Consider the following 72,089-nt stretch of genomic DNA (forward strand, 5'->3'; position numbering starts at 1 on the left):
TATCAGTATACTTGGAAACTGAGTAAGTCCTGAATACCACTACATCACTATTATGTCCATTAATGTGTGGAAAGCACCATTTTAAGTGTTTCAGCCACTTAATTAGAATGATAACTTTTTGATTCCTTTGAAATAAGGAGAATGAGACACAAATAGCAAGGTTAAGATCCATGTTACAGTCTTCAAGTAAGTTTAAAAGACAAAATGAACTGTATTACTGTATCGCTGCCATCCCATTATTCATTGAATTACTTGAGTGGACACCAGTAATGTCTCCATTCATCCCAGCCCTGAGATTTTAGTAGCCTCTCGTTACTTGTCTTTCCCAACGCTGCCTTATTGGAGGAGCTTTCAGTGTCAGGGAATATATATATATATACATATATATATATATATATATATGATTTGTTGCCTACTATCTGAACCCCATCAATTAATTACGTAAAATGGGTAGGAGTGTCTTATGATTTGTATCTCAGTCTAGTAATCACTTATAATCACTTAACGTCCCATTAGTCATCGATTTGCTCGAGCGGGTGCCAGTAACGTCTCCATTTGTCCCTGTCACTAGTGTAGCCCAATGGCATCTGTTCGCTCTGGGAACATGAAGAGCCTCAAACCGATCGTTCATGATCTTGACGAAGAAGTCTGACCATCTGGTAGGTGGACGGCCACGCGGTCTTTTGGCATCCCGTGGAATCCAGTCAGTAACAGCTCTAGTCCAACGGTCGTCTTTAAATCTCATTACGTGACCAGCCCATCTGATTTTTGACACCTTGGCAAATGAGACAGCGTTCCTGATTCTTGATCGTCCACAGATGTCGGTACTCTGGATTTTTTCTCTCATTTTAGTGAAACGTAATATTCCAAGCATAGCTCTTTCTATTCTTCTTTGGGAGACCTGAATAGTGTTCTCATCCTGTTTGCGTAGGGCCCAGGTCTCTGAGGCATATATTAATGCAGGAAGAACAGTGGAATCAAAGAGATGTGCCCAGAGCCAGAGGTTCTTCATCCTCTTAGCTATTTCTTCGACATTCTTGAAGGCGTTCCAAGCCTCTCTCTTCCTCCTGTGCAGCTCGGGTGCCAGGTCATTTGTCATGTTGACTTCTCGACCTAGGTATACATAGATGTTGCATTCGGAGATGGTCGTTCCATTGAGAGCAAATGGGGCATGAGGAACGAGGCTGTTTCTCATAAACATTGTCTTCATAAGATTCAGCTGTAGTCCTACCTTTCCACACTCACGGTCAAAGTCGGCCAGCATTTGTGCTGCTTGGCTGATGTTTGGTGTTATTAAAACAATGTCATCAGCAAAGCGGAGGTGGTGTAGTTGCCGACCATCTATCTTCACTCCCATTCCTTCCCATTCCAGTCGTCGCATGATGTTCTCGAGGGTGGCACTGAAGAGTTTCGGTGAAATGGTATCACCCTGCCGCACCCCTCTCTTGACATCAACGATCACTTCTTTGTAGAATGGTGAGATCCTGGTAGTGAATCTGCAATACAGCTCACGGAGGATCCTGATGTATTGGGCTTGAATGCCCTGATTGGCTAGGGCTTCAATGACTGCTTCCGTCTCAACAGAATCAAAGGCCTTCTTTAAATCAATGAACGTTAAACAGAGCGGCATCTTGGACTCCTGAGAAACCTCAATGAGCTTGGTTATTGTGTGGATATGGTCGATGGTGCTGAATCCTTTGCAGAACCCGGCTTGCTCGCATGGTTGTCCTTCATCTAGTGTTCTGCCAATCCTATTTAGGATGACTCGAGTGAACAGTTTGTAGATGACAGACAATAGGCAGATCAGGCGACAATTGCCAATGTCATGGATGTCTCCCTTCTTGAACAGTAGTACGGTCCTGTTGGTTTTCCATTGGGACGGAACCTTGCATTTAGATAGGTAGCGAGTGAAGAGCCGAGCCAGTGTATTGATGAGTACTGACGGCAGGTTCTTCAGGTGTTCAGGTCTGACCTTGTCTGGGCCGGGTGCTGTTTGTTTCTTTACCGACGAAATGGCGTGTCGGATTTCGGAAGTCTAATAATATGTTCACTCATATGTGAGGCTCGGCAAGAGCATGTGGGGAGTGGCTTGGAGCTTGGTGGTAGTTGGGTAGTGGAGGTTGGCTGCCGGGGCTGGGTCCCTTGGGGCAGGGAGAGCTCTCACCCTCCCCCCCCCCCCCCCCCCGCAGGGCACCTTGAGTGAAAACAGCCTAGCGCAGAGTCTGGTGGCATGGTTATTGGGGCTTCATTTTATGCTCCTTTCTGAGAGAAGCAGCTGTGAGTTCTAGAGGGTGGCCGATGAGGAGCTTATCTGGCGCTGGCAGGAGGTAGCTTATGGATGTGACTCCTGGGTCGCTGGAGACTGGGAGAAGCAGAGGAGCTCTGCTCCTGGGTACTGTTGAGCCCAGAGTTCAAGGTCACAAAGTTTCACATTATTTGGGTTCTGTGGGACTTCACTCATGTGTGAGGTTTGCCCCGAGTGTGTGGAAAGCAGCCTGGAGCATGGTGGCGATTGGGTAGTGGAGGTTGGCTGCTGAGGCTGGATCCCTTGGGGCAGGGAGGTCTCTCCCACCCACTTCTGGTTCACCCAGTGAAAACAGCCTGCTCTGGTGTCTGGACAAAATGAACAAAGTAAAAAATAAGTTGTACCACAAAGAAACTATCCTGATGTTATACACTTCCTTTACCGTGAATATCAATAGCTAGCTATACTCAATTTGTCATAGGCTGTTGCAAAGTAATTTAAAGATAGTATGCTATAAATGACCTGTGATTTTGTTCTAAATCAAGGGGGATAAAATGATTAGCCTCCGACACCTTATCATACATAATTCAAGAGAAAAACAAGTATTAGTCTCTGAAACCCACAAGAAGATATGTATATATTGTAGCACTGTCCTCCCATTGTTCACCAATTTTGCTTGAGCCGGCACATGTAAAGTCTTCATTGTGAGAATTGTTACTATTTTTGGCATATCAGAAATGCCAAGGTAGCTTTCTAGGCTCTGCTGTGCAGGAGAATACTCTTGATGGCTTGCCGGGCTCTCTGAGAGGGGCGGAGGAATCAAACATGGGTTGACTGCATGCAAGGCAAACACCCTACCCGCTGTGCTGGAGTGATGTATATATTAGCGAAAATAATACCCCCAAAATTTACAGTTTAAAATAGTATTTAAGAGCCAGAATTTGAGTACAATGTCCTAAGAATGTTGAAACAGAATTAAAAAAGATATTGCTGGGGAAGGTGTTAATTGAAATTTACTAGAATGTATTCAAGTTGAGAATATCTCTAAACTATTCATCTAAAATGCTGACAAAAATATAGGAAAGTAATAGGAAAAAAGTAATAGGTAAAAAAACATATTTTAGCTTTAGTTAATATATTCCTTAAGATGAAGATATCAACATTAGTATACAGTAAATTATACGTATCCAACCAAGAGTAAAATTTGTTGAGAGTTCATTAAATTATATGACTTTAATAATGTGAGGAAGTTCCACTGATAAATAGAAACAATCCAAGGTATAAATAAATTATGCTTCAATCCAGGTTTCAAAATGATTGGAAATAAAATATTTAGTAATGAAGCTGTCTTTATGAAATTTTTCAGTTTAAACATATATGAGATTAGTACTCTTCCTTTTGGGGTATGCCACAAAACTTCATAAAGTAATTCAAAAATTAATTATCTGAGAAAACTGATTTTTAAACTTAACAAAAGAAAGGAAATCGTGGCCAAAAGGATAGTGCAGGGGGTACTGCACTTGCCTTGCAAGTAGCTGACCTGGGTTTGATTCCTAGCACAATATAAGGTTCCTGAGCCCCTCCAGGAGTGACCCATAGCACAGAGCCAAGAGAAAGCCCTGAGCACAGTTGAATATTGACAAAAAAGTCTAAAGAACTAAATTATAAGCCATTTAATATTTCAATCACTTTTTAATGTGTTTATAATAATTTTTAATACAAATATCTTAGAAACAAAATAGACAAAAGGCACTTGATATTGTATCATAGTAAAGTTCTATACCCAATTAGTCTGCTTATGCTTGTTAATATAAAAGGAAAACTAGAGTAAAGAAAGTAGAATAATTAACATGTCATAATCTCTAAAGGAACTATTTACCTTTTTCCAAAACTGTATTCACCTGAAAAATCAAATAGATAATGAAAAATGAACCTAGAATACTCAGTTTAAATTTGTCTTTGAAATTCTGGTACTTTGTTACACCATTAATTAAAAATAACATTTTATGAAATAAAAGAAAAACAATAATAAATACTCTTCAAATTCTTTAGAGCATGGAAGTTAAAATATCTCTGATATTTCAAAGAGCTATTCATACTATACATATGCTGAGGAGTGCCCATGAAGTACATGAATCAGATCCTCTTGTTTGTTGGTTGGTTTGTTTTGGAACCACCCAGCAGTAATTAGAGATTATCCCTGGCTTATTCTCAAAAATAACTTCTAGCATTGTTCAGGGGACAAGCTGGGTGCCAAGAATTGAACCTTTGTTATCGTAATGCATGTAAGGAACTTCTACTCTACTACCTCTTTAGCCCTGGATCATTCTTATGGTTATTAAAACCTATTTCACTGGAAACTTTTACTCAAAACTATATCCCTGACCTACATTTCCTTAGGGCTAGAGCGATAGCCCAGAAGGTAGGGCGTTTGCCTTGCACACGGTGGACTGGGTTGACCTGGGCTCTATTCCTCCACCCCTCTTGGAGAGCCTGGCAAGCTACCGAGAGTATTTTGCCCTCATGGCAAAGCCTGACAAGTTGCCCGTGATGTATTTGATATGCCTAACACAGTAATAAGTCTCACAATGGAGACATTACTGGACCCTCTCTAGCAAATAGATGAACAACCGGAGGACAGTGCTACAATGCTATACTACATTTTCTTAGAAATGCAGTGTCGTATATAAGACTTTTACTACTCTATCCTTCTCATCCTCTTTCACATGCAGATCTGCTGTTGTTCCTCTTCTTTATCCTTCATAGTCATTTTTCCCAATAAGTCATACACATATCTGATCCCCTTCTGGGATATACTTCTTGAAGAAGTGCATCTAAATGCTTTTGGGTACATACTACATAAAGGAGTGATTACTGACCAATTAAAGTAGGAGTTTGGTTTAATAGATACAGAGTTACTTATATGGTAACTTATGTCTTAGGAGACATAAAGTTTAAAGGATAGTTTTTATTAATTTAAAATATCTCTAAACACTGGAAATATAACCTATTAAATTAAATTAATAATAGTATAATAAACCAAGTCATTAAATTTGCAAGTAGGTATTTATGGACTATATATATATATATATATATATACATATATATATATACATATATATACACACAAGGAACACCTATGCTCCATAAGTAGATTCTGTGTTTCTTTGAATAACATAATTCAATAAGTTAAGTCAACCTCAATGGAAAACTTGGCTCATTTTATTTATTATTACATCTTTATTATTTTGCAATTAAGTTGGTAGTTTTATTACTCTAACACGCAAACATGCATTTATAAGTCCCTAGGCATAAACCAGAATAAAAGCTAAGTTGTACTAAAAATACCCACATTAGCTGATCAGAGACCAATTATTTTAAGAAATTCAAATTAATTATTAGAAAAACAAACCTTGTAGGCTAAAATAGTTGTGTATATGCTGCATAATTTTCAGAGCCCAGTTATGAAATGCTTTATCACTGATAAATAGAAGTAAATTTCTGTGTTAGGAAAAAGAAACATTAAGAGTCATTTAAAAGCTATATTTTTATGACTGCAAAAATTATAGACTATCCTGTACTTTCTTAAATTTAAACAAATTTAAAACAGGCATTAGAAAAGATCATGTCTGAAAGATGTATCATCTCCTAGTGAGAAGATAGCGTGAATAAGTAGGCTTCACAATAAGAGAGGCAGCTTTCCCAAATGTGTAATTTCTATATGAAATATTAATATATGAACTTTTTGAAAGTACAGCCTTTGCACATGTACAAAAATTGTGAGAGTGTAAGGATTTCGAGTGGTGAGTGATTTTTTTTTGTTTGTTTCATTTGTTTTGGTGGGTCATATATGGTAATAATCAAGGGCTATTCTGAGCTCTGGTGCTTGCTCTTGGAGGGTGCTTACAGAGGACCCTTATGGAACCATGAGGGGGATCAAACTCTGCCTACTGTGTGCAATGTACATGTTCAGGTTTTTGAGCTATTTCTCCAGCTCCTAGAGTGAGCCTAAGTCTAAAGTCTGTTGTGTTTTGTTTGGTTTTTGATTCTGGGGTTGGAGAGATAGCACAGCAGTAAGGCGTCTGCCGACATGGCCAGCCCGAGTTTGATTCCTCCGGCTCCTCTCGGAGAGCCTGGCAAGCTCCCGAGAGTATCTCGTCCACAAGGCAAAGCCTGGCAAGTTCCCCATAATGTATTCAATATGCCAAACGCAGTAAAAAGAAGTCTCACAATGGAGATGTTACTGGGCCCGCTCGAGCAAATCGATGAACAATGGGAGGACAGTGCTACAGTGCAGTGGCTTTAGAAGATATACTGAGGTGCTCAGGGCTTACTCCTGACTCTGCCTTCAGGGTTCACTTCTGGAGTACTCAGGGAAACATAGGCTGTGCCAGGGATTGAACCTGCGTTGGTTGCTTGTGGTGCAAATAAAAAGTACTGTTTTATGGCTCTGCTGGCCACATAAAGTCTGTTTTTGTAAGAACAGAAAGAGTAATGTTGAGGTACACATAGGAACACATTTGCCAAGAGAGACAGCCATTGAAATGACCAAACAATAAACCAAGAGTTATGGATCACAAGAAATTATGAAAAGAAAACCAATGATTTTTCCCTAGAATGAAGTAGAAGAGGGTGTGACCATATCGATAAGTACTCAGGGTTTATTTTACTTTGAACTCAGGAATCACTTCTGGCAGTACTGGCAGGGGAATGAAAGGCAACTGCCCAACCCGTGTACTATCTCTCAGCTCCTATAAATATCTTTTTAAATATAATGTTGATAGAAAGTATTTAGAAAGATTTGTCTTACAGAAAAATGAAACAAGAGTTCTCGTAAAAAAATACTCTGTTTTTTTTCCCACACATCAATTCCATCCACTATTATTAGTATATTCATTAGTGGAGTATCTGTCATAATTCATGAACTATACTCATACGTTGTTAATAACTAAACAACAAAGTATAAATAGAACTCTTTCTGTTGTTCAGTTCCATGGAATCTGGAAATGCCTGTCATATATTCACTACGGTAATATAATGTAGTATGATTTCAATGTTCTTGAACCTCTATCATTATTCCCAAATACTTGGTCTCCACTGATATTATTAAAATATGGAATTTTGACTTTTTAAAATAGATGTCATGTAGTTAAAAATCATATCATCCCGGGTTTGATATCAAGGATACACAAAGTACTGGTTGAACTCCACAAAAAGAAAACATCCAACCCCATCAAAAAAATGGGGCAACAAAATGAACAGAAACTTTCTCAAAGAAGAAATCCGAATGGCAAGAAGGCACATGAGAAAATGCTCTACATTATTAATCATCAAGGAGAGGCAGATCAAAACAACGAGATATCGTTTCACACCACAGAGACTGGCTCACATTCAAAAGAACAAAAGCAACCAGTGTTGGCGCAGATGTGGCGAGAAAGGAACCCTCCTTCATTGCTTGTGGGAATGCCGACTGGTTCAGCCCGTTTGGAAAACAGTATGGACGATTCTCAAAAAATTAGACATTGAGCTCCCAGTTGACCCAGCAATACCACTCCTGGGAATATATCCCAGAGAGGCAAAAAATATATAGTCAAAGTGACATCTGCACTTGTTTGTTCATTGCAGCACTGTTTTCAATACCTAGAATCTGGGAAAAACCTGAATGCCCAAGAACAGATGACTGGTTAAAGAAACTTTGGTACATCTACACAATGGAGTACTATGTAGCTGTTAGAAAAGATGAAGTCATGAAATTTACATACAAGTGGTACTACATGGAAGGTATCATGCTAAGCGAAATGAGTCAGAAAGAGAGGACAGAGAAATATTGCATTCATCTGAACATAAAGTAACAGAATAGGAGACTAACACCCAAGAATAGCATAGTACCAGGTTTTAAGTACCAGGAGATTTATTCCATGGCTTTGAGGCCAGCCACACATGCTGGGGCAAAAGGCAGCTCAGATAGAGAAGGGTGGACCGAATAAAGGGTGTTGGGAGATCCTCCCAGGATGGGAGATGCATGATGAGAGTAGACTATACACCGAACATGATTGCCACTCTATATCTCTTTGCAAACCACAGCACCCAAAAGGAGAGAGAGAATAAGGGGCGATGCCCCTGCACAGAGGCAAGGTGGGATGGGCGGGACGGGGGGGTGGAAGGGATACTGGAATTAGTGGTGGGGGGAATGGGCACTGGTGGAGGGATGGGTATTGTATAACTAAAACCCAAGCACAAAAATTTGTAAATCTACAACTGTACCTCATGGTGTTTCATTAATAAATATCTAAATAAAAAATTAAGAATTTAAGAATAAATAAAATAAAATAATCTTTAAAAAAACAAATCCTATCTTTTCAAAGTGGCATGTCTATTATCTAATATTTATTTAAGATTTAATGTCATTTTTGTGCCCTGATGGTATATTTCTTATCATTAAGGATATACAGATATTTTTATACTAACTATTGAATAATATACTATTTATTTACAATTTGAGGAAGATTTAGAAAAAGCTGCAAAAAATTTATGTAAAAGATTTTGTGTATGTACGTGTGTTTGTACTTAGTTTTGCAATAAGCTTGTGTAAGTAAATGAACATTTGCTGGGTTGTATGAAAAGACTGTTTAATTTTGTAAAATATTTTATGAAATGGCAATACCAGTTTTGCATTCATAATAGCAATGAAAATTTCTGTTTTTCTATGTCCTGGGAAGCATTTGGCATTATCAATAAACTCCCATCTATCCCACTCAATGTGCAGTAATATCTTTTTTCATTTTAATTAGCATTTCCCTAGTGATACTCAAGTTTGAGCATCTTTTCATATACTTTCTTAAAATTTTTATATTTTCTTATGTGAGGTTAATAATTTGTGTCCATATTTTAGTTAGCTTTTTTCTTAGTGAATGCACCCCATATCAGTTATTTTTTTTGTTGTTATCTATGACAATGAAGGTTATTCACTGAAGACATCCCTGAGCTCAATATCTTAGTTTGGTAGTTGATGTTTTGTTTCTTTATTAATTTTTAAATTTCTTAATCTTTGACAAGTATTGGTACCTCTACTTGTAAAATTTGTAATTTATTCATTTGTTTGCATCTTTTTTGCCTTGACATTTTCCGCCCCATTTCATTCATTTCATTTCATCATCCTGTTATTCGTCGATTGCCTCAAGCAGGCCCCAGTAACGTCTCTTTCATCCTAACCCTGAGATTATATTCAAGGCTCTTTAGGAGAATGAGACCCATCATTGTTACTGGTATTTGGCATACTTGGTACACCACGGGGAGTTTGCCAGACTCTGCCCTGTGGGCAGGCTACATTCGATAGCCTGCAAGTTTGTCCAAAGTAGGAATGAGATGATAATATGTCATAAAAGATGTCCTGATAAGATGTCACGCGGCCGTGAATGCCCTGGTCGGGGCGGGGAGGAAAGCTCAACCCGCTCCCCTCCAAGGGACCCCGGCGAGGAACAGCCAGGCGCAGGGGCAGGAGACTGCACTGGTCTCCTCCGCCCCATCCCTATATTATTTCTGATCCAATGTTTTTATCCCTAGGTATTATTTGTTTATTGATAGTTATGACTTGAGTAATTACTGTTACATTCCTTAGCAGCAGCATTCTTGTGCAAAAGACCATCCACTTAGACTCTCTGGATACTTTCGAGAATTCTGTTCGTTTTCCTACTGAGTCTGAAGGAAGAACAGGATGGGTTTCCTATATATATAGGAACTGGAAAACCAAACAAATGTTGAAAACAGGAAGCAACTGCTATTGTCACCTGAGGAGATATTGTTATGTTTCATATGCAGGATAAAACCATTGGAAACAAGAAATTTTTTATTCCCCACTTTTAATTGCCCTCTAGAGTTTTCTACTAGCAGAGTCTGACATGGAGATTTTTTTTAAACAGAGATTGTATCTCTTCTCTTCTGCGCAGAAAAGCTATTGATGACTTAATAAACTTTTAAAATAAATAAAAGTCCATAAACTTTTATCATATAATGTATGTACCTAAAGTATATAACAACTAAATTTTAGTATTAAAAAGAGAATAATGAAATTAGACATAATAAAAAGTAATTTTCCCCAAAAATATTTTAACCTGAAAAGAAAATTTCTAATTATCAAGGGCCTATGTAAAAATAATTCATCTGTTACTCTGCTAGTGTTAAAAACAGATTTCTTATAAAAACTAATTTTACATAAGATATAATATTATATGCAATTGCATAAATTTTAATTTGGCTGCACTACACATAAATAACAATTATTATAAAAAGCGTCTGTGTTTTGAAGGTTTATTTTCATTCAATGTTTATGAAAGACAAATTCTTCAATTTGGATACACCAATAATATATAGATATTTACAAGCGTTTTTGTTGCACAGCATTCAAAACCCATTTGTTTTAAAGCATAACTGTTAAAAATGTGTGTCTGGCATTTATATTCCCATAGGATCCATGAAATTATTATGAGTTTCAATTAGATTTTTGTCATATTAACACACAAAGAAACTATACGAAAATAAGACACAGCATTTGTAAATATCATGCAAACATTTCATAGTTCCCTGAATATACAAATAGAGAGTGATTTAAAATTAGTAAGGATTGTTTTATTTTATGACTAAACAGCTTAGTAGTATTTTTTAGAGTTGGAAACTCAACATACTACATAGATTAATGATTGTTTTAAAATATATATTGTTTGGTACTGAGATATTTCTTAATGCTTTCATAAATCAGGAAAATGTTTTAAAATTATTTAATTTTTTTTCTATTTACGGAATGAATGATGCATCATTAATCAGCATATAACATATGTCTTCTTTTATTCCTAGTCACTAAATGTGTCATTTAGGGATGATATTATATTTTACAAAATAATTTAAAAGAGATCTTTAATTTGTTATTACAGTAGATTCTAGTTAATTTCAAAAATGTCACAGGAAAAATTTAATATTAGAAAATATGTCAAAGAAACTTGTAGTGAGAAAAAGGCCAAAGCTTGATATTGTTGATTATTGTTGATATATATGAAGTACTAAAATATTTAATAATTTAGAAAATGATTTGACAGACATCAAGTAGAATTTAGAAAAATTGCAGGAAACTTAGTACTGAATAAAAAAAATAAGACTACATCTTCTTTTCTGTCAGTCTTGTCAGTACAAATTTTCAAATGAAAAAATAGCCTTATTACTCATACAAAATCAAGTGTAGTGGAATTAGCTTAATAAAGAATAAAAGTAATTAGAAATTTCCTTCACTTTATGCTTTTGTTTGGGTGAAATGATTTATAGGTGGACTATACAAAGACAGTATGCCAAAATTAAAAGTGCACCCAAGTTATTTATAACTAACTATAGAGGAAAATAAATGCTCTCTAAAAGAATTATGAGTATAGCTTGTGACTGATTGCTTACAGGAATTATGTACAATAGATAATCCATAAAATGTTTAGGAAAAATACATTTTCTTTTAAATTTTATCATGCTTTGACAAGATGATTAAAACAAGAAAAATCATCTTTATCCTCAATTTACTGTAGAAATACAGAAGGGAAGAAATTGCTCGATGCACCAAAGTATGTTTTGCGATTTTTCACAAGAAACAGTCAATAAAAGTCCATGAAAATGAGAATGATATACTTTGGGTAGATTAAAGAACTTTGGAGAATATAAAAATAGCAAAGCAATGCTACAGAACACAGATCGAATAAGATGTGCTTTCTACCCTAGACATAAGGAGAGCACTTATCTTTTATCTGGTATGATTTCGAGATTGCTAAGAACAGATGAACAATTTGTATCTGTCACCATTATCTAAATGCAAGTTTATTGAAGATATACTTTCCCTGTGATTTGGGAGGAATTTCCTCTTTTGGTACATGTTTTTGACTTATAGAAATAATCCGAAGTTAATATAGACCTAGGAAACAAGATTTTTGGCTTCTTCTCTGGTTCTGTAATTAGATTATAGGATTTGGGTTAATAATGGACATGTTTTATATGTGTATAGCTATGATAAAGCATACTTCATGTATTATTAGATTATATTTTATTAAATGCTTCATTTTATTGGTATTTAAGCAATGTGGTTACAGCAATATAAATATTAATGGGTTTGATGCACAAGGTTACGGCATCTTTACAACCAACATGTCCAAGATCATCCACCACTATTCTTATGTCACTTTTAGTTCATCTCTTCCTTCCTTATTTATAGTCACAGGTGAAATATTTGTCACTCTTTAATGCTATTCATTCCCTTTCTTGCTTCTCTTTATACGAAAGATGAGTGAGATCATCCAATATTTGCTCATCTCCCTTTAATATATCTTTTATAATGTGATGTCCTCTAGTCCCATGTAAATTGTAGCAAATTGAAAGATTCATCTGTAAGTGCATAACGACAAGAGTTGAGTATATTGTGTGGTTGGATATTGGGTTATTCTCATATTCTGATTATAGTGCTTTGTGCTGAAATGGGGCTGGAGTGATAGCACAGCAGGTAGGGCGTTTGCCTTGCACGCAGCTGACCCGGGTTTGATTTCTCCATCCCTCTCAGAGAACCCAGCAAGCTACTGAGAGTATCTTGCCTGCATGGCAGAGCATAGCAAGCTCCCCGTGGTGTATTCGATATGCCAAAAACAGTAACAATAACTCTCACAATGGAGACATTACTGGTGTCCATTTGAGCAAATCTATGAGCAGCCGGAGGACAATGCTACAGTGCTGAAATGAACATTGGTGTGTGTTGGCCCAGGAGGAGCCAAGGCCCAAGAAGCCCCCACAGCTTGCGGTAATAGATGCCCACACCCACCCTTCTGGACCAACTGGGCAGGAAGGAGAAGCTAACGCAAACTTGCAAACCTGTTCTTTCTTTTACAATCGCTATCTTTCGAGGATATCTAGGCTTGAGAAGAAGGGTGAGAAACCACTAGAACATCCTGGGATAAGTGAGATGGCACCTCTGGGCAACCTAGGTACAGAACCCACCAACAATCTTTTTCTCTGAAGTGTGTAACCCACAAAAGTGCAAATAGTGAAGCAAACATCAACTATAGGATTTGAAGTTTTCTTTGATACAGGTTCTTGCCATGGCCTGCATGCCTGATGGCTTGACCCCAGCTAGCTGTCTTGAACAAACTCCGTGTGTGGCTTGCATTACTGACTGGACACTTTGTGCAACATGCGGGATGGGGGGGTGGTGGTGTTGGTCGTATCCCATTCTTGGATGCTAACAATGTGCATACATCTTTTTCCGTTATTGCCTCTGTGTTCTTGGGGGAAATATTAAAAACTAAAAATGCTGAATCATATAGAAGCTCTTTTCCAACTCTTTTGGGAAAACTCACCACTTTCCCTAGTGGTTGAACAAGATGACATACTCACTAACTTGTGAATGGAAGGTTCCTTTTTCACCATATCCCTGCCAATACTGCTTGCTTACAGTCTTTTTGATATCTTTATTTCCCACTGGTATTAGATAAAATTCCATATATACATTTATTTGCATTTATCTGATAATTATTGAAATTGAACTGCATTTTTGAGGCAAGGAAAATATCTTTGTCCTAGATTGTTCATATAAATAAAGGTTAATCTCTGGACTCTAGTTATATTCTATGTCATCACCTGAGATACATATCTATTTTTATTATTGCTATTATCATGATGGTGATATGCAGCTTTCCAGTTTTTCCAACTGCATATGTTGATGCTTCCTTTGCTCCACTTAAAGAAAATATCTTTGTCATAGATTGTTCATATAAATAAAGGTTAATCTCTGGACTCTAGTTATATTCTATTGACATGAGAATTCATCTTTATTCTAGAATCACACAGCTTTACTTATACTTTATAGTATACCTTATAGTATATTATATTTTTATAGTATAGTATTCTATACTTTAAGCAAGGGAATTTGATATATACCCATCTTCTTTTTTCTCACAATTGCTTTGGCTATTCATGGAGCAGATAAGCATTCATTTTTTAAAAATTTTTATTAGTGAGACAACATGAGGTACAGTTGTAGACTTAAGTCCTTGAAGAACTATTAGAATTTTGATAGGTATTTCATTAGTTCTAGATAGTGCTTTGTGTAGAATGCTAATCATGTCAATGGTAATTCTGGCAATCCATAAATACAAAACAATTTTCTAGCTCCTGTTGTCCTGTTTTATTTCTTTCTATAGTGACTGTGCCTCTCTCATATCTTTTGTTAAATGGATTCCAAAAATGTAGTTAACATTCTTTATTTCTTTGATTTTTTTTGTGTGAGTTGATACATGTTTCAGTTTCTTTGGAAAGCCTAGGTACTACTTCTTTTTACTTTGGGCAATAGAAATGTGAGTACAAGTGTTGCAGTCCTGAGAGTAAGTCTTAAATATCTAAATTGTTAGTACTTATTCATTTGAATTCTACTTATACTTAAAAAATGCAAATCTCAGAAAACTCTCAGATTAATAGCAATCAACATTTTTTCTTTGTTCACTGTGTTCTTGAGTATTTATTATGCAGAATCACAATAGCAATATCTAATGCTAAGACATAAAATCAATGTGAATCAAATTTTAAAGTAGTTCTTGAAGTTTTTCTTTTAATCCTTTTGTTTTTCTTTTTTTCTTTCTTTTTTTTTGGCTTTCGAAGCAGTTGTCAGGGGTTCTGGGAGATGAATCTTTACAGAATGTTTTCTACATAATACACTAATTTTTTTTCAAAGTGACTTTAAGAATCCTTAATATTTCTGGGCTGGAGCAATAGCACAGCGGGTAGGGCAATTGCCTTGCACGTGGCAGACCCAGGTCTGATACCCAGCATCCATTTAGTCCCCTGAGTATCACCAGGGGTAATTCCTGAGTGTAGAGACAGGAGTAACTCCTGTGCATTGCCGGGTATGACTCAAAGAGAAAAAAAAGAAAAGACTCCTTAATATTTATTATTGTTAATATTATGCAGTGTTGTTTCATTATTTCCACTACTATTGATCAATTTATGGAATAATTCACTTAATCACTTAACTTCCCATTAGTCGTCGATTTGCTCGAGCGGGCGCCAGTAACGTCTCCATTTGTCCCTGTCGCGTGCTAGTGTAGCCCAATGGCATCTGTTCGCTCCGGGAATATGAAGGGCCTCAAACCGATCGTTCATGATCTTGACGAAGAAGTCTGACCATCTGGTAGGTGGGCGGCCAGGCGGTCTCTTGACATCCCATGGAATCCAATCAGTAACAGCTCTAGTCCAACGGTCGTCTTTAAATCTCATTACGTGACCAACCCATCTGATTTTCGACACCTTGGCAAATGAGACAGCGTCCCTGATCCTTGATCGTCGACGGATGTCAGAACTCCGGATTCTTTCTCTCATTTGAGTGAAAAGTGATGTTCCAAGCATAGCTCTTTCTATTCTTCTTTGGGAGACCTGAATAGCGTTCTCCTCTTGTTTGCGTAGGGCCCAGGTCTCTGAGGCATATGTTAATGCAGGAAGAACAGTGGAATCAAAGAGATGTGCCCGGAGCCAGAGGTTCTTCGTCATCTTAGCTATTTCTTCGACGTTCTTGAAGGCGTTCCAAGCTGCTCTCTTCCTCCTGCGCAGCTCGGGTGCCAGGACATTGTCATGTTGACCTCTCGACCTAGGTACACATAGCTGTTGCATTCGGAGATGGTCATTCCATTGAGAGCGAATGGGGCGTCAGGAACAAGGCTGTTTCTCATAAACATTGTCTTCATAAGATTCAGCTGTAGTCCTACCTTTCCACACTCACGGTCAAAGTCGGCCAGCTTTTGTGCCACTTGGCTGATGTTTGGTGTTATTAAAACAATGTCATCAGCAAAGCGGAGGTGGTGTAGTTGCTGACCATCTATCTTCACTCCCATTCCTTCCCATTCCAGTCGTTGCATGATGTTCTCGAGGGTGGCACTGAAGAGTTTATGTGAAATGGTATCACCCTGCCGCACCCCTCTCTTGACATCAATGATCACTTCCTTGTAGAATGGTGAGATCCTGGTAGTGAATCCGCAATACAGCTCATGGAGGATTTTGATGTATTGGGCTTGAATGCCCTGATTGGTTAGGGCTTCAATGACCGCTTCCGTCTCAACAGAATCAAAGGCCTTCTTTAAATCAATGAACGTTAAGCAGAGCGGCATCTTGAACTCCCAAGAAATCTCAATGAGTTTGGTTATCATGTGGATATGGTCGATGGTGCTGAATCCTTTGCGGAACCCTGCTTGCTCGCATGGCTGTCCTTCATCTAGTGTTCTGCCAATCCTATTCAGGATGACTCGAGTGAACAACTTGTAGATGACAGACAATAGGCAGATCGGGCGATAGTTGCCAATGTCATGGATGTCTCCCTTCTTGAACAGTAGTACGGTCCTGCTGGTTTTCCATTGAGATGGAACCTTGCATTCAGACAGGTAGCAAGTGAAGAGCCGAGCCAGTGTATTGATGAGTACTGACGGCAAGTTCTTCAGGTGTTCAGGTCTGACCTTGTCTGGGCTGGGTGCTGTTTGTTTCTTTACCGACGAAATGGCATGTCGGATTTCGGAAGGGAGAACGTTGGGAACGACATACCCATCCTGTGGAATTTGGTATGTCGGCAAGTGGACATGGCTATCGAATAGATTTGAGTAGAAGTCATGGATAATCTTCTCCATTGCCATTCTGGAGTATGTACGACATCAATGGTCTGACCGAGACAAGAAGGTACGAATCTCACCATGCCGTTTTCGACACTGGAGAAGAATTATTCCTCGGAACATGCGATAAAAGAGGTGTTGGAGGCATCGGTGTCCTTGTCAACACAAACTTGGCCAAGAGCATTGATTCATTCGAATGCCTAACAACCCAAATCGGACGTTTACATTTGAATAGATGTGGCTCACTGCCTGCAGTTTCTATCTTCGTTGTCTATGCACCAACATCTCATTATGATGAAAGAGAAATCGAGAAGTTCTACATGGAGCTAGAGAATTTCTATAAAGAAGACTACACGGCAGACCTTGGACTCCAGGCTCGGCGGACCCAGGGACAGAGCTTCTCTGCTTGCTCCCACCACCACAGCCATCGCCACACTCCAGGACGCTTTCCGGACCCTTGCGGCAGCTCCGGCCGAGACCCACGCACGACTGAAGACCCACAGAACAAGTAAAGCGGAACTCTCTGAGACCCTGGACTCCAGGCTCGGCGGACCCAGGGACAGAGCTTCTCTGCTTGCTCCCACCACCACAGGTGACAAAGGGATTCTAATCAGGAGCCCCACCCTACCCTGCCCTGTCTGCTTCCATCAACCACCCAGGGATTGAATTGTGCACAGGAGATCCACCCTACCCAGATAAATACCCCACTGGTAGACTTCCACTCTCGACACTACTTCCACTACCCAGCTGTCGCCACACTCCAGAATGCTTTCCGGACCCGCGCGGCAGCTCAGGGCGAGACCCACACACGACTGAAGACCCACAGAACAAGATGGAATAATTAGTTTCAATTAAAATATTTTCCATAAAACTAGTGATACTTAGAATCTGATATGAATTCCCTCTTGAAATTTCTATATTTTGTTTTTCTTTTATTTTTTCTATATAGAAGGAAATTAATGAAATTTCTATATAGAAGGAAATTAATGAAATTTCTGTTCATATTTTACTGTTAAAGGTTTGATTTTTATTTTTATTTTTTTTAACTTTTTTTCCCTTTATTTTATTTTATTTTTTTTTACAGTTGTAAATTTACAATTTTTTGTGCTTTGGTTTCAATTATACAATGATCAGATACCCATCCCTCCACCAGTGCCCATTTTCCACCACCATGGATAATATCCCTCCCACCCCCATCCCCCCTTCCCGCCTGTCTCTGTGGCAGGGCAATCACCTGTGTTCTCTCTCTCCTTTTGGGTGTTGTGGTCTGCAAAAGAGGCATTGAGTGGCAAACATGTTCAGTCCATAGTCAACTTTCTACATGCATCTCCCCTCCTGGGAGGATCCTCCAAACATCCTTTATTTGGTGTTCCCTTCTCTATCTGAACTGCCCTTTCCTCTAGGATATCCGGCTGGCCTCTAAGTTATGGAGTAATCCTCCTGGTGCTGATCTCAGTTATTCTTGGGTATTAATCTCATACTTTGTTACTTTATATCCCCCAGATGAACGCAATCTTTCTATGTCTATCCCTCTCTTTCTGACTCATTTCGCTTAGCATGATACTTTCCATATTGTACCACTTGTATGTAAATTTCATGACTTCATCTTTTCTAACAGCTACATAGTACTCCATTGTGTAGATGTACCAAAGTTTCTTTAACCAGTCATCTGTTCTTGGGCATTCAGGTTTCTTCCATTTTCTGGCTATTGTAAAGAGTGCTGCAATGAACAAACAAGTGCAGATGTCACTTGGACTATATATTTTTGCCTCTCTGGTATATATTCCCAGGAGTGGTATTGCTGGGTCAAATGGGAGCTCAATTTCTAATTTTTTGAGAATCGTCCATACTGTTTTCCAGAAGGGCTGAACCAGTGGACATTCCCACCAACAGTGAAGGAGTGTCCCTTTCTCGCCACATCCACGCCAGCATCGGTTGTTTTTGTTCTTTTGAATGTGGGCCAGTCTCTGAGGTGTGAGATGGTATCTCATTTTGGTTTTGATCTGCATCTCCCTGATGATTAATGATGTAGAGCATTTTCTCATGTGATGTTTTACCATTCGTATTTCTTCTTTGAGAAAGTTTCTGTTCATTTCATTGCCCCATTTTTGGATGGGGTTGCATGTTTTCTTCTTGTGGAGTTTAACCAGTATTTTGTATATCCTGGATATCAACCCCTTGTCAGATGTGTATTCGGCGAATATCCTTTCCCATTCTGTAGACTGTCTTTGTATTTTGGTCACTGTTTCTTTGGAGGTGCAGAAGCTTCTTAGTTTAAGATAGTCCCATTTATCTATCTCTGTTTTCACTTGCTCGGCCAGTGATGTGGCATCTTTGAAGATACCATTAGCTTCAATGTCATGGAGGGTTTTGCCAACTTTATCTTCAATGTACCTTATGGTTTCTGGTCTGCTGTTGAGGTCTTTAATCCATTTTGATCTTACTTTTGTACATGGTGTTAGGCAGAGTTCTGAGCCTATTTTTTTGCATGTAGCCGTCCAGTGATGCCAACACAATTTATTAAAGAGGCTTTCCTTACTCCACTTCACATTACTTGCACCTTTATCAAAGATTAGATGAGCATATGATTGAGGGGAGATGTCAGTGTATTCAACGCTGTTCCATTGGTCTGCAGTTCTGCCTTTGTTCCAGTACCATGCTGTTTTAATTATTACTGCTTTGTAGTACAGTTTGAAGTTCGGGAGGTTGATTCCTCCCATTTTCTTTTTCACAAGAATTGCTTTAGCTATTCGTGGGGGCTTATTGTTCCATATAACTTTCAGGAGTGTTTGCTCCATTTCTTTGAAGAATGTCATGGGTATCCTTATAGGGATTGCATTGAATTTATACAATGCTTTCGGTAGTATTGCCATTTTGACAATGTTAAGTCTCCCGACCCATGAGCAGGGGATATCTTTCCATTTCCTCATGTCCTCTTTTATTTCCTGAAGTAGTGTTTTGTAGTTTTCTTTGTACAGGTCCTTTACTTCCTTAGTTAAGCTGATTCCTAGGTACTTGATTTTTTGGGGCACAATTGTGAACGGGATTTTTTTTTTCATGTTGCTTTCTTCTCTCTCACTGTTTCCGTATAGGAAAGCCATGGACTTTTGGGTATTGATTTTATAACCTGCAACTTTACTATACGAGTCTATTGTTTCTAGGAGTTTTTTGGTGGAAGTTATTGGGTTCTCTAAGTAGAGTATCATATCATCTGCGAATAGTGAGAGCTTGATTTCTTCCTTTCCTACCTGAATGCCCTTAATATCTTTTTCCTGCCTAATCGCTATTGCAAGTACTTCCAGTACTATATTGAACAGCAGTGGAGAGAGTGGGCATCCCTGTCTCGTCCCTGATCTTAGAGGGAAGGCTCTCAGTTTTTCCCCATTGAGGATGATGCTTGCTGTAGGCTTGTGGTAGATGGCTTTAATTATGTTGAGGAAGATCCCCTCTATACCCATTTTGGCTAGGGTTTTCATCATAAAGGGGTGCTGGATCTTATCAAATGCTTTCTCTGCATCTATTGATATGATCATATGCTTTTTATCTTTTCTTTTGTTGATATGGTGGATTATGTTGATTGATTTCCGAATGTTAAACCATCCTTGCATCCCTGGGATGAATCCTACTTGGTCATGGTGTATGATCTTTTTGATGAGTAGTTGGATTCTATTTGCTAGTAGTTTGTTGAGGATCTTTGCATCTGTGTTCATCAGGGATATCGGCCTGTAATTCTCTTTCTTTGTGGTATCTCTGTCTGCTTTTGGTATCAGTGTGATATTTGCTTCGTAGAAACTGTTCGGAAGTGTTTTTGATATTTCAATTTCGTGGAAAAGCTTAAAGAGCATTGGGAGTAAGTCCTCTTTAAAGATTTGGAAGAATTCACTAGTGAATCCATCCGGGCCAGAACTTTTGTGCTTGGGGAGACTTTTTATTACCATTTCAATTTCCTTGATGGTGATAGGTCTGTTCAGGTATTCCAGGTCTTCTTGGTTCAGCCTTGGGAGTCTGTAGGAGTCTAGGAATTTATCCATTTCCTCGAGGTTTTGATGTTCCGTGGCATAAAGCTTCTCAAAGTACTCCCTGAGGATCCTCTGAATTTCTGTGGTTTCTGTTGTAATGACCCCCTTTTCATTTCTGATTCGGTTTATTAGGGTTTTCTCTCTCCCTTTCTTTGTGAGTTTTGCTAGAGGCTTATCGATCTTGTTAATTTTCTCAAAGAACCAGCTTTTGGTTTCATTGATCTTTCGGATTGTTTTTTGGGTTTCCATCTCGTTAATCTCTGCTCTGAGTTTTATTATTTCCTTTCTCCTGTTCGGGTTGTGCTCAAGGTTTGATTTTTATTATATTGATCATTGCATTATATAAGAGTATATAATTGTAAGGCAATACAGTATTTTTACTTATTTTGGGGGTTGAGAAAATTCATAATTTAATACTATGCCCAAAAATATTTTGATAATTTATTCCAAATATTTTTGTAACTATCTTTACAAACATACATATATTGAAGTCATAACTGCTATGTGATCTAATTTGGATATTATGTTACTTCAGATGGAAGTAGGTAAATCAGAATGAAGTAGGACTGGAATTGAGTAAACCCTTAATTTAATAGGACTGATATCATTATAAGAATGAAATTTGGTTACAAAAGATGAGGTAGATGAAGGTATGCCTTGTGGTCACAGTTGTGGTAATTTGTTACAGAAGCCCTAGGAAACAAAAACATATTTTAGTACTAGGAATTGTGGTGCTACTGTCATTAATACCTAAAATTATGGACATGACTTTGGAACTGGACAATGAGTAGAATATGGAAGAATTTGGGTGTATGAGATAGATTTAAAAACAACAGCCACATTTTATAAAGTCATTGTTATGAAAATAGTATAATTTTATAAGAGTTCATAGAAAGTGAGAAAAGCAGTAGAAAAATATTTTTATAAAATAAATATGTGTGCAATTACGTACAGAATCATGTCTAGAAATGTAGATTTTACAGGTGCTCTTTATAAGGCATCAGATGGGAATACAGGCCACATATTGAAAAATGTACAAGACAATCTTTATCAAAGAGTTAAAGAACCTGACTGTGTAATTAACTGTTTGTGAAAAGTATAATTTGAAAGCAAGAAATTTTAATACTTAACTAAGGACATTTCCAAATAAAGTATCCAATTCAAGTTTTATTTGCTCTTTATGCTAAATTAAAAGGTAGTTATAAATTTGTTAAAAATATTAATCATGAACTCAGTAATTATTTGCTAGAGATATTAAGTTTGCAATTTACACGTTAAATTCATTGTTTCAGCATTAACCAGGAAAACAGATAAGATTACTCAGGAATATCTAAGAATTTTATAAATATCAGAGATTCTTTTCAGCATTTATACCAGCAGAAACAATGTAATTGCTGACTCAAAGGGAGAGAGATGGAAGGAAATAAAGGCATGATTCTGAGTGCAGAGCCAAAAATTCAGAAGTTGGTAGGGTTACTGGGATTATGATGGTTCAGAAGTGCATAAGCCACTCAGAGAGAATCTAGAGCCTCAGTTTTCAGGCCCAAGATCATGGTCCTGGTCATGGAGAAATTGGGGTGAAATTGCTCCATAGGAACAGAGAACAGAGTATGGAGATTTGAAAGATCACTCATTCTCTTCAAACCTAATAAATTTTGTTTTGCTGAATCTAAATCCTCATCCAACAGAATCTGCAGTTTTCTTTTTTGTTTTACCTATGGAATATTGGAAGTCAACAGCTTGAACAATATCAGAGATTCACACATGGAATAGAATTTTGTCGCTGAAAAAAATCATATCCTAACTCTCACCAATAACCAATTTAGATATGTGACTTAAGGATTTAAACTGATACCCATTCAACAAGTTTTAAGTATAGATGGAGTTGATGCAGTAATACTTTTTACTTTAGAAGTTGGAAAGTTGGACTGAATCAATGCTAATGCATGAAAGTACATGAATTTTTGAGGGTCAATTGTAAATATTAAATACTACAAATTTAATTCACCTTGAAAATTTTGCTTTAATCTCAATCCTCACTATCTCAGACTATGAAATTTATTTTTTAATAGCTCCACTATGATCAGAATTACTTAACTTAAAATAAGATCAAAGAGCAGAGCTGACTTTTAATCTAATACCACTATGTGATGAAGGGACAGATGAAGGGATAGATGAAGGGACAGATGAACAATGCCTTGTGATATTGCTGGACAAGAAGCATTCCACTTAGTTTCAGAGAAAGCATGGCACTGCTGATATCTTGATTTCAGATTGATAGCTTAAAAAGCTGTGAGAAAAAAATACATTTCATGTTTACCCAGTTTGTGATTTTTAAAAAAAAATCCATAGGAAAGTAATATATTTATTTGTACAGATACATTTTAGGTTATGTCATAGGTTACTAATAGAAATTCATCTCCCTACTAGTGACTTTTTTCTAGCAGTTAGTTTTTAATTTATATATTAATCATGAAAAGTTTTCACACTTTATAGAAAATCTTTAAAAGCATTTTATTTAGAGATGGTAAAGAGTTTGTTCTCTTACACTGTGTAATGTTTAAATTTGAAATTTCATCTCATTTATAGACTATATAGGGATAGTGAACATATTTCCAACATTTAGACTTTATATCTAAAGCCAGGATCATTAATTCATGTATGAATGGGAAAGTTATTTTTCATATATCTTTCTTCTATTTTGTCTGTTAACTAATAAAGTTTAATGATTATTTACATTGAATCTTTTGATTCCTTTTAAGACTTACTCTTCAGATATTTGATAGTGCTACATTTTACTATCATTTGCTACATGGATTTAAAATTTTATCTAAGTAAAGAAGAGTGATTTAAATGTTATTGTACTTGAGTTTTGACACATAGCATTCTAGCACAATCCTGCCAAGAACGTCAACTTCCCTCCAACAGTGTTCCCAAATGTCCTTTTCCTCTTCCCTCGCACCAAATCCCCCATCCTGTCAGCTGTCACCTTGATAGGAACATGTTAAATTTTGGTTGTTGTACTTCGCCTTTCCTTTGTTCAGTGTTGTTGACTCACTGGTTTGGATATAAAGCTATACCATCTCTCCCAGGTCCTTGAGCTCTGGTCCCCTCTTACTTCCCTTCATCATCTACTTACTCTCACCTCCCCTTTGCCCTTTAATTTGTCTTCGTCTCTGTCCATCTCAAGAGTGGTCTAGGCATTGCCACTTTCGTAACTTATCTTCGTCTCTGTCCATCTCAAGAGTGGTCTAGGCATTGCCCCTTTCGTAATTTCCATAATTTCCTCTGAGTCTGGTTATATTCTTGCTAGGTGCAAGCATTCTAGTCTATAGGAAGAGTTGCCTTCTGACTGCATCCTCACATAGCAAAATGTGGACTAGCTAGTTGTTAACATCTTAGAACTCCATTCTTTTCTTGGTGGTAGAGCATACCTGGCAGTGCTCAGGACTTACTCCTGGATCCGTGAACAGAAATTATACCATGTGCACTTGGGGACACTATAGAGGATGACAGGAATCTAACCTATATCACCAACTGCAAGGCAAGCACTCCATTATATTCTTGAGAGCTCCACTCTTCTGAATTATTTGATTCCCAAAGATCCACCTCCAAATACCATTATATTAGAATAGGTTTTTCCAAATATAGAAAAAAAAATAATACTTTAGTTCAGAATAGTTCCTTTATTCTTTTTATAGGGATCAATATTAGCCTTATAATTCCCCATTTACTTAAAGAATATGACATTAATTCACATAACAAGCTTTCCATTTGTTACTAAGTACCTGGTAAATTTTTTTCTGTGATTTTTGTTAATCTATTGATGTGACTATGATTTATTTTTATATTTTATACTAAAATGTAAAATGCCACGGTGTCATAACCCCAAATGACACTATGTCTCATAATGCATAATAAATAGATTTAGTTGAATTTCCTTTTCTCAGGATTTACTTCTTAAATCTAGAATCCATGTGTTTCAAAATGCCAATAAATCTTTTTTGTTTTGTTTTGTTTATTTTGGAGTCACACTCAGCTATGATCATTCCTGATAGGGCTTATGAACCATGTGTGGGTACAAGTTATCAAAAAAGGCCAATTGTGTGCAAGGAAAGCACAACTCACTTTACCGTCTCAGTAATCATTATAACAAGTCTTGTTGCACAAAATACTCTTTATAGTTTGACATTTAGATATTTTATTATTATCATCTTAAAATGCGGCATTCTATTCTACATTTACTGCATAAAATATCTTCAGTTTTTTACTCAAAGTTTCTTCAGCTTTGTTCCTTATTTGCATATCTTATGTATATATAATATTCATGTTTGTATAAATGTGTATGACTTAAATATGTATGATTAATATATGTAGGGAAGCCAAAATAAAAATTTCTTTGCTGACTGTTCTTAAAATTTTTGATTTAAAGTTCAGCAAGGAATATTTGTAATGTTTATGTCCTATTTGAGAAAATGATTTGTATGCTAAAAATATACAAATGAAATATGTAGACTAGTCAATAAAAAATTTTCTTGTTTTCTCACTTTTTTAATGTATCTCCAACTCTGATAGCCTTGTGAATTTTCAAATAGTGATTGTCCACAAACAAGTCTTACTCCTACTATTCCGAGTACAAGATGACGTGTGTTTAAGATTGAAGAAACTAAGTTCAAATTTGTATTTTTCCCTTGGACTGAAATTCCGACATTGAATTCTCAATTTGAATTGGGGCAAGCTTATGATTTAAAATACTGATTATATTCACGATAACGACCACCCTGTTGTTTGTCGATTGCCTCGAGCAGGTGCCAGTAACGTCTTCTTCGTCCTAGCCCTGAGATTTTATTTTTAAAGTGCCATATTCAAGGCTTTTTCAGGGTTAGGAGAATGAGACCCATCATTGTTACTGGTATTTGGCATATTGGGTATACCACGGGGAGTTTGCCAGACTCTGCCGTGTGGGAAAGTGTGATAATCTCTGGATCCTGGCCGTTGTTGGAGTTACACGGCAGTTGGTGGGTGTAACTGTCTAGTTACTGGCAGGTCCAGTCCCAAACCATGCAGGCTTGGAGATCTCAGCCCCGGGTCCCACACACCTGGGTTCCTCTGCCAGTTCTTTTATGCATGAGGCTCATCCAAGTGTGTGGAGAGTGGTCCCAGCATGGCCTTGGCTGGGCCCCGGTGGTCTTCAGCTGTTGGGCCCTGGTGGAGACAGTCAGGCGTAGGGTAGGAGACTCTGCCTTATTCTCTCCCAGGAGCTGAGTGTGATAATCTCTGGATCCTGGCCATTGTTGGAGTTACATGGCAGTTGGTGGGTGTAACTGTCTAGTTACTGGCAGGTCCAGTCCCAAACCGTGCAGGCTTGGAGATCTCAGCCCCGGGTCCCACATACCTGGGTTCCTCTGCCAGTTCTTTTATGCGTGATTATATTATTACACTTAATTATTTTATTACTTATAATTAAGTAATAATTTATTACTTATTAATTATATTATTTTATTAATTGAAATTTAACCAAGTGTAAGCCAGAAGTGGTTGCTAGACCTACATGTGGATTATAAAAAAGAAAAATTAAGATCAATTCAGCATGTGTTAGATATTGATTACTCACATAGGAATATTGCTATAAATAAAGGTCTTTAAGTTGTTTTTTTTGTAAAATCTATAATCTGTTTTGAAGAATCCTGGTTTTCAAATCTATTTGCATTATACATTGTTATGGTCACCATTTAAGATTATTTAATATAATATATATGATTAACTTACATGAAATTTTACAGTTATCATTACATACTTTGTCTCTCTAGACACGGAAAGTAGGAGGGAATGAACTTATAGACATGAGAAATAGGTATCTTTGTGTTTTATCTCTCGTATGTTAGAGATAAATTATGTGGCTGTAAAAAATATCTGATTATGTAACTGGAGGGATTGTACAGTGGGTAAGGCACTAGCCAACTAGGAGTGATCACTGAGTTCACACTCAGGTGTAAATCCTGCACACTGCTGGATGTGGAACCAAAAAACTGTTTGTGATAAGAAGAGCTGTGCTAAATAGTTTTACTTTTGAGAGATTTTGTAAGTATAAATATCGATTAGTCTGATTTATACCAGTATTTTAAATAGCAGTATTCTATTTTGTAATAGATACTGTATTTACTTTCTAATTATTTTTCAAATAGCTAGAAAAGTTGGAAAACAAATTAAAGTTTAATCCTAGCCATTATCATAACATTGAGAATTTTATGAAATATAAATAAACTGCATGCTTGATTTACTTGAAGTAGTTTCAGTGTTGGATATGTTATATTCTGGTTTTTGGTGAGAGGAGAGAAAAGGATCTCCCCATATTTGAGGGTGTCAGAATGATTTATTCAAATGCACCGAATAATCTTACTGCAAATCTTTCTATGAATAAAATCATTCTTTGGGTAGTAGATAGGATTCTATAAGGTAGACCTCATTTTAGGTTGGAAAAATTATCATCCTCTTGCTGAGTAAACATGCACTTGGGAGCATTGATATTTCTGATTTTCCTAATGGCATAAATTTTGAAAATTATTTTCACTTTAATTTGCAAAGTATTGGACTAAAAAAATGATACCATGAAATAGCAAATGTATGTTAAAGGAGAAGTCATGAAAGGTCTAAGATTCTAACCAAGACCAGCAGGCTGAAACTCATGTTGATTTATAACCAAAGAAACACAATCCTGATTCACATTCAAAGAATGAAAACATCTTTGATCTTTCAGGTAGGCAAAATAAAAACATATACATATATACATACACCACAACATTAATACATAATTATACATTTAGAAACTGATATATATAACTTATAAAATAAATTAATATAATTTATAATCTGATATTTTAATTATGACATATCAGAGAATGTCCTCTGATACTACCGAATATTTTAAAATCTCATTTTTTCAGGGCTGGAGCAATAGCACAACGAGTAGGGCATTTGCCTTGCTTGTGGCTGACCGGGGTTTGATTCCTCCACTCCTCTCCTAGAGCCTGGCAAGCTACGAGATTAGCTCGACCGTACAGTAAAGCCTGGCAAGCTGCCTGTGACGTATTCAATGTGCCAAACACAGTAACAACAAGTCTCACAATGGATAGGTTACTGGGCCCACTCTAGCAAATCGATGAACAAAAGGAGGACAGTGCGACGGCGCAATATTTTAATTATGGTTTATCAGAGAATGTCCTCTGATACTACCAAATACTTTAGAATCTCACTTTTTCAGGGCTGGAGCAATAGCACAGCGAGTAGGGCTTTTGCCTTGCATGCAGCAACTCGGGTTAGATTCCCAGCATTCCATGTGGTCCCCTGAGCACCGCCAAGGGTAATTCCTGAGTTTAAAGCTAGGAGAAACCCCTGTGCATCACCGGGTATGACCTAAAAAGCAAAAAAAAAAAAAAAATAATAAAAATCTCACTTTTTCATAAACAGCATCAAATGATATAATGTTGAGAAATAAGTTAGGTTACACATTGTCAACTTATCTTCAAATTAAAAATCGGTGATGCTTCAAACTTGATATTGAACATGAGTAGCACTGTAGTACTGTCCTCCCATTGTTCATCGATTTGCTCGAGCAGGCCCAGTAATGTCTCCATTGTGAGACTTGTTACTGTGTTTGGCATATCGAATACGTCATGGGTATCTTGCCAGGCTTTGCTGGCGGCAAAGATACTCTTGGTAGCTTTCCAGGTTCTCCGAAAGGGGCAGAGGAATCGAAACCAGGTCGGCTGTGTGCAAGGCAAACGCCTTACCTCTGTGCTATTGCTCTAGCCCCATTTATTTATTTCCGACAGTACCCAGTCTTAATAGTAACACTGTGTACTATAGAGGCCATATGGGGGCCTTTCAGATAGCTCAACCACAGGCATGTCTCAAGTTAAAATTTTTCAATAAGAAATGATTCATTTGAGGAGCCTGCCGGAGGGGGAGAGGAGGAAATAAGCCACTTAGCCCAGTCTCAGCCAGCCCGTCATCACAGCTACACAATATAATAATTTGAAGTTTAATCTGTCTCTAAATTTGATGTTTTTTATGCAACAGCAGCAGGTATCTGAAGATGTAGTTAAAGCCTTAGAGTCTCTAAAATGTCTGATTTTAGGTTTAATAAAAATATGATTCTATGCCTAATACTCAGCTAAATTTGAAATTGGAAAAATATAAATAGATGATTAATTTTCTACTTTTAATATTTCACAGGTCTAACATCACAGCTTGTTCCAGAAAGAAATCAGCTTCTTAATATGACTCATGCTTAATAAAATTAACAGTGTTCCCTCCTTGCAAATATCTAGCATTTAGGTAGACTAAGTGCATAGAGGCACAAACTCAGACTCACTATCAAATATAACAAATTTTTGTAAAATACTGAGATGTTTCAATACTAATTATCTCCTCTAATTGGCATCCTCGTGCTAGATTCTTAAGAGACATTTGCTTATAAAAACCAATTTAGGAAAACATCCTAACATTAGAGGTTTCTGATTTTAACGCTATGTACAATTAAACATAAATTCTATTAGTGAAAACAAAATTGGTTCCAATTTAGATCACTAGATGCAGTAGGTAATATATGCCAACATGGTTATTGTATGAATATTAATCAGGATCTATGGCAATAAGAGATTTCACAGCTAGTTCTGAGTTTAAAGACTAGGCCAAGGGGCTGGAGCAATAGCACAGCGGATAGGGCATTTGCCTTGCACGCAGCCGACCGGGGTTCAATTCCCAGCATCCTATATGGTCCCCTGAGCACCGCCAGGAGTAATTCCTGAGTTCAGAGTCAGGAGTAACCCCTATGCATCGCCAGGTGTGACTCAAAAAAAAAAAAAGTCAAAATAAATAAATAAATAAAATAAAGACTAAAGACTAGGCCAAACACAGAGCTTTTTGATCTTTGAGTAAAATCGTTTACGCAAATACTTGTGATTTTAAGTAGATAAAAACTTGATTTTATTACTTCTTGAAATTCAATGGTAAATTTCCGGGAACTATCAGTGCTTAAACAATATTAAGGACCCAGCAAAGTGAAAATCTTTTAATATTTTTAAGACACCTTATAAAATTGAGGAAATGTTTTTTCTTTTTCTCAAGACACTCTCATGTACTTAGCCATACCAATATAAGAAGGAACTATATTTGGTATAATGGATTTCACAATAAAATCTGCATCCATGCATATTTTTACTATTTTATTTTCTAGTCAATTTGAATGAGAATGTTATTCACCTCCAACCTACTTTTGTAAACATTTCCTGATCTAATAATATAAGAAAGTATGTTCTTTTTCCTTCATTAAAAAAAGTTGAAACAAAAAAAGTAATAAATTGTTTCATAAATTATTTCAATTATTTACTGTGTCTTCATAAAAACTGTCTGTAGACCACATGAACTCAATTCATAGTCTCTGAAATTGTGAATTATGGTTCTATTTTCCGTCACTTCGTGAAATGTTATGCTTCAACTTCTGTTTGTAATTAGTTGATTTGGAAAGAACTAAGCAGATGTGTTACAGTTTTTTTGAATTATCAGCATGTATTTAAGACAAACTGCATCTTCTAAGGAAATTGTGTTCCCAGGGGCATTATATGTCTTTTGGTAACAGACTTTTATTTGAGAAGTGAAGTTAGTTTTGGGTTTCAGGTGTACTTGCCTGAAATTTATATAGCTAAGAGTAATAACATAAATTTCTTAATGTACAAGATCATAACACTTAGCCTGATTCTTTCATTTTTAAGAAAGAATTATTTACAGGCATTAATATCTGAAAATTACATATATTTTTCCATGCACATATACATATATAGATATGAGTATTGGTGTAAAAAAATAGAAGAATTACATAGAAAAGTTTTAATATAATTCTAAAATCTCATGCATTGTGAATTATAGTTAACTCTATTAGAGATGCTTTATAATTTGAGGAGGGGTGATGTTAGTTTGATTTTTTTGTACAAACAAAAGAATTTAGAACAGACATAAGTTGTTATTATATTTTTTGTTTTGGGAGCCACACCTGGAGGTACTCAGGGATTACTCCTGAGTCTGTGCTCAGGATTAATATTTGTGGTCTCAGGGAACAATGTGGGAGGCTGAGGATCAAAATCCAGTTGGACTAATGTAGTCACATTTGCTTCTACTTGCCTGGTCAGTGAAGTTAAATCTCTGAAGATGCCTTGAGCTTCAGTGTCATGGAAGGCTCTGTTCACATTTTCCTCCATGTATTTTATGGATTCAGGTCTGATAGCAAGATCTTTAATCCATTCTGCTCTGATTTTTTTTTTTGGCATGGCACTAGAAAGAGGTCTGAGTTCATTTCTTTTTGCATGTTGTTGCCCAGTTTTCTTTACCTCCAAACAAATAGTGACCAACCAAGATATAAAGACAGTCAACCAATTGGGAATAAATATTTATCCAATACCCATTTGATAAAGGGTTAGTATCCAAGATATATGGTTGAACTTTATAAGCAAAAACATCCAACACCCATCAAAAAATGAGTTGAAGAAATGAACAGAAACTTTTTCAAAGAAGAAATACAAATGGCCAAAAGACACATGATAAAAATGTTCCACTAATCATCAGGAAGATGCAAATCAAAACAACAATGAGATATCATCATATACCATAGAGACTGGCACACATCCAAAAGAACAAGAGCAACCAATGCTGGCATGGATATAAGGAGAAACACTTCTTCACTGTTCCTGGGAATGTTAATTGGTTCAGCCTTTTTGGTAAACAAGATTGGGAATTCCTTAACAAAAAGCTAAAAAATTGAGATTCATATGACCCAGCAATACAACTTCTGGGAATATACACCAGTGACCCAATAAAACATAGCAGAAATGTTATCTGCACTTCTCCGTTCGGCACTATTCACAATTGCCCAAATCTGAAACAATTCGAGTGTGAGAGAACAGATGACTGGTTAAAGAAACTGTGCTACATCTGTACCATCGAATGCTATGCAACTGTTAAGAAAAATGAGGTAATGAAATTTGCCTATAAATGGATGGACTTGGAGAGTATAATGCCGAGTGAAATGAGTCGGAAGGAGAGAGACAGATAGAGAATGACTGCATTCATTTTTAGGATATAAGCAAACTAGCATGAAAAATATCCAAGGCCAGGGGAAAATAGGCCAGGAGGACTGGGCAATGGTTGAAAAATTACCACAAGGGTGTGGGGGATGGAGGGTAATTAAGATGGGGGGTCTCATTATGACAATATTAGTTAGAAATAATCACTCTGGACGAGGACTGAGTGTTGAAAATAGTTAAGGGAATAATCTTTCCTGATAATCTTTCAGCATCTGTACTCAAACCATAATGCCTAAAATGAGAGAGACCAAGAGAGGGAGACAGAGAGAGAGACAGAGAGAGATAGAGAGAAAGAAAGAGAGAGACAGAAAGAAGCTAAGTCACTGCCATAGAGACAATCTGGGATAAGGGTGGCAGAAGAGAAACTGGGACATTGATGTGGGAAATGTACATTGGTAGATGGATGGATGTTGAAACACTGCAGGCTGTACTATTTAGAATAGAGAGATGTCTATTTACAATAGAGATATGTCTATTTACAATAGAGACATAAGACAAAAGAGAAAATAATTCTTGATCCATAGCTTATGAGAAATAGTGTTTCTAATTTTATTAAACAAAAATATAATATTAGATAAAATAAGTTATTTGTTAAATTAATTTATACTTAAGAATTTTGAGTATTTGTTTTTGAGAGTGGAAATGCATATTGGCTGGTCAACTTTTATATATTCTTGTCAAATATTTAATTCATGCTGAGATATATTAAATTATTATCCATGATGCATATTAGGAACAAAGAAAATATGTTTATTATATTTCAATAAGAAGTACATTTTTAGCATTTGTTATTACAGGAAACATCGTTTACAGTAGTACTAATTATATTTTAGGCATACCATACATACCATATTCACATCAAAGTTCCAATACTTCTTTACATTGTCCATAGTCCTCTTTTCCCATCACTCACATGGTAAACTTTGCTCTATTTGCAGCCCAGGTTTTTATTTCTATTTCTATGCTCACTTTCTGTTTCCTTGATTTGTGATTTTTGTATTCCACATCAGAGTGAGATTATGGTTTTGGGCAATATGTGTTTTGGATATTATCCTTTTACCAGATGTATGAAATACAGATATTTTCTGCCAGAGAGTAGTGTCTTTATTTTATTCATAGTTTCTTTAATAGTACATAACATTTCTATTAGATGTAGTACTATTTTTTATTTTCTTTTTATTTTCTTGGAAATTGATATGGAATTATTGAAAACACTTTGAAGATAATCTCATGGAGAACATTGACTTTTTTTCCCTTTGATTTTGTGGATTCATTTCTAAAACAAATGTTTTAATTCACTTTGTTTAAATTTTGTATATGGTATAAACTAGCAGTAACATTTCAATATTTTGTGTAGTGTAAACAGTTTTCTCAACATGATTAAAGATGAATATTTTTAATATTTATTAATGCATAGCCTTGGATCTAGAATTTTTTATCCCCAATATTGATTGGTTTAGTCCATTTCAGGCCCTAAATCAATCACTTTCTGTCTCTAACTTTTCCTTTTATAGATTAACATTTGACTGCAAATTAATCTTTAAGTCTGTAATACAATTCCACAGGATCTATTAGTTGCAATTATATGTATTTTGTGATTATTATGAAAATTTAATTTTAAATTTGATGTGTTTAAATTTCAGTAGATAGTAAAGAATCAATAGAAACAAAATTTTAAAAGTGACATAATACCCCTGGAATGGACTCATTATAGAGTTTAAGACAGAGCAACAGTGGTATAACCCACAAGTACAGACTAGGGAATGGTTCAACTCTTGAAAAATATCCATAATGTTCATGCTATTTTCAAATTGAGTCTCTCTGGTTCCAAGTTTTAAAATTCTCCCAAAGCATTTTTCAATTAGTTTTTATATTATAAAAGCATGGACAGTCATTTTAAACTATTCATTAAGAGTTAATCATGGGGAGAAAACTGATGTCAAATTTATGTTAATTACCTTTTGTTTAAAAACAAAAGTGTTTCCTAATAAACATTAATTGTTGTGAAAAACAAAAGACATCAGTGGTGTATTTTGGTGTCATGTTTTAACAAATTTATCAGATATATCATAGTCATTAAAGTTTCAAACTGAAACTATAAAAGTAATGCCTTAATAAATATTGGAATAAAACACTAGCTCAAAATTCAGCCTACCAATTTAATTTATATCATTACTTTATCTCTTAAATACCCAGTAACTTACTATGAAAAATTAGAGGAAAGCAATACTAATTGTTATTTCTTTAAATATATACAATTTTCATTTATCAAAAAATTATATTCTTTCTCTTATACCAAATTTTAATTTTTCTATGTCATTGTATTTAAACTGCTTAAAGTGAAAAAATCTTACAATTTTAATTCATCAGTAAATTGTTTTCTAATACTTAAGTGATAAAACATCTCTTGTTTTATGAATGTTAATATACTTGTGTACTGAAGAGAATATATGATATTCTGCCCCAATAAGTCTATTAGCTTCCCTAACAGTATTTGCAGAAATATTAAAGTAAGATTGTCTTCTACCAAACATACACACACACACACACACACACACACACACACACATACACACACACTTACTCAGGCATTCACTTAAAACATTTAAGATCAGTCTTTGTATGTTGTAACTATTTCTATGCCTATGTCATATTGTCAAACAAATATAGATATTACAAGGAAACAAATTAAGTCCCTCAATTTACACCTAACCTGTTTGCAGTAGATGTCGATATATTAGTTTCCTTATTTTGTTTTAAGATAAGACTTTTATTCTAACTTAAGAGACGATCAGAACTGTGAAAATGAATAATGACTCTAATTTGGTTCTAGCCTACAATCTATACATTCAACTAACTCCCACTGAAACTAATTATTTGGTAGGAGTAGAGCAAGTGACAAGGTTTCAATTAAATTCTCCCTCTTGAGTTAATGGGAGTTCACTCTAGTTAATGCCATGTTAACATTCATGGAAAGAGTATAAGAGAGAAAATTAAAATTTGTTTATCTTGGATCCATCGACCAAAAAATTACTTTCCCTTAGTAAAAGCTGTACTTATATCCTCAGTCACGGTTTGAATTTCATGTATGTTAAATTTTAAGCATATAAAAATGATTAAGGAGAAAAACACAAATATAAATCCTTATATTTATCATACAAAATATTTTCCCTGATAATAAAAGCTCCCCAGTTGCCAGGGTAGCTCACAGCTTGCCCTGGGTCCATTCAGTCCATCGTTGGGACCCTGTTTTTGGAGTGCTAGGAACTAAGGGCAACTGAGTCAAGAAAGCAGATGCCCAGGAGTAAATATTATTCGGAGTCAATCAACTCCCAAATTACAAAGCACAATATTAACTGTCTTCCTGTGTCCACACAGAAAGGACATTGCTTACAATACAAGTTCATTGTCCTTAGATGGGTATGACCTGATAAACCTAAGCTGCCTGAGTTAGGACAAAAGAGTGTTATCCTACACCCAGTGATATTCTATCAATGTGGTAATATACCATTATTGACAGAAGTTTAACTTAAAATATTTGGAATGTCAATGTGCATTATCTATTGATCCCTATCTGCTATTGTTCCATATAACAATGAGTTAGTCTGGGACACTTCCTTATCAAGGGGTAAATAGTTAATAGGCATTATATAAATATAAATTTAAACTTTGTGTGGAAATATCTTACCCTGCTTCATTGTCAATGAATGCTAAGAGATTTTGCTTAAGCATGAATATAAATGGAATCTTAGGCCGACTCCCAACTTTAATCTATGAGAAATCTCAGAATAATCACCAGGATCCTTCTTCTAGGGAAAAGGAAATCACATAGGGCAATTACCTTACTTAGACTAGCAGGAGCAACCACTGTCTTTGGGGACCTATGTAGACTAATGGAATTGATCTAATAAAATTGATTTTGCTCAGTATATTCTCTATGTAAATAAAAGCACTGTTTTGTCCAGTACTTAATTGTGTTGTATCTTCCTTGATGACCCCTAAATTAAGAAGCAAGTAGAAAGAGTGTTTCATTTCATTCCCTTGGCTAACACTATGATAAAGTTCATTCTTTCGTATTCACCTGGAGTCTGGATTTGTAACTGGATCCTATTTATATCAAAAATATACAGCAATGATAGATGATAGATAATGCAAAGAAATATATTGAAAGAGCTGGTTTTTATAGTCTCTGAGTCTTGGCCGTTGATAGGATTACACAGTGCCAGGGGGCCAGTTGTTGGGTATGACCACCACCTACTGGAATTCGGAGGATCTGGGTGGAGGATGCTCAGCTCCAGGAAGAGAACAGTGCAGTCTCCTGCCCCTGCACCTGGCTGTCCTCGCCAGGGCCCCTTGGAGGGGAACAGGTTGAGCTTTACTCCCCTCCCCGACCAGGGCTCCGGCAGCCGAAGACCTCCAGGACCAACCACCACCATGCTGAGACCACTCTCCGCACACCTGAAGGTACCGGCAGAGGAACAAAGGCAAGCGGGTCCCAGGGCTAAGATCTCCAAGCCTACTCGGATCGGGGCTGAGCATCCTCCACCCAGATCCTCCGAATTCCAGTAGGCAGGGGGTCACACCCAACAACTGGCCCCCTGGTGCCGTGTAATCCCATCAACAGCCAAGACTCAGAGACTATAAAACCCAGCTCCCGGAAGAGATATCTTATTATGACATCTTATTATCTCATTCCTACTTTGGACAAACTGTCAGGCTACCGAATGTAACCTGCCCACATGGCAGAGTCTGGCAAACTCCCCGTGGCATACCCAATATGCCAAATACCAGTAACAATGATGGGTCTCATTCTCCTAAAGAGCCTTGAATATAACACTTTCTTAAAAATCTCAGGGCTAGGATGAAGGAGACTTTACTGGGGCCTGCTCGAGGCAATCGACGAATATTGAAAGAAATTTTAGTGTGCAATATGAAGCTTCAACTCATAAATTTTCTATTATATGTAATCTTATATTAAATTTATATGTGTTTTTCTGGAATCCATATCATATATATATTCCAATAGCACTTGCAAATTTATTGTTTAAAGCAATTGTGTGGAGTACAAATAGATATCTTTATTACACTGATGAGAACATTAAATTTAGAGAGTAGTACATTGGGGTGGCCTTCTATGCCAGAACAGAAATTGGCCCTGAACATAACCTTCCCACCAAAAAAGTAAATGAAAACCACAAAATTTAAATTTCAACTCAAATTACTTTACATCTCCAATAGCAGTTTGAGATATTGTAAAAAACTGATACATACATAAATGCATTGATAAGTTATTTAATGAGCATGTCATTCCTTATATTATTGGGCCCAAATAGGTTCTAATAGTTTAAATACTCTCATTACTTAAATCCCAATTCCCAGTTAAAATGTTGTAAAAGTTTAGTAAAGGGAAATAACCCATTAATTTACACAAAATTCATCAACTCTTTTATATCAATGTTTTGCTAAGAAGTATGTGACTAATTATGACCATATGTTTTAAATTTTATTTAACAAGTTGAAACAATAAGAAATGGTGCTTGACAGTAAATTTCTCCTAAATCTAAACACTCAAAATAATTAGATGCTTTAAAAAATTCAAATTCCCAAATATCTTTTTTTACAGTGTTTTAATGTTTTATTATTTTTATCTACAAAAGGAATATGAATACAAGACATGACTATATCTGACATGCAACACCAATGCTCATCTCATCATTTATTAGAAGTCTCAGAATAGTGATATTTATGGAAAGAAATATTGTTGCTTTTAGAATCATTGTCTAGCATATTGAGTAAGTCATATTACTATTTTATGTAGACATCATCATAATGATTATACTTGAATAAATGTGGCTCACTACCGGCAGTTTCTATCTTTGTTGTCTATGCACCAACATCCAGTTATGGTGAAAAAGAAACTGAGAAATTCTACATGGAGCTGGAGAAATTCTATAAAGAAGATCACACCTTCTACAAGATCATTGTCGGTGATTTTAATGCCAAGATAGGACCAAGAAGATCAGTCGATGAACTCCACATCGGAACCCATGGCCTGGAATGGAACGAACAGGGTGACAGACTGTCTGAGTTCATCATGTCAACCAAAACCTTCCATGGTAACTCACAATTCCAAAAGGCTGAATCTAAACGTTGGACATGGGAGTCTCCCCATGGACGGTTCCACAATGAAATAGACCACATCATATTCAATCGGCGGTTTTGCCTAACCGATGTTGCTGTTGTCCCAAAATTCCAAACGGGATCAGACCACCGTCTGCTTCGTGCAAAATTCTACCTCACAGAACGAGGAGAAAAGAATGCAAGGTTTAAGAAGAAGACTCCCAGAACAACCACCAACTGGGAACTCTTTGGCTCTGTTACAGCAACATGGGAAGATGCCGTCATTGACAACATTGATGAGGAATACGATCGAATGATTCAGCACCTCCATGATTGTGCAAGGAATGCCAAGAGAGAGATAACCACAAAAAACCGTCTTTCTTCGAACACTCTTGAACTTATTCGCCAACGTGGTGTGGCACGTGCCTCAGGCAACCACAAGCAAACGTCCGAACTGGCAAAACAGTGCAGAAAAGCCATCAAGGATGACCTCAAAAACAGGAGAGCAGCAGTACTGGTAGATGCAGCAGAAGCTGGGAAAAACATTCGTAATGCCCGCCTGTCCTTCACCAACTACAAAACCAAGATGACTGCCCTCCGACATCATGATGGATCTATCACATTTTCCAGAAGGGCAATGGAGAAGATTATTCATGACTTCTACTCAGATCTCTTTAATAGCCACATCCACTTGCCCACATACCACATACCACATGATGGATATGTCGTTCCCAATGTTCTCCCTTCCGAAATCCAACATGCCATCTCGTCGGTCACTTATCACTTAATCACTTAACTTCCCGTTAGTCGTCGATTTGCTCGAGCGGGCGCCAGTAACGTCTCCATTTGTCCCTGTCGCGTGCTAGTGTAGCCCAATGGCATCTCTTCGCTCCGGGAACATGGAGGGCCTCAAACCGATCGTTCATGACCTTGACAAAGAAGTCTGACCATCTGGTAGGTGGGCGGCCACGCGGTCTCTTGACATCCCGTGGAATCCAATCAGTAACAGCTCTAGTCCAACGGTCGTCTTTAAATCTCATTACGTGACCAGCCCATCTGATTTTCGACACCTTGGCAAATGAGACAGCGTCCCTGATCCTTGATCGTCGACGGATGTCAGAACTCCGGATTCGTTCTCTCATTTGAGTGAAACGTGATATTCCAAGCATAGCTCTTTCTATTCTTCTTTGGGAGACCTGAATGGCGTTCTCATCTTGTTTGCGTAGGGCCCAGGTCTCTGAGGCATATGTTAATGCAGGAAGAACAGTGGAATCAAAGAGATGTGCCCGGAGCCGGAGGTTCTTTGTCCTCTTAGCTATTTCTTCGACGTTCTTGAAGGCGTTCCAAGCCGCTCTCTTCCTCCTGCGCAGCTCGGGTGCCAGGTCATTTGTCATGTTGACCTCTCGACCTAGGTACACATAGCTGTTGCATTCGGAGATGGTCGTTCCATTGAGAGCGAATGGGGCGTCAGGAACAAGGCTGTTTCTCATAAACATTGTCTTCGTAAGATTCAGCTGTAGTCCTACCTTTCCACACTCACGGTCAAAGTCGGCCAGCATTTGTGCCGCTTGGCTGATGTTTGGTGTTATTAAAACAATGTCATCAGCAAAGCGGAGGTGGTGTAGTTGCCGACCATCTATCTTCACTCCCATTCCTTCCCATTCCAGTCGTCGCATGATGTTCTCGAGGGTGGCACTGAAGAGTTTTGGTGAAATGGTATCACCCTGCCGCACCCCTCTCTTGACATCAACGATCACTTCTTTGTAGAATGGTGAGATCCTGGTAGTGAATCCGCAATACAGCTCACGGAGGATCCTGATGTATTGGGCAACACAAACTTGGCCAAGAGCATTGATTCATTCGAATGCCTAACAACCCGAATCGGACGTTTACATTTGAATAGATGTGGCTCACTGCCTGCAGTTTCTATCTTCGTTGTCTACGCACCAACATCTCATTATGATGAAAGAGAAATCGAGAAGTTCTACATGGAGCTAGAGAAGTTCTATAAAGAAGACCACACCTTCTACAAGATCATTGTGGGTGATTTTAATGCCAAGATAGGACCGAGAAGATCAGCTGAAGAACTTCACATCGGAACCCATGGCCTAGAATGGAACGAACAGGGTGAGAGACTGTCTGAGTTCATCATGTCGACCAAGACCATTCATGGTAACTCACAGTTCCAGAAGGCAGAATCTAAACGATGGACATGGGAGTCTCCCGGTGGACGATTCCACAACGAAATAGACCACATCATATTCAATCGACGGTTTTGCCTGACTGATGTCGCTGTTGTCCCAAAATTTCGAACGGGATCGGACCACCGTCTCCTTCGTGCAAAATTCTACTTCACAGAGCGGGGAGAAAGGGCTGCAAAGTTCAAAAAGAGAACTCCCAGAACGACCACCAACTGGGAACTCTTTGGTACTATTGCGGCAACATGGGAAGATGCCATTGTTGACAACATTGACGAGGAATACGATCGACTGGTTCAGCACCTCCATGAATGTGCGAGGAATGCCAAGAGAGAGGTAGCCACAAAAAGTCGCCTATCTTCGAAAACTCTTGAGCTAATTCGCCAGCGTGGTTTGGCGCATGCCTCAGGCAACCGCAAGCTAACGTCCGAGCTTGCAAAGCAGTGCAGAGATGCGATCAAGGAAGACCTCAAAGAGAGAAGAGCAGAAGTACTGGTAGATGCGGCAGAAGCCGGGAAAAGTATTCGTAACGCCCGCCTGTCCTTCGCCAACTATAAGACCAAGATGACTGCCCTCCGACGTCCTGATGGATCCATCACATCCTCCAGAACGGCAATGGAGAAGATTATCCATGACTTCTACTCAAATCTCTTCGATAGCCATGTCCACTTGCCGACATACCAAATTCCACAGGATGGGTATGTCGTTCCCAACGTTCTCCCTTCCGAAATCCGACACGCCATTTCGTCAGTAAAGAAGCAAACAGCACCCGGCCCAGACAAGGTCAGACCTGAACACCTGAAGAACCTGCCGTCAGTACTCATCAATACACTGGCTCGGCTCTTCACTCGCTACCTGTCTGAATGCAAGGTTCCATCTCAATGGAAAACCAGCAGGACCGTACTACTGTTCAAGAAGGGAGACATCCATGACATTGGCAACTATCGCCCGATCTGCCTATTGTCTGTCATCTACAAGTTGTTCACTCGAGTCATCCTGAATAGGATTGGCAGAACACTAGATGAAGGACAACCATGTGAGCAAGCAGGGTTCCGCAAAGGATTCAGCACCATCGACCATATCCACACGATAACCAAGCTCATTGAGGTTTCTCGGGAGTTCAAGATGCCGCTCTGCTTAACGTTCATTGATTTAAAGAAGGCCTTTGATTCTGTTGAGACGGAAGCGGTCATTGAAGCCCTAGCCAATCAGGGCATTCAAGCCCAATACATCAGGATCCTCCGTGAGCTGTATTCATCTCGTCGGTAAAGAAACAAAAAGCACCTGGCCCAGACAACATCAGACCTGAACACCTGAAGAACTTACCATCAGTACTCATCAATACATTAGCTCAACTCTTCACACGCTACCTGTCTGAATGCAAGGTTCCATCCCAATGGAAAACCAGCAAGACTGTACTACTATACAAGAAAGGAGACATCCACGACATTGGCAACTATTGCCCAATCTGCCTATTGTCTGTCATCTACAAACTATTCACTCGAGTCATCCTGAATAGGATTAGCAGAACACTAGATGAAGGACAACCATGTGAACAAGCTGGATTCCGAAAAGGATTCAGTACCATTGACCATATCCACACAATAACCAAGCTCATTGAGGTATCTCGGGAGTTCAAGATGCCGCTCTGTCTAACGTTCATTGATTTAAAGAAGGCCTTTGATTCTGTTGAGACGGAAGCGGTCATGGAAGCCCTAGCCAATCAGGGCGTACAAACTCAATACATCAGGATCCTTCGTGAGCTCTATTGCGGATTCACTACCAAGATCTCACCATTCTACAAAGAAGTAATCATCCATATCAAGAGAGGGGTTCGGCAGGGTGATACCATTTCACCAAAACTCTTCAGTGCCACCCTCGAGAACATCATGCGATGACTAGAATGGGAAAACATGGGAGTGAAGATAGATGGTCGGCAACTACACCACCTCCGCTTTGCTGATGACATCGTTCTAATAACACCAAACATCAGCCAAGCGGCACAAATGCTTGCGGACTTTGACCGTGAGTGTGGAAAGGTCGGACTACAGCTGAATCTTACGAAGACAATGTTTATGAGAAACAGCCTTGTTCCTGACGCTCCATTCGCTCTCAACGGAACCACCATCTCCGAATGCAACAGTTATATATACTTAGGTCGAGAAATCAACATGATGAATGACCTGGCACCTGAGTTACGCAGGAGGAAGAGAGCGGCTTGGAATGCCTTCAAGAGCATTGAAGAAATAACTAAAAGGACAAAGAAACTCCAGCTACGAGCACATCTCTTTGATTCCACTATTCTTCCTGCATTAACATATGCCTCAGAGACCTGGACCCTACGAAAACAGGATGAGAACACTATTCGGGTCTCTCAAAGAGGAATCGAAAGAACTATGCTTGGAATATCACGATTCACTCAAATGAGAGATAGAATCCGGAGTTCTGATCTTCGTCAACGCTCAAGAATCAGGGACGCTGTCTCATTTGCCAAGACATCAAAAATCAGATGGGCTGGACATGTAATGAGGTTTACAGACAACCGCTGGACTAGAGCCATTACTGATTGGATTCCACGAGACATCAAAAGATCACGTGGACGCCCACCTATAAGATGGTCAGACTTCTTCGTCAAGACCCTAAATGATCGGTTTGAGGCTCTACATGTTCCTAAAACGAACAGATACCATTGGGCTACGCTAGCACGCAACCGGGATGAATGGAGACGTTACTGGCACCCGCTCGAATAAATCGATGAATAACGGGGATTAAGTGATTAAGTGATTAAGTGATCATCATAAAATTAAGCATAAGTAGTATCATTTTAATAATGATACAATAATTAAATCAGTATAAATAAAAGTAGAACACTATCATTTCAACTCAAATGACTATGAAATCAGGAAAGGCCATTTTTATCATCTTGCTTTACTGGTCTCCTTTTTTGTAAAATGTCAAATATCTTCTGCTTACTGTTTGTAAACAGTTTACTGTTTACTGCTTGAAAACACTATTTGGAAACAGGTGATATGAATATAAGACTATAAAATTATGACTGCATAATATCCTGATTAAATTTTGTTCAGGTAATTTTTCCCTGGGGCTGGAGCTATAGCACAGCAGTAGGGCATTTGCCTTACAAGCGGTCAACATGGCCAACGCGAGTTCTGTTCCTACGCCCCTCTTGGAGAGCCCGTCAAGCTACCGAGAGTATCTCGCCCACACAGCAGAGCCTGGCAAGCTACCCGTGATGTATTCGATATGCCAAACACAGTAACAACAAGTCTCATGATGGAGATGTTACTGGGCCTGCTCGAGTAAATCGATGAACAACGGGAGGACCGTGACCGTGAATTTTTCCCTAGCTACTATATTTTACCAAATGTCTAAGTGGCTCACTTTCATTTCTTTTTTTTTCAGATTTTATATAATACTTTTTAGTCTAGCAGATAGATATGTTGCCTCAAATATTTATTTGAAATTATGAATAAAAACAAAATTGCAAATCTAATATTCTCTCAGAGAATGAATTTTTCTTTATAACATTTAAAAATATTGCTTGAATTAAACTGCCTAATTTATTAAATTGCAGCACTAAGAAACTCAACTTTTAAGTACTAATTTTACTATATATTTGGCTGTAAAATTTTAATGAAACATCAGATTAATGAAAATTTCAAACTAGTAATGGTAATTTTACAACTTTTAATTTGTCAACACATAAACTACCCTGTGTATTTTATTTGTACATGCCATTATATTTAATTTTTATAATTTTTATAAGACAGTAAAGCATTAACATATGCTTGGGAAAATAAAATAGAATTAAAAGGTTAAATAAAGTTTTAGACATATGCAGAAAAGTCATAAATATTTAAATTTATACTTTCAGATCTTAATATCAGTATTTTGAAGTATTCTGAAAAGCATTATTTTAGACACTATGATGACTCTTAATTCTTAGACTTTTAAAAAAAATTATTTTTAACAACAGGAGTTAATAGTAGAGCTGTTACTTTTCTCTATGAATATAAAGTTCAGTGTGAAAAAAGGAGTTTGGCAAAAGAATGCTAACAGGACAAATATGACATGTGTGCATGAGTATTCACCTGACATTGCATTTTATATCAGACCAGAGTCCTGATTCCTGAGGAGGTAAGGCAGAACAAAGTTCCACAGCCAATAAGAGAAGATTACATTTTTTTAAATTTTATTGATTCACTGTGAGATATAGTTACAAGCTTTCATGTTTGAGTTACAATCACACAATGATCAAATACCCATTCCTCCACAAGTAGACATTCCCCACCACCAATATCCCCAGTATACCCCCACTTTTCCGACCCTCCCACTGCCTCCATGACAAACAATATTCCCCATACTATTTCTATATTTTTGGGCATTATGGTTTGCAATGCAGATACATCATATTTGGTCCTTTATCTACTTTTGGCATATGTCTCCCATTCCGACCGATTCCTCCAACCGTCATTTTCTTAGTGATCCCTTCTCTAGTCCAGTTGTCCTCTCCCTGCCCACTCATGCAGCAGACTTCCAACTATGGAGCAATCTTTCTGACCTTTATATCTACTGTCCTTGGGTGTCAGTCTCATGTTATGTTATTTAATATTCCACAAATGATTGCAGTCGAGTAGGTTACATTTTTAAGCCATTAAGATTAGAGGATGTTTCAGAGCTATTGGACAATTTATTAGCAATTTCAAGCCGTTAATATAGTACAAAGTATGTTTGGACTTTTGCTGATTAAGATTTCAGTGAAATATTCAGACATAAATCAAGGATATTTCAGTGATAATATTTTTCATTAGCTTTATTGAGATAAAATTGATATGCTGAGATCAATACATATTAAATATTTATAATTTAATGTGTTTTGAAGAATGCTTCAAATATCTTTAAAGTAATTACCATAAACAAGTATTGAACACACCCAACACCTCCCAAAGTTTGCTTTGTGTGTGTGTGACACAACACAACATGAGATCTACACAGTTCACAAATCTTGAAATGCATGATAGTATAATGTTGACTATTTGTACAATAAATATCTAGAATCCATTAATCTAGCATACTTGAAACTTTATTTTATGGCAGAGTAGATGAGTGAATGCATCATTAGTTCTAGTATGTAACAATTTTCATAGCCTATCACTGACATAAAAACAAATTAATTGAGAGATGCTTCTGGACCCTGTGCAAGGCTGAATCTCATTCATGGCACCACGGAATGTGAGCCCACAACTCACCCAAATAGAGCCCTGAGAGCTGGAAAACTCCACACTCTGAACATCGCCATACTCACATCCTGACTCCACAAGGTCAGGATAAGTCTTATCCAGAAATGAAAAGTTCAGGTATGCTGGTTTTGTGATGGATATCAGGATCTCATGGAGTTGGGGATGGGCTACCTTCTCCCCTTCTCCCTGTTCTCCTGGGAGCCTGGAAGTCATACCCATGAATTGCCTCTGGCATCATAGAAGCTCATTAACCTGCCACAATCCAGAGACTCATAAATCTTGAATGAGATCAACAAACTGCAGAGATGCTTTCGGACCACAAAGTCACAATCCTGTTAAAAATTTAACTCCAGCTGTATAAACCCATTCAAAATTTTGGAATTTCTGGAACACATTGTCACAAATGCAGCCAAGCAACATACCAGACTCTACATCACTGATATACTGAGTAGCACACTACATTGGGTGGGATGTGAAATAGGAGGTAGCCAATCTCGAGAAGGAAATATTAACACACAAGGCTTACCCTCTAATAACTTGTTAGTAATATCTTATACAAGGGCTTAATGGATCCAAGGTGAGATACAACAATCTTCATACACTTTCTTCAAAGAAAAGCATTTTCAATTATTTTTACTGAATTATTCACAACAAGTAATATAAAATAAATTATTTAGTGTCTGTTATTGGTGAAGATTGGGTGGTGGCTAGAAAAATTAGAAATAATAGGAATGGGAAGGTGTAATGGTGGTGAGATTAGTGCTGGAATATTGAAAGTAATAAATGACCATGAACAACATTATAAAATAAAATTGAACTGAAAAAATTAAAGACTTAAGAAGAAAGTAAAATACAAAAACTTGAAATATGTTGGGTAAAGCACTAGTACAAAAATCACTAGTACTACCAATTATTTTTAGCTACAATGTTTAATAAAAACCAATTTAAAGCAAGTAGATTTACAGTGTATAATCGAAATTTGCTAAAAGTTAGAATTTAAATATTCTCAACAAGAATATATGGGAAAAATGAATATATGAGATAAAGGATGTGGCAGTTTAACAATGATGCAATTCTTTCAAGCCAAAAATACTTTTAATGGCATTTCTAAAAACACATGATAGGGAAAGTCTTGCATTATTCTACTAAAAAATTGTTGGTTTCTACATCTAATTATTGTGTATAATGTATATATGTATAATATACATATATAAGAATGGGTATAATTTATATCATCAGTTTGGGATCTTTTCATAAGTGCTTATTGATATTGTAACACTATATAATAAATAGATGTAGCACAGAAGAAAATTTCATTTGTTGATGAACACTTTGAGATCCCATTTATTATTGTTTCATATTTTATATGACAATTCATTTCTTTAACATTATTGTTCATTGATCACTTAGTTATTGATTCAAAATAGATTTAGAAGTTGCAGAAAAAAATTATACAAAGGAATTTGTTTTATGCATTAACAAATTAAATATGCAATGATCAAATTCACAAAAAATAAAATTTAAATTAGTATGAAATAATTTTAAACACATTTGTAGGTATTCATATGAATAAAATTATTGATTATTTAAAGTTCCCATGAACTAAACTTATCTAACTTAATGCATAATTTTGGTCCTTTATCTACATATGTTAAAATAATGGAAATCTTTATGTTCTATTGTAACTATAACAAAATATTTCTCCACCCAGATCCACCATCTTCCAGTATGAAGGTGTTACACCTACCAACTGCCCCAGTGCCGTGTAATCCCATCAACGGCCAAGACCCAGAGACTATAAAAACCCTACTCCCGGAAGAGAACAGCACAGAGTCTCCTGCCTCCATACCTGGCTATCCTCACAGGGGCCCCTTGGAGGAGGGTGGGTTGAGTTTCCTCCCCACCCTGATCAGAGCCCCGGTAGCTGAAGACTTCTGGTTCCAGCCACAGCCATGCTTAAGAACACTCCACACATTTGGATGAGCCTCATGCATGAAGGAACTGGGAGAGGAACCCAGGTGTGCGGGACCCGGGGTGTAGATCTTGAAGCCTGCTCTGATTGGAAATGGACCTCCTCCACCCAGATCCCCCATCTTCCAGTATGTAGGCATTACACCCACCAACTACCCCCAGGGCTGTGTAATCCCATCAAAGGCCAAGACCCAGAGACTATAAAACCCAGCTCCCACGAATGTGGCCATGCAGCATCGTATTATCTAGTACTTACTCTGGCGAACCTGGCAGGCTACCAAAAGTATCCTGCTCACATGGCAGAGTCTGGCAAACTCCCTGTGGCATATTCAATATGTAACAATTATGGGTTTCATTCTCCTGACTCTGAAAGAACTTTGAATGTGGCACTTTTTAAAATCTCAGGGCTAGGATGAAGGAGACGTTATTGGGGCCTGCTTGAGGCGATAGATGAATAACAGGAAGACAGTGATACAGTGATACATTGAACAAAATATTTGACTGACAATAGTTATTTGACAAAATTAATATCTAAGTTTTAAAATTAGTTTTCTTATTTTAGATTAAAATATATTTATAGTGATGTGTATATGATATCTTCAAGTTCTTAATATGTCATATGATAGATATATATGATATGTGTATACATATATATGGATGTGTGTGTAAACTTCTTTAACCACTATTCTACAGCAAACATTTGGGTTATTTACTTATCCTGCCTACTATATACTAAGCTCTACTATCTTTTAGGAAAATGAATGAGACAAATAATTCATAAATTTATAATCGTTTAGCCATTGAACACTTATTCTTTCTCCTAATATTCCACTGGAAATTAATGGGGATTTTTAGGATATGAATATTTCACAAGGAAAAGAATTGAAAATTAATCTAAATCAATTGTGATTTTTTTCCCCTTTCTTTATATCTCCCACTGTTAAGTAATCTCACGAGATTCCATTTAGGCCAATGAATCACCAAACTATTGCTAGTACTCTTTTGAAAAGATTGTTTCCTCTACAGCCAGGGAAAAGACATATTAAGAAAAAAAAAGGTACCTTAGATGTGAGGCTCATCTGTTTTCTTCACTTTTATTTCCCACATCTTAGTATCATTCATTGCTAAAATGGGAATATAACTTCTGAAGGATTTTAATCATCGTCTGGACATAAACCATAAGTGCACTTGATATTTGAAAATGAACCAACTCAGAATGTGAGATACTCTTGGGGAGTATTACTTGTTCCGTGTAGTACGAGATGACATCATGTTAGGGATGTTGCCAGAAGATATTTGAAGTGTCAAACGCTAAAACATTTTAGTGTCTGCTGACAGATTTCGATTCCTTGTACATGGGTAAGTGTATGAAAAAAATATATAAAACAGAAATATATTTTAGAACTTCAAAAATGATTTTTCAGTACAGTTAGGAAACAGAATGCCTGATACTTTTAATCACTAGAGTTTTCTTTAAAGTTTGTAATTCAATAGTGTTTGTACCAAAATATGTATAAAATTAGCTTGTTATTTGTAAACAGTTATTAAAAAATTTTAATTCAAATAATAGTTGGCATTTATATAACACAAATCTAAGTTTACAAATATGGTGAAGCTAATATTTTTAATGATTTATCTGGGTTCAAATCTTATATAAAGTTTTATTATAGTTTGTTTAATGAGTTTTGCAATATAGAACTATAAAATTTGCTGTATTTCAATGTTTATTACAGAAACATTTTTCTTACTTCACTAGAAGCCAATAGACATATGAAAAAACATTGGTATAAGTCCTAATGATATCCACTGTGTAGTTGTCTTATAATTCTAAGTGTTAATATATACCTGTTCTAGTGAAAAGATTAAATCTATTATTTATTTATTTTGTTTGGGGGACACCAGCTAGTGGTGTTCAGGGCTTACTCCTCACTCTGTACTAAGGGATCACACTGATCATCTTAGGGGACCATATAGGATGCCTGGGATAAGCCCAGCTTGGCCATGTGCAAGGCAAATACCATAGTGACTATACTATTACTCTTGCTCTTTAAAAAACTAAATTTAAACACAACCTTATTTGTGTGAGTATACATTTCTACTCTTGTTGCTTGATAAAATAGATATATATTTTCCATTCATCAAAAATTTAACTGTAAGAAAAGCTTTTTCACGTATTTTTTAAATTTAAATTTATTTTTATAAAGTGTTTCACAGTGGTTATTACAGATAATATTCAAATACCAATCCCACCACCATGTAACTTCACACTACCATAAGAGGAAAGGGTGTGAAGATTGTTGTGTTTCATCCTGGAACCATTTAAGCCCTTGTACAAGAGATTACAAACATTATGTTAAAGCCAAATAAATGTATGCTACTTTTGGTACATCAGTGGGCTCACTCTTTTCCAGGAGTAATCCACTTTCTGCATCTTGGCCGTTGGTGAGATTGTATGGCATCACAGCAGTTTGTGGATGTGACTGGCAAATTACTGGGAAACTGGAAAGCTGGGAGAAAGAGGTCCAGTCCAGTTCCAAGTGAACTTGGCAATCTCTATCACCAGTCCTGTATACCTGAGTTTTTCTGCAGATTTTCCTGTAGGTGAGGCTTGTCCAAGCTTGAGCATGGCTGCGGTTGAGTTCTGGAGGTTTACGGCTGCTGGGGTTCTTCTGGGGTGGGGTTTTTCACTTTTCAAATAATATCATATATTCTTTCATGTAACTTTGTAAAACTGTACAAGATACTATAATAAAATAATTTGAAATAAAATCAAGTAAAAGCAAATATTTGCTGAAAAATATAATCAATAATGTACATGTGAAAAAATGTGATATGATATAGTAAAAGTATATTTTCACATACACATCACTATTGGCAAATTCTTTAGGTAATAAAAACACAAATAAAAAAATTAACGCATTTGCTTGTCATTTTTAATAACTATGAGGCCCCATCAATAAATTTAGCACAAGCACTTAAAATAATTTCTCCTTAATATTATATTTTCTCCTAAGATTTCAACTATATAGAAATAGTTCTTCCTACTAGAAATGAAAAAAATTAAATGTAGCATGCGGTACTAAATAGTAGCTTGATTTGAAAATCAAATTACTTAGTTCTCTAATTACGGTGTAAAACAGAAGTGTGAGCTCCATAATATATATGTATATATTATTTATTTATTATATTCTCTGAAATAAAAATTAATATTCTACCTTAATTATTCATAACAATATATAAATATTCATTACTTAAAATAATAAATCTTGGACAGATCTGTCTTTTAAAGTTTCCCAGTTCGAAACCCAAGCACAAAATTTGAAAGTCTATAACTGTACCTCATGGTGTTTCACTAATAAAAAAGTAAAAATAAATAAATAAATAAATAAATAACAAAAACAAAAATACAAAAAAAAATAAATAAAGTTTCCCAGTTCTCACTAAACTAATTTTGTTTGCTGACAAAATTGATATATATTCAATAGGTGATTAAGTTTTTTCAAAATGAAGACAAATGAAATTTTATAATAAATTAAGCTACTCAATCTACCAATATAATGGGCTGGAGTGATAGCACAATGAATAGGGCATTTGCCTTGCACACTGACGACTCGGCTGACCCGAGTTTGATTCCTTAGCCCCTCTAGGAGAGCCCAGCAAGCAACTGAGAGTATCTTGTCTGCAGGCAAAGCCTGGCAAGCTACCCGTGCCATTTTTGATATGCCAAACACAGTAACAAGTCTCACAATGGAGACACTACTGGGCCCGCTCGAGCAAATCGATGAACAACAGGAGGACAGTGTTATAGTGCAGTGTTACCAATCACTGTAATCACGGTAATCACGATCCTCCCATTGTTCATCGATTTGCTCGAGCGGGCCCAGTAACATCTCCATTGGAGACTTTGTTGTTACTGTGTTTGGCATTTCGAATACATCACGGGTGGCTTGCCAGGCTCTGCTGTGCGGGCGAGATACTCTCGGTAGCTTGCTGGGCTCTCCGAGAGGAGCAGAGGAATCAAACTCCGGTCGGCCATATTGTCTGCATGCAAGGCAAACGCCCTACCGCTGTGCTATCGCTCCAGCCCTGGGCTACCAATATAATACAGAAATATGTACTTCGCAGTGGTCACTTTAGATAACTCGTTAAAAAGTTCCAGGAAATACAATTTTGTATTTAAAGTATTTAAAATACAATTAAAGCCTTAATTTCAGTTCTTTTATTTTAATCCATGTACTCAATTTCTGAAAAACACTTAATTATCTTCCCATAAGTACCTTATTTATTCTTTTTTCAACTGATGCCTGCACTTGGCTGTCAATTTTCTTTGCTAGATTTCCTTTAAACCTTTAAATTGGAAAAATCTATTTTTTGATTGGTATTCACAAGAACACCCTCAATCTAATATTTTTCACTTTACTGAAGAACCAGACATGTGGAGGGAGTCACTTTACAGTCAATGGTACTTAACACTCTCAAGTTCTCTCTCTCTCTCTCTCTCTCTCTCTCTCTCTCTCCTTGTACGTATATACAGCAGGTTTGTCCCTTTCCCCAGAAAGATATATTCTACTGAGAATTTCACAAAGACATGCTGATATATGCATATTATTAAACACCAATTTATATATAGAGAGTTGTTCATTGTATTATTAAAATACCATATAGTACTTCTCTGTACATGATTTTTATGTCACCTATGTAGAGAATCATCAACATATAAGATGCCACTAGTGCTTTAAGGTTGGAGAGTGCCTCTGCTGGTTCTTGTGTTCATTTTTACCTTGATGCTTGTATAAAGAAATAGAAGCTGTCAGTCATTAAAATGGAAGGCATTCAGCTTTGAGCTTGTCTAGGATAAAATTGGATTTCTCTGTCTGGGTTCTGCTGATTCCTTTTTATTCCACAAAGCAAATTGCTTTTCCAAGGAGTCAGTATTAACAGAAAAAGGCTCTGCTAGGACAGGTAGTACTAAAAGCTTATTAGGAACAATATTTTGTATTCTCTGCTGAATATCATACCATTGGAGAATAGATTTACGAAATACAAAACTCATTTTCAGAGTTTCATGCAATTTCATATGCTTTACTATTTTTTCTCTTTCATTTCCATTCCCTTCTCGTCTTGTTTGTGTCTAACACATCACATTTTTCACATTTATTGACAGTGCAATATTTCATTTTGGAAGCAATAGATGGCTTTAGCAAATGGCTACATTTGGATGAGAAAACAAGATAAAATTTTTAGCATCAAAAATAAGACAAAAATAAAAACATAATTGTACAGCTTTCTTGAGGATTCTGAAACACTATTTCAAGCACATTGTTTTCTATGTTGCTTTTTGTGTGTATAATTGTTCGCATTAAATACAAAAACAGTCCTTTCTAATGGAACAATGATTTAATAATGATTTCTGAAACAACACATATTCAAAATGTATATCTGTAGCATTATGCTTTAAAGACATATGATCAAAATAAAATTTAATAAAGAAGAAAATTCTAGTATGTATTATGTAATTTAGTATTTTTCATTATTCATGTTTAATACCAATATATTAATTGTAAAGTTTTAATGTAAATGTAGCAATCAAGTTGAAAGTGAGATAGTTGTATTTTTTCAAGCATTTTAATTCATTTTTAATACCACCATTGAGAAACAAACAGCAATTTATCAGTAAGATGAAAAGTAATTCAAGTCTTCTATGGTGTTAATGAATATAGCACCAAAAGTACTTCATATTTCATCTCTTTCTGCTTCTTTGATTCATAATAGTTATGATATTTTTTCAATGCTTTATGTATTCGATGCTAAAATCTCATTATGGCTGAGTAAAATTCTAGTATTATCATTAATCTGTTCACAAGTAGATGGACATCTTATTTACAGTGTAGAGATATTGCAAAGAAATTAATTCTAAATAATCATATTCAAATATATACATGAATTATATATACTTCATGTTTTCTTTAAAGAAACATCTAAGATTGAAATAGCCAATATACTTGATACATTTTGCATAAAAATAAATAAAATTATTTCATGATTTCATTTTATTTTCAAAATAAAAAAATTTTTATGTTTATAAAAATTAAACATAAGTCACAATAATTTTACTTATTTTTAAATTAAGAAGATGATAAATTAAAACCAAATCATTGAATCATATATGTTTACCTAAATAAAATAGGTTAACATAAGCTAATCATTATTCAACAGAGATATGAATTACAATAATGCTTAAAATTATAGATATAAACACAAAACACCAGGATTTTATTTTATTAGCATAGTTTCAGTATGATTCATAACGATGGTTAATAAATTATGTCAGGGTCATGTAATTAAGACATAGTAAAATCTTGCCAGGACTTTAATGGGTATGATTATAAAAAAGAACTCTCTAGTGAAATCCAACCACACAAGGCTTTAAGATACTGTAAAGAGAAGCCAGTAAAAAAGAGAAAATTGAAAATTGGCCTAGGAAAATGGCAATCACTATATATGGCATAAATATTATTTCCTAGAACTAGTGAAGTCATAAAATTATAACAGCAATCAGACGAGAAGGAAAGCATCTTCCTTTTTGTCATTCCTAAATGTAGTGATTAAATTTTAATTTTAAGAAAATATTTTAAAAGAATCAAAACAGAATTTTTATTGTAAATTTTTAATTTCTCCAAGTCACTGCATAATTTCAGTTCACTATATTCTTACATGTACATATGGTTAGTCTTAAAAATTTTGCCTAACATATTCAACAATATCTCACCATAGTCTTAATTTGCTCTCCCTAAAGTCTATTGATATCAATACTGACATCAACAAAGATCTTCCTATGTTTATCTATAATCCATATATATATATATATATATAAGTAACTTACTCTAATCTTTAGACATTTATTTTATTTTGTTTTGCTTGTTTGGATCACACCCACCATTGCACAGGGGTTACTCCTGTCTTTGAACTCAGGAATTACTCCTGCAGATGTTCAGTGAACCATATGGGATGCTGGGAATCAAACACAGATCAGTTGCATGCAAGGCAAACACTCTACCTACTGTACTATTCCTCCAGTCCCTCATTTAGACATTAAAAAGGTTTCTTTTGTTACAGAATTTTGGCAATCATTTATATGTTGTGCCTCAGATTTAAAACAGTGCAATGTTTTGATTTCTTTTCTGTTTTCTTCTGAATAAACTATTTAGCACCTCTTTAACAATGTTGAGTGGAAGTGGTAAAATCAGCAGATATTTTTGCATATTATATTATGTTGAGGGTAGAGTGTTCCATATTTTAGTATTATATTAGCCATTGTTTTCAAAAGAAAAATATTAATCACTTAATCACTTAACTTCCCGTTAGTCGTCGATTTGCTCGAGCGGGCGCCAGTAACGTCTCCATTTGTCCCTGTCGCGTGCTAGTGTAGCCCAATGGCATCTGTTCGCTCCGGGAACATGAAGGGCCTCAAACCGATCGTTCATGATCTTGACGAAGAAGTCTGACCATCTGGTAGGTGGGCGGCCACGCGCTCTTTTGACATCCCGTAGAATCCAATCAGTAACAGCTCTAGTCCAACGGTCGTCTTTAAATCTCATTACGTGACCAGCCCATCTGATTTTCGAAACCTTGGCAAATGAGATAGCATCCCTGGTCCTTGATCGTCGACAGATGTCAGAACTCCGGATTCTTTCTCTCATTTGAGTGAAACATGATATTCCAAGCATAGCTCTTTCTATTCTTCTTTGGGAGACCTGAATAGCGTTCTCATCTTGTTTGCATAGGGCCCAGGTCTCTGAGGCATATGTTAATGCAGGAAGAACAGTGGAATCAAAGAGATGTGCCCGGAGCCGGAGGTTCTTCGTCCTCTTAGCTATTTCTTCGACGTTCTTGAAGGCGTTCCAAGCCGCTCTCTTCCTCCTGCGCAGCTCGGGTGCCAGGTCATTTGTCATGTTGACCTCTCGACCTAGGTACACATAGCTGTTGCATTCGGAGATGTTCGTACCATTGAGAGCGAATGGGGCGTCAGGAACAAGGCTGTTTCTCATAAACATTGTCTTCGTAAGATTCAGCTGTAGTCCTACCTTTCCACACTCACGGTCAAAGTCGGCCAGCATTTGTGCTGCTTGGCTGATGTTTGGTGTTATTAAAACAATGTCATCAGCAAAGCGGAGGTGGTGTAGTTGCCGACCATCTATCTTCACTCCCATTCCTTCCCATTCCAGTCGTCACATGATGTTCTCGTGGGTGGCACTGAAGAATTTCGGTGAAATGGTATCACCCTGCCGCACCCCTCTCTTGACATCAACGATCACTTCTTTGTAGAATGGTGAGATCCTGGTAGTGAATCCACAATACAGCTCACGGAGGATCCTGATGTATTGGGCTTGAATGCCCTGATTGGCTAGGGCTTCAATGACCGCTTCCGTCTCAACAGAATCAAAGGCCTTCTTTAAATCAATGAACGTTAAACAGAGCGGCATCTTGAACTCCCGAGAAACCTCAATGAGCTTGGTTATTGTGTGGATATGGTCGATGGTGCTGAATCCTTTGCAGAACCCGGCTTGATCGCATGGTTGTCCTTCATCTAGTGTTCTGCCAATCCTATTTAGGACGACTCAAGTGAACAACTTGTAGATGACAGACAATAGGCAGATCGGGCGATAGTTGCCAATGTCATGGATGTCTCCCTTCTTGAACAGTAGTACGGTCCTGCTGGTTTTCCATTGGGACGGAACCTTGCATTCAGACAGGTAGCGAGTGAAGAGCCGAGCCAGTGTATTGATGAGTACTGACGGCAGGTTCTTCAGGTGTTCAGGTCTGACCTTGTTTGGGCCAGGTGCTGTTTGTTTCTTTACCGACGAAATGGCGTGTCGGATTTCGGAAGGGTGAACGTTGGGCACGACATATCCATCCTGTGGAATTTGGTATATCGGCAAGTGGACATGGCTATCGAAGAGATTTGAGTAGAAGTCATGGATAATCTTCTCCATTGTCGTTCTGGAGGATGTAGGACATCAATGGTCTGACCGAGACAAGAAGGCACGAATCTCACCATGCTGTTTTCTACACTGGAGAAGAATTGTTCCTCCGATCATGCAATAAAAGAGGTGTTGGAGGCGTCGGTGTCCTTGTCAACACAAACTTGGCCAAGAGCATTGATTCATTTGAATGCCTAACAACCCAAATCGGACTTTACATTTGAATAGATGTGGCTCACTGCCTGCAGTTTCTATCTTCATTGTCTACGCACCAACATCTCATTATGATGAAAGAGAAATTGAGAAGTTCTACATGGAGCTAGAGAAGTTCTATAAAGAAGACCACACCTTTTACAAGATCATTGTGGGTGATTTTAACACCAAGATAGGACCGAGAAGATCAGCTGAAGAACTTCACATCGGAACCCATGGCCTAGAATGGAACGAACAGGGTGAGAGACTGTCTGAGTTCATCATGTCGACCAAGACCATTCATGGTAACTCACAGTTCCAGAAGGCAGAATCTAAACGATGGACATGGGAGTCTCCCGGTGGACGATTCCACAACGAAATAGACCACATCATATTCAATCGTTGGTTTTGCCTGACTGATGTCGCTGTTGTACCAAAATTTCAAACGGGATCGGACCACCGTCTCCTTCGTGCAAAATTCTACTTCACAGAGCGGGGAGAAAGGGCTGCAAAGTTCAAAAAGAGAACTCCCAGAATGACCACCAACTGGGAACTCTTTGGTACTATTGCGGCAACATGGGAAGATGCCATTGTTGACAACATTGATGAGGAATACGATCAACTGGTTCAGCACCTCCATGAATGTGCGAGGAACGCCAAGAGAGAGATAGCCACAAAAAATCACCTATCTTCGAAAACTCTTGAGCTAATTCGCCAGCGTGGTTTGGCGCATGCCTCAGGCAACCGCAAGCTAACGTCCGAGCTCGCAAAGCAGTGCAGAGATGTGATCAAGGAAGACCTCAAAGAGAGAAGAGCAGAAGTACTGGTAGATGCGGCAGAAGCCGGGAAAAGTATTCGTAACGCCCGCCTGTCCTTCGCCAACTATAAGACCAAGTTGACTGCCCTCCGACGTCCTGATGGATCCAAAAGAAAAATATTAGTAGATTAAATTACACTATTTTCAAGTCTAGAGTACCATATTTGGATATTAGATGCTATTCACTTTTTTGAAACCTACCAATATTATTATATGCTTCCATCTTTTAATTTCATACTCTCCAAAACCACATTGGTATATTTTTTAATTATTTTTATTGATACATAAGTATAAATATCATAGAAATTGTTTATCTTCTATTACTATTTTAAGAGGCCTCCAATATCCCAGTGTCCAATCTGCTTACCTAGTCTAAGCTTCCTCGGTTCCCATATCTATTGATTTTGACTCAGGGTTTGTTTGCAATAGGGATTGACTAGGGTTACATAGCAAGTTGTTGTGTCTATATTCCTGTCTCTTTGGACAGAGATCACTCCTGGTGAATTTGGAGAAACATCTGTGGTACCAGGGATTGGTACATGCAAGATAAATACCTTTTCCACCTTATGATCACTCTGGTTTGATCCATTGTAGTTATCTTTTACTTTGATTCAATTCATTTATCACAACACTCTTCAATAATTTACAGGTAAGTTCAAAATTTCATTTTTTCTCAATGCTATATGGTATTCCATTGTGTGTATGCATTCATATATATATACATATATGTATATATATATATATGCACTCATCTATTGTTGGGCTATTTGGTTATTTGATTTGTTTTCAGGTCTTGGTGAACAAAAATAGTACTTCAATACATATAGGTGTACATATGTCTTTTCAAATAAGTTTTTTGTGTGTTCTTGGGGTAGATTTCAAGGAGCAGAATCACATGGTCATGTGAAAACTCTGTTTATAATGTGTTGTATATTCTCTAAACTATTTCAGAGGTTGAATTATGCAGCTAATCCACTAACAGTGAATGAGATTTTTGTCACAGCACATCCTTGTCAGCACTTACTGTTTTTATAGGCCATTCTCACTGTTTTGAGATGATATCTCATTTTTTATTTCAATTTATCTAATATTCAGGGATGATGTGTCTGTTGGCCATCTTTATGTCCTCTTTGAGGAAATTCTGTTCATCGTTTCTCTTCATTTATTTTTATTTTTTTCTATTTTAGTGTAGGAGTATTGCTATTTATTTAGCCATTGATTAGGCTGATTGAATTGGGCATGAACTCCACCTTACTTTTTCATCCTTTTTTATAAATTTATTTATTAAATGGCCATAAGACCAATTACAAAGCTTTTGGGTTTAATTCTTGGTCATACAATGATGAAACACCCGTCCCTTCATCAGTGCCTATTTTCCACCACCCAAAACCCCAGTATAACCCCCTTCCCCCACTCTCTCTCTACCTGTGGGGCAGATGATTTCCACATTACTCTCTCTCTCTACTTTGATCACATTCAATATTTTGACACCAGACCCACCATTATTATTTGAGATTTTACCCCCATACTCAGATCTGCCAAAAGGTCAATCATAGACAATTTGTTTTCTATTGCTGGTTATGAATAGCCTATGATATCATGCGGCTGCAGTAGTGGGTGTGAGATATTGGAATTCCAAAATTTTAACAAATAAATCTGGAGTGATTTTTGCCAAAACCTGCTGTGTTCTGAGATTTGTTCGTGGGTCTCTGGGATCATGGACATTAAGCAGCTTGATCGGGAGCCAGAGAGGTCATTTGTGGGCAGCAACCTGGGGTCTCGTTGGGGTGGGGAGGAAAGAGCCAGCTCCATCCCCCCATGAAACCCCATGTGTCTCGTTACTGTGGACCCAAACCTGACTGTCCAATGGCCTCTGGAGGGTGGCGAGCTGCCAAGGGGGAGCAGGCGGAGGAAAAGCACCCTTTCCCTCCTAGTGTGGCCTGACGCTGGTGATCTACTTGGAGGACCGGACACATTTCTGACAAAAGCCACTGGATTCCGAAATTTGTTTCTAAGTCTATGGGATCATGGCCGTCAAGCAGTTTGATCAGGAATCAGAGAGGTCTTGCCTCCAGTTATATAGTTGAGCCGGAGATGGTATGTCTCCCACATACCTAACTTTTGGCCATTTACTTTCTTGGTAAACTGGGCCCCAAGTTTTTGGGGTCTGGCCAAAGGCACAGCAGCAACTTGGGGGTATCTAGAAGTCTGAAGGCACTATCAGGCTACTTATGCTCTCACCTCACAGGTACAGATTGAACTTCTGGCAGCACCATACCCCAGTAATTTATTATTTTTTATAGGATCTTTCATTTTTGTTGATATTGTATTGGTGGTTGCTATTAATCTTTGAGTATGTTTACTCATCCTGGATATTAGTCTTTTGTCTGCAATGTAGAATGCAGATATCTTCTCCCAAACAGTATGATATTATTTTATTTTAGCCTCATTTATTTCACCTGGTGGAAGATTACTTTTTGTTATTTTTTAAAAATGTAATCCTATTTTATGATTACTGCTTTGTTTTGCCCATTATATTTTATCATTGAAATTCCTCTCAGGTCAAGCTCTTGGATAGTACAACCTATCCTCAACATGTGCTGTAGAGATTAGAGCAGGTTTAACATTGAGTTCTTCAAGCCATTTTAAATTGACCTTTGTGTGTGGTATATGTTAGAAATATAAATTTACTCTCTTTTTTTTGCATTTACTTTTCCCAGGACAAATTGTTGAAGGGTCTTTATTCACTACATTCATCTAGTCCCTTTGTCATATATTAACCATTCATGTTTTTGAGGCTTTACATAAGGACTCTCTATTCTATCTCATTGGTTTGAGTCTTTGTTCTAAAACCATGTGGTTTTGATTACAATAGCTTTACAATAAAGACTTAAGTCCTGGAATGTAATGCGTCCGATCTTCTCTTTTCTCAGAATTGTTTTGGCTAACTCAGAGTTTTATAGCTTCATACACATTTTAGAAGTATTTGTTCTATGTCCTTAAGTAAATCCACTGGGATTTGGGAGGGGATTGTGTTGTTGCCTCTGTAAATTGCTTTGGGTATGATGGTAATTTTAATGATATTTATTTTTCTTTTCCACGAAGAAGGATCATGCATAATTTTATTATATTTTCTTTTAATTCTTTTCAAAAGGGAATTATAATTCACTTGATATATCTTTTTATTTTGTTCGGTTTTATATTTTATGTGTTTCTAAATGAAGTATTTTGTTTTATTTTTATATTTTTCTGGAGCGATAGTACAGTGGGTAGGGTATTTGCCTTGCACATGGCTGATGCAGCCGACCCGGGTGACCCGGGCTAGATTCCTCTGCCCCTCTCAGAAAGCCCAGCAAACTACCGAGAGTATCTCACCTCAACGACAAGCCTGGCAAGCTACCTGTGATATATTCGATATGCCAAACACAGTAACAACAAGTCTCACAATGGAGACATTTCTGGGCCCGCTCAAGCAAATCGATGAACAATGGGAGGACAGTGCAACAGTACTACAGTGCTACAGTGCTTATATCTTCTACACTACTGTTTACAAATTATAATGCAATAGAATTCTGTGTATTAATTTTATTTCCTGCCACTTTACTTTGTAGATTTACTATTTGAATAGCACAGCGGGTAGGGCGTCTGCCTTGCACGCAGCCAACATGGCCGACCCGAGTTCAATTCCTCTGCCCCTCTTGGAGAGCCCGGCAAGCTACCGAGAGTATTCGATATGCCAGACACAGTAACAACAAAGTCTCCAATGGAGACGTTACTGGGCCCGCTCGAGCAAATTGATGATCAACGGGAGGGCCTATAATTTTTTTGTGTTTTCCTTGTCAAATACCATGTATAGTAATGCTTTAATTTCTTTAACAATTTGGATTTCTTTAATTTATCATTTTTGTATGATTACATGTTAAGACTTAACCTTTCTATATTGAGTAATATTGGTGAATGTATTACTGTGGTCATGTGCCTAATCCTGGAAGAAAGACTTTAAAAGATTTATGTTTTGTAAAACAAATTAAAATTTTGTTTTGCATTAATGATGGTGTTACATGAGGTTTTATTGTCTATGACCTTTTAAATATTGAGATGTTTCCTTAATGCCCACTTTGTAGATGATTGTCACTAATAATGGTTGTTAAATGTTGTCAAAATTGTCTCTTAGAACTGGAGAGATGGTCCAGCAGAAAGGGTTTTTGCATGCATGCAGCTGATGTGGGTTCAATCCCCCAGAAATTCATATTGCCATTACAGGAGTGATCCTTGAGTAGAGAGTCATAAGTAAACACTTAGCACAGCTGAATGTATCCTACCAATCAAAGAATTTCTGAGACATTACAAAAAATTAAAGGTCAAATGTTAAAGTATTAACTTTCTTAAAATAAAGTCATCAGAAAAGGCAAAAAAAAATTCTTTCTGCATTTATGAAATAACTATGGTTTTGTCTTTCATTTTTAATGGTATATTTTGTTCATTCATCTGTGAATATTGAACCCTCTTTGTATTCCTGTGTGAAACCAATTTTTTATGGAGTATCATGCATTTAATGTGTTATTCCATTATATTCAGCATGATTTTATTAAGAATATTTGTACTGAAATTAATCAGGGATATTCATCATAAATTTTAATTTTCAACAATGGTTCAGTCAGATCTTAGTATTAAAGTGATGTTAGTCTCATATAAACTGTGAAGAAAGATTTCTGTTTCTTCCATAGTCTAGTAGAGTTTGAGGACTTCTTAGTCTCTGTTCCTTTACTGATTTTATGTATAGTAGAAGGTCCTCTCTTAAAGCTGAATAAATTTATTTTGAAGCCTTTGACCCTGGTCATTTTTTGAGGGAAGTTAGGGTACTATGGTACTGAATAATTTTATCTGTTTCTTCTATATTTTCTAATTTAGTGGAATAAAGTCTATTATATCTACTGGGAACACCTGTAAAGGTGATTAGACATTGCCCCCAAAGCCTCCATCCCTCTTGGAGAGTCCAACAAGCTACTGAGAGTATCCTGCCCGCACAGCAGAGCCTGGCAAGCTCCCCATGGCGTACTCAATATGACAAAAACAGTAACAATGCTGGTCCTCATTTCCCTTACTCTAAAAGAGCCCCCATATATGCCACCAGGCTACACTAGCACGTGACAGGGACAAGTAAGGCGTTACTGGTGCCCGCTCAAGCAAATTGATAAACAACTGGGTTATAGTGATAGTGATAATAATATCATGCAATCTTCTGTATTTCTGATATTTTGGTTTTACTTTCTCCTCTTTCATGCCCTATTCTAAGATCTCTCTATCTCCGTTTCTGTGTCTGTCTGTCTCTCTCTCATCTCTCATTCTCTGTTTCTCAATCTTTGATGAGTCTAGGAGTAGGGGTGAGTTCTCTTGTCTTGTTAACTCTTTTTGAAAATAAACTCTTGATTTAATATTTAATATTGACTTTTACATATCTCTATCATGGAATTGTGCTTTGGATTTTTATTCTTTCCTCTTCCTGCTTAATTTAGCCTAATTTTCTCATTAGTTTTTCTAGTTTCTTGAGGTTTAAGGTAAGACTACTCAGGTGGATCTATTCTGGTTTCCCGATGAAAGTCTGTTGTGCAATGAACTTTGATCTGATTATCACTTTTGCTTTCTAACATCGTATCTGATAGATTGTGTTTTATTTCTTAAAAAAAACACACACACACGCACACAAAATCTTTACTTATTTGGAGTCTGTACAAGGTACCCAGGATTGAACTCGGGTTGGTAGCGTGCAAAGCAAACATCATATCTAATGTACTATCTCCCTAGCTGGTGTTTTACTGTCATTTGTATCCAGGAAACTTTCCCTTCTTTCATTTCTTCTTTGACCTAGTAGCTGGTTCATATGTGTTGCACAGCTTACAGGTGTTTGAGGTTTTCCCCTATATTCCGATTGTGATTATTTCCATAATTAGCACATTGTGATCTGTGTGGATAGTTGTTACAATCTCCTTTTGTTGTATTTTTAGAGGGTTTATGTGTGACTCCACAGGTTTCAATCCTGGGTAATGGTCCATGTCTACTGGAAAAGAATATAAGGGCAGATTCTGGGTGAAAGAGAACACTGTAAGGATCTATTAATTACAATGTTTCTATTTCTCTTTCTAGTACCACTGTTCATTTACTGATTCTCTGTGTATTTAAGCAATCTAATTGTGAGAGGGTGGTGTTAAAATACTCTATAACTATTGGGTTTTTGTCCTCTTCCTTCAGGTTTGATAATAGTTATATTACCTATCTTACTGCTCCCATTTTTGGCACATACATGTGATGGATATTCTTGGTGTAATAAGCATTAAGTCATAATATGTGACACAAGTTCAGTTCCTCCATCCATCTCGGAGAGCCCGGCAAGCTACCGAGAGTATCTCACCCGCACGGTAAAGCATGGCAAGCTACCCATGAAGTATTCAATATGCCAAACACAGTAACAAGTTTCACAATGTTACTGGGCCTGCTCAAAACAAATCAATGGACAATGGGAAGATAGTGATAGTGATAGTGATGTGTTAATTTATAGTAAGTGTTAAGTTATAGTAAGTATTGCATTATAATGTCTTCGTGATGTAAGTTTTAGGCTTTCTTTCTTTGATTTATTATACGTTTAGTCCTTTAGTTTTTTTTAGTATTTTTAGTATTATGTGGGCTGGAGCGATAGCACAGCAGTGGGATGTTTGCCTTGTGCGCAGTCAGCCCGGCCGAGCCGGGTTCAATTCCTTTGCCCCTCTTGAAGAGCCCGGCAAGCTACCGAGAGTATCTCGCCTCACAGCAGAGCCTGGCAAGCTACCCATGATGTATTCAATATGCCAAACACAGTAACAACAAGTCTCAAAAAAAAAAAAATGGAGACGTTACTGAGCCTGCTCGAGCGAATCGATGAACAATGGAAGGACAGTATTATGCATTTTAGTTTGAAGTATCATTAAACTTTTTCATGTGTGACTGAAATAAATAAAGTCTTCTCAAATTTAAGGGAAAGACTAAAGATTGACATTCAGAAATTGACAAAACATACATGCCTAATCTCAAAAAACTTATACCCAAACACATTATAGTAAGTTATCAATAGTAAGCAGAACATAGAGAGTGGAGTACATATATCCATTATATTTAAATTATATTAAATTATATTAAATAGCGCTACAGATTCAAACTACTTACAAATATACTTCAAATTTTAGAAGATTTTTTTAAAATTTCCCTTTGGTATCCCTTTGGTGTCTCTGAAGTTTTCATGCTATAATTTTATGATACATTTGCCTCTGATTTTTTAAATAAAAAAAATGGGAATGAGAAATAGTTTAGCAGGTAGGGCATTTGCCTTGCACGTGGTCTCCCTGGGTTTGATCCTTGCTTGCCATATGGTTCCCCTATCCTGTCAGGAGTAACTAGTGAGTGCATAACTAGGAGTAACCCCTGATCATTGCCAAAAATTAAAAAGAAACAACTTAAAAACAGAAGTACATTTTATATCAAATAATTAAGGATTGATTTTAACCAAGATGAGTTAATAAACTTCAAAAATATGAATAAAACTGTATTTTGCTGCAGCGAGGTCTGAAAATGAAGTATAACTAATATTTTAAGTTGTCATTAAATGAAGGCAAATAATTTCTTAACATTTTCATCCTTAATATTCTTGAAATAATGATACCTATAGAAATCAGTGGTATTGAAATAATCTACTAACTGAAATTTAAAACTTCTATAACTGTATAAATAGAACATTCTTTCTGCTATTTTTTATTAAGTGATGTTGCTCATTTTTTAATTTTTCTACTATTATTTTCCACTTGGAGTTTTTATAAAAGGCACTTGCCCCATAATGCAGTTGAATTAATAATGATCTACTCTTATTACCTTGGAATCACTAAAATGAAAAGTTCTAATGTTTAAGAGTGTGTTTGGAAAAATACAAATTTTTTTTATGCCTTTGTATTTTAAAAGAGTATATTTTGATTTCAAAAATCAACAATACATTATTAAAATGAAGTTGTTGTTATTGTTGTTGTTTTGATGTTGATCCAATTCCAGATATGCTCAGGGATCGCTCCTAACTGGGTTTGGGAAAACCATATGGGATGGCATTTTCGTACTAAAATGTCATTAATGCCAAAGTAATTTTATATGACATCACTCCATCTGTTAGCAGAGAGTTGAATTTTTGGCACATCCTCTAAGAGAAGTTAATAAGCATACAAAGAGAATAAAGGTTTTGTTTTATTTTTAACTAATATAGACTATGAAAGACCTGATGCGAAGATTTACAAAGTTCATCTCAACCTTCATGGAAGCATCTGCTTTATTTGGTTGTAGTAAGATTTCAATACAGTCAAAGTGCATGGGAAACAGCTGGTCTCCAGCTGTAGTTTTATTCTGTTTCATTGAATTGGAATGTTGGTTACACCAAGCTTCATTAAAATTAAAATTCACCTTTACTCTATTTACCATGAAAATTAATATATTTCACAAATTATAACTCATGCTCTTGCAAGATATGACATAAAATAAATAGAATAGAATGGAATAACTGTTTTAGATCAAAGAAAGAAATTTTAAAAGAAGTTTTTTAGGGAAGATAAATAAAGTTAAATAAAGCACATATAGATGAAAATATGTGAAATTTGATAAAATAAATATTCTTGAAGATAACAATCCTGAATCATTCTATCGATGATATTAGTAGCTTCATTTGAGCATTAATAAAGGTAGAAGTAACTCAGCTTGAATTTAATTTATTTCTAAAAATAAACTTCAGGGGCTAGAGTGATAGCACAGTGGATAGGGTGTTTGCCTTGCACACGGCTGACCCTTGGTTTGATTCCCAGCATCCCATAAGGTACCCTGAGCACCACCAGGGTAATTCCTGAGTGAATGAGCCAGGAGTGACCACTGTGCATCGCTGGGTGTGACACAAAGAGCAAAAAAATAAAAAAATTAAAATAAATTTCAAAAATTGCTGCAGTTTATCTAAACAACCTCAGGTGATATACAATGAGAAACAACTTGATGTCGTATATTATTGAGAAGATCAATTTGCATAAGAAAACTCATTTTTCTTAGTGAAAAATGTTCTAACAAATGATCCATGAGGATCAATATTGAGTATTCAATATTACTGCATCCATCAAGGTACAAACCAAAGGCAATGAGGACAAGAGTCTACATGATTGACTTACACCCATGTGTACTTAAAAATATTTGATTGTATCCAACAGTAAGAAAGTGTCTGACTGAATCCCACTCATGCATAAAAAAATCTTACACACAATTTATATTTATAATAAAAACAAAATTCATGAAAGTGTATTTACCATATTCTTGGAAAAAGTACTTTGATATTTTTATTATAGTTTAAGTTTTTCTAACTACTAGATTTATTTTATGAGTCACAACTGGATCATATTCCATAGTTAGAAAAATGCCGAATTATGTGTATCATAATTTATTTCTTAGAACTGGAAGGTTGCTTAAAGATTTTGTCAGCCAGGAAGCTAGGCATAGTTATTAGGCCTGTATTCATTGTTTATGGTTTCAGTAATATCCGAGTAACAGACACAACATACTGAAATCACTTATCTTTGTCTTCTCTGCTTTTCTTTGTTTTTCTCTGCTATTACAGGACATGATGTCACTCAGATCATTCTCTCCCTAAAAGGTCAAACACTGATACGGATATGTTCGATTTTGACAGAGGAAATTATATTCGGTGTTTTAGAAAAATGTATTCATTAATTTATGCAAAGTGTGAACAGTTATTAGCTATCACAATACAGCATTTCAAAAATGAATTGGTAGGGGATTGTATGCTTCAGGTGTGTATGAGGTCATGAGTCTGATTCCTGGGACAGCATGGCTACCTGTGCACCACTGCCTGTTTTCGTAGTGCCCTCCAAGCACAAACTGCCCCAAGTCCCACAGGCCTTGTGTGTCTGAGATACTTCTCTGAGAAGTATCTCTCAGAGAAACCTATTCTATTCGTATAGCTTTCTGAGGTTTAAATTTTCTGATTAACTTAATGAACCAGGTTGATTATATGTAAATATGCTGCTTTTGATTCTTTACTAAATGTTTAGTATATGTTTTAGTCTTTGTAACATGTTTAAAATGAACCTTGCCATTTCAAGACAATTTAAAAAGAAAGTATATACCCAAGTATCTTTGTAGAAATGCATGATGTCGTTGGGAGAACATTTCCTATAACTCATTATTGCTTCAGCAATTGCCTCATTTGTTTTATTTTTTTCTTTCTCTTTACTTTTTCTGACAAATCGAACCTAAATGCTTTGGGTACCAACATTTTTATTCAGTTATCTAACAAGAAAAACATACTGTGAAACTATATTATTTTCAATGTCAAAAACAAGTATATACAGTTTTCAAAACTTACATTCTGGGTTGATTGTTGGTTTGGATTTTTGCCTTCTTGATATTTTTCATAGTTTTCCTCTGGCTCTATTCCCAGTGCACCCTCATGACGGTGAGCAAGGGACCATAGATAGTGTCAGGACTTGAGTAAGGTAATGTCTTGAGTAACTAGTGTCACCCATGTGTAAGGTAATTTCCTTAACCCTATACTCTCTCTCAGGCCCCTAAAAATTAGTTTTTAAGTAGAAGAATTGAATTTTATGATTCAGTTAAATTAGAAAAATGATTTTTTTGTTATAACCTACAACTTTATTTTTTTTTCTAAAACGGACAACAATAATGTTTGACCACTTGGCCTATTTGATTACAGGAATTTATAAATTTTATAGTTTGTACCTTAAAATATAAAAAGTACATAATGTAGTGCTGAGTAGGAAAAAATTTATGGCTTAATTTAAAACAAAAATAATTAAATAAAATAGGTCACAAATAAGAGTTATGTTATGGCAAGAGTCATAAGAGTCATACATAAGGAGCTATATGCTAATACTAACTACAAGATGCCTATATCACCTTTAATCCCAGTTTAGACGGAGGAGAAGGGTAGAAAAGGAAAGAAATGAAGGGAGAAAAGAAGAGATAAACAGGAAGCTATTGGGAGGAGGAGTAAAGGGATGGGATTTCGTCAGTGGTGAAAGTGAAAGGTACAGCTAAATATCCAAATTACAGAGTCACCAGCACTAAAAACAAGAGATTCAAACTTCAACAAGCAAGATTAAGAAACTTTCTTTCAAGGTGTCAGATTGAAGATGGGGTAGGGGTGGAGGGATGGAACCTCCAAACCCTGGTGGAGGGAGGAAGATACTGGTTGTTGGACTGTGCTAGGACACTGAATGTCTAAACCAAACTATGAATAACTTTGTAAATTATGGACATTAATTTAAAATTAATTGTTTTGATTATTAATAAAATTAATTAATAAAATAAAAATTAATTAGTAACAGTAATGAGAAGATATGTTTCAGAAAATCTTCTCTAATTATTTTCCCTAAACAAAGTTGATCCATTCGTTAAAAACATAAGGGTTTCCTTTTTTTTTGGTCTGACATCATTGCCTGATTATTAAGTGATCCCTCTGTTAAGTATTTTACATGCATCACTTCATGTTTCTTTTATGGAAATTATGAAGTAGAAATTATTATTTTATTTTCTCATAAAAAAACAGATGAAACTGAAGCTCTTTATGATGATATTCTAGTGGCTTGTGCTGATTCCAGCCATATGATATGATTTTCTAACTAAACTACTAAATCAGCAGAAGAAATTAAAAAAAGATTATAAATTCTCCTTCCATAGGGACTTTATAGGTACTTACCCCACAATAGCCATGAGAAAGTTTGTATTCAACAAACTACAAACCTATTTTTAAGAAGATATGATAAAAGAAATATTTCAGATGCTGTGGGCAATACTCTTTCATCCAAACAAAAGTTAATTTTTTTGGTTTGTTTCTGGGCGTTATTCAGTTGTACTCCAGGGTTACCTCTGGCTGTGCACTCAGGAATTACTCCTGGAGGTGCTCAGGGGACCAATAGAATGTTGCGGATCAAACCCAGGGTGTCCTGTGAAAAGCAAGTGCCCTACCCATTGCGTTATTGCTCCTACCCCCTCCCCCCATGCCCCCAAACAGTTTTGGAACAGATACTAATTAAGAAACTCTTCAGTAAATAAGACGGAATAAAGTAAGTTCATAGCTTCAAGAAACCAGTAGAAAATCAATATAAGATAGGTAAAAGTATCTCTACTGCATGGACATTATTAAATTGGAATTCTAAATATGGTGTGTTTTCACCAATGAAGATTGATATAATGGTAGACTTTCCAAGTAAAGAAACTGACCACAGAAAATATGCCAACTTTGTCTTCAAAATATAAGCAGGTTGTTTGTGTTAGAAAAGCCACATGCCTCAATAAGCATATGCATTTACCTTAGTATGTTATTGGAGATTTCTATATGATAAAATATGTAAGTACTCATGCTTACTTATGGTGTATGTTTCACACAAATATAGTCAACCTAAATAGAAAAATAATTATGAGAAAACAAGCAATAATGGTAATGCTTTTTCTCATAATATGTAATCTATATAGTATTAGTAATTTGAAACAATGTATGTGTGACATATATTGGAACTTCTGGGACACAGAACTCTTCTCAGTGAACTTTTATCGTCTAAGAATCACAAGTATGTGTTTTATGTGTGCAAATAGAAATAAAATACTTTGACTCTTTCCTCAATATTTCTTTTGATTTTTTTGGTATTTGTTACATTTTCAGGATGTTTTGCAAAGAAAACTATAGCTGTAAATTAGGATACTCATAGTAATATATGGGCTGGAGCGCTAGCACAGCAAGTAGGGTGTTTTCCTTGCACTCTGCTGACGCGGTCGACATGAGTTTGATTCCTTTACCCCTCTTGGAGAGCCCCAAAAGCTACCGAGAGTAACTCGCCCACACGGCAAAGCCTGGCAAGCTACCCCTGATGTATTGAATATGCCAAACACAGCAACAAAGTCTCACAATGTTACTGGGCCCACTTGAGCAAATGGTAATATATATGCCCTTTTGAATTGATCAAAGGTCCATTAAGGAGGTATAATTTATAAGAATATCATTTACAAAAAAATACTACATTTTATGACTGGAGCGATAGCACAGCGATACGGCATTTGTCTTGCATGCAGACAACCCGGCTCACCGGAGTTCAATTCCTCCGCCCCTCTCGGAGAGCCCGGCAAGCTACCGAGAGTATCTCGCCTGCACAGCAAAGCCTGGCAAGCTACCCATGACATATTGGATATGCCAAACACAGTAACCACAAATCTCAGAACGGAGACGTTACTGGGCCCACTAGAGCAAATTGATGAACAACAGGAAGATAGTGCTACAATGCTAATGCATTTTATACCTGAAATTCCAAAATAAGGTGAGGGGAAGCAAATACAGGTAAATACATGTTTGGCCTCATCTACAGTGACATTTAGAAACATAGTAATAAAAAAATTTTTGCTTTAAAGATACTAAGTATTAAAAAATAAAATATCTTTTTATAAAATTTTTCTTGTTAAAAATTCAAGGTGTCATCTTATTAAAGTGAAAAACAATGAATCTGAATACTACATAGTTATTATATATGTTTATCTCGCAATTTTCATTTGGGAATTATTTTTGTTATTATCCTTATTTATTTATTTGCTTTTTTATACTCAGAGCTTATTCTTGACTCTGCTTAAGGATCACACCTGGTCATTCACAGGGGAACATATGTGATACCAGGGATGAAAGAAGGCTCAGCCAAGTGCAAGAAAACTCTACCTATTTTTAATGATTTTTTTAAAAATCCTTAACATTGAGGAAAATTTCTATCAGTCTTTTCTTACTTAAAAAACTCCCATGACTAAAATGTTAACTTTGCTCATAAAATTTAAAGCTGAATATTATGTTTCTTCTTCAGTTTTCATTGTAAAAATAATCAGCCATTTACTTTTGTAGCCAGTTACTTTTTGTGTGAAGAGCATATGCATAAATATTCTCTAGCATCAGATACTAGAAAATTATGCACAAAGCACCATAACCAAATAAATAAAATTACATAGAAACTGTGAAGTGTCTCAATAATCATTAAAAGTTAAATGCATACAACGATTGGTATTTCAATTTTTATCATACTTTCACTTTCTGCAATTCTATTGGTGTAATTGTTGATTTAGTCTACAATTTTACATATGACACTATTTTATGTTACATGAAAATCACCATTCTCTACATCTTGCATTCTACTGCCATCCAAAAATTGTTTTAAGCTAATTGAATCAGCTATTCAGCTCTGTTTTCAAATTATGAGTAACATGTTTTATATGTTGCATATTCATTATCCTCACATTTATGTACTTAACATATTCAATAATAATAAACTTTAAATGATATTATAATTAGAATTTTAACAAAATGTAAAATATTGAATGCATTTTTTAAAATGTGGACAAATTCATCTTCCAATAAAATAATTTTCCAACAGAGTTCTCTGA

Source organism: Sorex fumeus, unplaced genomic scaffold, assembly GCF_029834395.1.
Source record: "Sorex fumeus unplaced genomic scaffold, SorFum_2.1 ptg000003l, whole genome shotgun sequence".
NCBI classification, from domain to species: domain Eukaryota; kingdom Metazoa; phylum Chordata; class Mammalia; order Eulipotyphla; family Soricidae; genus Sorex; species Sorex fumeus.